The sequence below is a fragment of the Amblyomma maculatum genome, chromosome 8 (genome assembly GCF_055883805.1).
Source record: "Amblyomma maculatum isolate TAMU_Amacu chromosome 8, ASM5588380v1, whole genome shotgun sequence".
NCBI classification, from domain to species: Eukaryota; Metazoa; Arthropoda; class Arachnida; order Ixodida; family Ixodidae; genus Amblyomma; species Amblyomma maculatum.
In genome coordinates, this window is record NC_139351.1 from 23,754,571 (window position 1) to 23,826,659 (window position 72,089).

Genomic DNA, 72,089 nt, shown 5'->3' on the forward strand with positions numbered 1-72,089 from the left:
TACTTATTATTTCAAAGTCGATGCCTACGATGGTTGCTCCAAAAAATAAAATTAACATAAGCTTCAGTGAAATGAGCCCCACAGATGTATTACCCCCTTCCAAACCACGATTCTCTGCATTCTGCTTGTCTAGTCGGCCATGTGCGCCGCAGCATAAAGAACAGCGTAAAGCATACACAGCATAAAACAGCATAAAGAACAGGAGTGCAAAGAAAACAGCAACAAGCGCTGTTGCGGTTAGAAATCGCCAGTCCGCATCTATTCTCCTGTGTTCACACCTTGTGATCGGCTTTAGTCCGGACGGTTGACTACGGCAGTGTGTAAAACGCACACACGCGATGCTCGAAATCGAATTAGGCCCACTGCGAAGAAATGAACCGTCGCTGACGAATAAAATTCACGTCCAGCATCACGTCCTACACAACGCCCTTAATTTCGACCACGCACTTCCCGCCTGCATCAAAACTTTCTTTGCTGTTCGTCTCGTGGAGAGAGAAAACTGCCGCAAGAATGGAGTGCCTCGGCTTCTGGTCAGTAACCCGGTCGTTAGAAACCACTCATCGTTAAAGGCAGATAGGTCATTCATTTCGGACAGCAGCGCCGCATCAGGGAACTAACCTGCCGTGGCCACTGTCGGCATGAACCAAAGGGTAAGGCGGCATGTTTTGTGCCATTGTACGGAACACGTGCAAAGAGAGCCGAAGACAGGCACGCCGGCGCCGGTAGCATCCTGTGTAGTCTTCACCCTACTGAAGCGGTAGTTTCCTTGACCTTGCTAGAAAGGGGGTAAAATGTCTGTCTTCAAAGGGGTGACTGAGACCCTTCAAAGTGGTTGGGCACAAAGGGAAGGCAAGCACCCCAACAGGCGCTCGGAGGAGTCGTCGCTATGTACACGCATATCACTGATCCTCCGCGAGGGGACGGCACCCTTCCTGTCTCTGAACAGCAGGGACAGAGGCATCCAGGATTCGGCATTCTTAGCACTCCTACCTTCACAACACAGCCTCTCGCCTTCGGGTAGCAATTCCGCGTTCATGACTGTTTTTTTTTTTTTATTCGTGTTTCAGAGCCTGCGAACAAGCGCTCTTTGAAAACAATGTCCGCTGCTCGCTTTTCAGAACCTGAAGCGGTGCGCAGTGGCTACTGTCTGTCACTTAATCATAATTTCTCGTTTTCAGAAGCACCGGTAAAAAAAAAAAAAAAAAATGTTTATAATGCCAGCCTCTTTGTCAGCCGACGAAGCGAAAAATGCAGAAAGGAGAAGCCCCACTGGAGAAAGATGCGGGCTTTGCCCGCGCCTCTATGCGACTTTTCCTCCTCCTGTTACTCCTCATTTTAATGCTCAGGAAGCTGAGAACAATACTGCCGCGTCCAACTATGTTTTTGTACCCAAGTCCTCAGAGCAGATATTGTGATACCGAGTGTTAGTAGGAGGGCATGGTCAGCTCACAGAGAGGAAGGTTTTTTTTTCTGCCTTTTTTTTTTTTTGACAGCTTTCCCAATGACAGCTGCCCTCGGCGCTTGTCGCCGCACTGCCGCTGGTAGCAAAGCTGAGCATACGCTCGCTTTCTTTGAATTCACAAAAGAGGCCGAAAAAAGCAGACATTTCACAGATTCTCTGTCTGCACGAGGCAAGCAACCGCTTTTCACGCGCTGTCGTCGCCTGCTATAGTTCCGAAGCAGCGGCGCCTCTACACTCTTAAAGAAAGCTAGTGAAAAGTTAGTAACCAATGCAGCGACTACCTATCTTTAACCGTTAGTAACTGGCTATGTACAACCGCATGATATGCGGTAATTACTAGTCAAGGCGGTCAGGATAGTAATAGCAAAAGCTAATATGGCACGTCTGTGTGAGAACAGCGGCTCACTCTTGAGATAATCTCCTCCTACGGACCAGATGTGCGCCAGAGTAAGTTGTTTGAGTCCACTAATTGGCACCACTGATTTCTTTAGTATTCCGGGAACACGAAGGTGCACCAAAGGTTTATTCATCGTCCATGGTGGTTGGGCGGGACGATATGGGAGGGCATATCCTGTCGGTACTTGCGACTGATGGCAGCGGAGTGCACTTGTAAAACTGCAGTCCGGCCTCTCATCCAGAATCTTGCTGAGTGGGTGAAAACTGTGCCTTGTAAGTGCTCGTAAATATACACGAAGTGGTTCGTGTGACAAGTATATGGATATTGGGCGAGCATGTGCCTCTTCAGTTGTACCTTTGTTAGAGGTGCATCTAAGCAGTCCAAGGCATATTTTCAGTGCCTGCGACTGCACGCTCTCTAAAGTCCGCAAGCATGAAATGCTTGCGGACTTTGAAATATCCTAATTATTTTCACGTATACACCGATGGATCTGTGTCAGCACAGGCATCCGCTGCAGCTGTGGTCATACCAACTCAGAAAACGACTCTGCATTTCCTTTTGGGACATACGTACCTCTACATCAACCGCTGCTGAACTTGTAGCCATTCGGGAATCTATTCGCTACATATGTTGGGAACCACCTCAAAAATGGTGTATATTCACGGACTCAAAGACTGCATTACAAATTTTGGAAAACTTCTTACGCCACACTGCCTACCAGTCCCTGGCACTAAACATTATGGAGCTCCTCACATCTGCCCAGCTGCAAGGCCACATGATAATGTTTCAATTGATCCCTGCTCACTGCGGGCTCCATGGGAATGAACAGGCCGATGTTGAAGCGATAAGTGCACTCATCAATGGCCTCCAAACAGCTGTGCCTTTTTCAAGAGCGGACACGACGTGTCTCCTTACGAGTTGTATGAAGAATGCTACAGCAGCTTACTGGGCCGAGCCAGACGCCCGACACATTCGTCTAAGAAGGCTCGATCAAACATTAAAATTGTATGTTCCGCGTGATATTCCACGTCATCAGGCATGCTTACTAGATAGACTTCGTTTAAACATGGCTTTCACGCACAAGTACTTACATTTAATTGGAGAGATGGACTCGCCGGAATGTTCAACTCGTGGCATCCCAGAGACTGTGGACCATATATTATTGGTGTGCCCAGCGTATGCGTTCGAAATAAGTGTGCTGGCCGCTTCCTTGAAGCGTTTAGAAAAGAGGCCTCTGTCGGAGGAACTGCTGCTGGGCGCTTGGCAGGACAAGGGGAAGGGTGTCCAGGCAGTGCGTGCTCTTTGCCGTTTTTTGTGCGCCAGCGGACTTGATTCGCGCTTGTAAAACAAGCTACTGTGTCTGCATATGTATTTCATATGCTTCTCCCACATCGTCACCCATCATGACCTTCTTTCTTCTCTCCTTCCCCTTCCCCAGTGCAGAGTAGCAGGCCAGATTTGAATTATTCCGGCCAACCTCTCTGCCTTTTTTTTTTTTCCTTTCAATAAATCCATCTATTTATCTATCTCCTCCTACTGGCTCCGCTTACTCGCAACCAGCGAACGAAAAAAAAAAGAAAAAAAAAGAAGACCTAAGGAGTCCCGCAGGCGAGGAAAGGGGGCATACATGTGCCGCAACCCTTCCTGCTCCTGGATATCTGAGCATCCACAGCACCAGCGCCTCAACGCCACAGCTGAAGGCGCTGCTTCCCCGCGCCCGCTTCACCGCCACTCCCTGAATGGCGCTGCCTTTCTTTGCAGAGGTCGATGCCGCCTTTCTTCGGCCACAAAACTGGCAGGATGCATGGTTGCTGCGTGCCACTCTGCACCAACCGCTCATAAAATGGCTGGATAATGTTCTCTTTCCCAACTAAAAGAACGGTCCTTATGACGGTGGAGGTACAGCGAGACAAATAGGAGCCTGCAAACTCTTCTCCTATATGCAGTGCAGGCGAAGTCATTATTTGAACTCCTGACATTTTTACTACTTTTGCCAGTTGCTTCAGATTATTCATGCAGTATATGTTTAGAATCGGTGTGTCTGGTATGTATACCTTTTGCTATCACGAATCATGAACAAACATGCAACACGGCAAAAGTTCGCGCCCATGCACGAAGGTAGAGCGTCGTCTGCTAACGCTGTTGCGATCACTAGGACACAAGCCTTGCCTCAATTCCTGTTCAAAAAAATATATATAATAATTATTGTGAAGGGCGCGCGTCCTCATGATCGAAACTGCGTAGCAGACGACGCTCTCCGTTCGCGCGTGCGAACTCTAGCCGTGTTGCACGCTTTAGCCATTAGTGTGGTTGACGCTCGCGCTATGTTGTTAAAAAAAAAAAGATAAAAAGAAAGGAAAGCTGTACGACAGATGCTAACATGTCAGCGCGCAAGTAATGTCACTGCAGGAAGCTCTTCGCTCCTGCAGAATAATTCAGAGTTATGCTTTCTTTCAGAAAGTGCTTTCAGAGAGTGTATTTCCAATTGTGAACATGTATCGTACTTTTTTCCCTTAAACAATGCCGTTGTGACGCTGTTCAGTGTATGGGAGCTTGTGGTTCGTCAAGCTGTCTTTTATGACAGCGTTTTCTGCAGGCATCCAGTGTTTATTATTATGACTATTATTAAATATTATTTTATTATTATTATTATTATTATTATTATTATTATTATTATTATTATTATTATTATTATTATTATTATTATTATTATTATTATTATTATTATTATTATTATTATTATTATTATTATTATTATGAAAGCTTCGTGCATACATTATGTATTTCGACGGATGTGACATATTTGATAAATTTTAGACATTTATAATAAACCCTTATAATTCTAAGCACTGACAAAGGCTCCTAAAATTATTTATGCCTAAATTTTGTCTCCTGTTCCTTTATGGCGAGGTGGCGGAGTCTCAAAGATTCATATCGAAGGAATTTAAAGGAGTTAAAGAACACCACACGGAGTTGTTCAAGCGGTGGGGTGAAATCAAGGTGGCCCTACATGGAGCGGATGAGTTTCCTGAGAGATGTCCTGAAACCACGTCGCTAAGCCACCGATGGAACGAGCTATAGCGGAACCTCTGTTAAGAAATCAGAGGTAGAAAAATACCAGGAAGAGTTTGAACAGAGGTCGTAGTTAAGATGCCGGGCCGCTGCGCGGGAGAGAGTGGACTGGAGCTGCTTAACCGTTCCCCCGATTTTTGCTAGTCTGTTTTGGTTTTTTTTTTTTTTTTTTTTTTTTTTTTTTTTTTTTTTTTTGCGTCCGGTCGAAGGAGGAATGGCAGTCGGCCCGCAGCGAAGGGACGAGGTCGGGCGAGGTGTATTGTAGGCCATAGAGGGTAGCCGGCGCGGTCCCATTGATGTTTTAAGCACCGTTTAAGCCTTGATGGGAGGCTTGGACCCTGTTGGAGAAAGCGCCAAGATCGCTTAGGTGATTTGTTTAGGCACATCTCGTTGGAAAGATTTCTGTCGAGAGTACGGGCCTGTCGAGAGGTAGCGACATAGAAGGCTGCCGGTTTCGGACCAGAAGGTCTGTGCCCCTGGGCGCAGATTCCGGTTCTGCCAAATCGGACGCGTCCACCACTGCCTCGGGCTGGGCGCATTCATCAACTCCTTCCTCTTCCTCGGGAAATAATAATGCTCCAAAAGCAAGAGATAGTTACTGGAGCCATCAGCCGGTTGGAGCCGAGTGTCGGCAATTCTGAGAGACGTTGTTGAACTCCTCCAAACCAAAGCACAAGTCATGAAAGAAGGGGAGAGAAACTCTTTCTCGGCGAAATGGCGATTGCCCGGAGATTGTAGCTTCACCGGGCTGAAGACATTGTGCACGGGGGAGTGACATGGCCCCAAAAGACAGATGAGCCTGCCAATCATGCACTGGTGTTTATGGTTGGTGGGCTTAACCAGCGCTGGAAACAGGTGATTGCATATCACTACACTGGAAGCCACATTGAGGGACGCCCGCCCAAGAATTTCGTTCTGCAAATTGTTCAATTTTGCGCAGACTTCGGACATGGCCACCTCAAACCGAGCGATGTGGCGTTGGCTCGGCTTTTCTAGCCGACCAAAATTCCACCACAACCTGTTCAATACCGGACTGCCCTCACTCAGATGAAATTGCTCTTCAACGCAGACGTTGCTCATGTTCTAAACAATATTAAGGGCCACAAACACTCATGTCTCCTCTTTAACTGAAGCAACATTACGCCAATGAGTTTTTCCCGGCGTTGATTGAAGCTGGAGCATGTGCGCGCTGCGTTGGAATAGCAGGCCGACAATGCGCACGCGCGGAATACTGCGTTGAATGGCCGAGGGGTGTGGTAACTATTCTGGGCATGCGCACTCGTGCCCCACAGTTCTACTAACCGATAGGGCCCCCCTGTTCAAAAACACGCTATTGGCGAAGGGAGCACATAGCTGCCCGGCCTGCAGCGCTCTGATATTACTTCCTTGATAGCTGTGGATGGAAACTTGTGGGTTAAATTGGTCACTCCTGTAGAGGGTCGTGTTTCATGTTCTGCATGGCGGCTTAATCTCGAAATCGTTTAACGGATTATCGGAATTTACATTTTCTCGAAAATACAACTATATTCAACGCACACCGAAATACGTACACCGGCGCGTAGGCCCACGTCCCCCTGTTTATTCTCAGGCACTTCCCTCCGCAGGTGGTAGAAATTGAAATCAGCAGCACGCTCTAGCTCTACCCGCAAAGCCATCGGAAACCGGCGCTGTGAAAGTAAGCAAAGAAGAAAAAATGCCGCATACGTTCTACAGTAATCCCTCGCTTTTCGTGGGCTAAGGTCATTAGGTCAAATGAGTAGAGCCGTTTATCTGCCCAATCCTCGGTTCCCCCAACACGCTGCCACCGTCTCGCGCCCCTCGTTTTTCCTAAAACTTGCAAAGTCGGTGACCTCAAAGGGTCTCCGGCGGGCCAGCGCCTTTCAACAACGGTGACAATAAGCGTCTGCGATGCCGAATTTGGCGCTTCTCACATTCCGTGGTTGTCTATCTACATCGTCGCCCTGCAGTGAAGCCCTCGCCTCCCGCCGCGCGCGTGAGCGCCGCCCGCTCGCGGCCACACTATGTTCGGGGGGGCTGCCATGGCAAACGCTCGTTGAGAGGGCTCTGCAAAAGGCAGGGCCATGCTGTGCGATTCCGTCGCTCCGTCCGGCGTGGCGCGGCATTGCGCACGTGTCTTTGACACGTTTTGGAATGTGCGGCTGCACTTCTGCTCTGTTTTAAACGCGTTATTTTATTTTGTGTCATGATCTTGCGTTTGGATATCATCGGCAAAGTAGCCCACTGCTGGTTAGTGCTGCGCAATGGGAAGAAAGTGCTTCGTGCCGAACTGCAATTCTTGTTACCGGACTTGTACGAAGCGTGTGCCATTATTCAAAACTCAGTCCGACAATGTTCGTTTGGAGAAGTGGCGCCGTGCGATTCGTAGGGCAAGTAAGACTGCCCCGCCGGGTTGGCGCAGTGGTTACGGCGCTCGACTACTGTTCCCAAGGGCGCGGGATCGAATCCCGGCCTTGGCGGCCGCTTTTCGTTGGAGGCGAAAAGCAAGGTGCCCATGTGCTGTGCGATGTCAGTGCACGTTAAAGGACCCCATGTGGTGGAAATCTCCGGAGTCCTCCACTACGGCCTCTCTCATAGCCTGAGTCGCTTTGGGACGTTAAACCCCACAAACCAAACCAAGGGCTAGTATAACTAAAGGCGCGGTTATACTCCGACGTTTTCCGCGCGCAGGTGAGCGGTGGTCGAAGTCGGATACGCAAGTCGGCGACGCCGCTCCACGCGCGAAACCGGCCACCTACAGGGAAACCAGCGCCGTCGGAGTGTAGCAGGTCGTCTTTTGGCCGACGTGACGTCGCCGTCAATTGCTGGGCTATTTGGGCATTGCTCATAAAAGCAAAAATTCACAGCGCTAATAAATAGACACTCACAAAAAGACACACATCCGTCTGGCAGGGCTGCGTTCCGAGTGTAGGATTGGCCTTTTTTTTTGTTTTTTTTTGTGTGTGGTAAAATGAAATAATATTATGATGTCTGCAGTCTTTCCATGCGTTACTTGTGTGTCTTTTTGTGAGTGTCAATTTGTTTGCGCTGTGAATCTTTCCTTTTATGATTCCCAGGGCAGACCGTACGTTAATGGCCGGGATCCGGTAAAAACGTGCCCGGAAAAAACGTCCCCGGAGCAAATGTCCCCGGAGCAAATGTCCCCGGAGCAGATGTCCCCGGAGCAAATGCCCCGGAGCAAATGTCCCCGGAGCAAATGTCCCCGGAAAAAATGTCCCCGAACGGGGCTGAAGTCTTGCGCTATAGGACGTAGACTACGTTTCCCCGTGGCGAGCTGCAATGATGAATGATGCATGTTAACTTTATTACAGTGGTTTCACCTGTCGGCTTGGAATTGACCGCGAACATCGAACTGATGCGGGCATTCATGACAAAAAAGATTATGGCAGCAGCAATACAGCGACAGCGCCTCGTCTTCCCTTTGTTTGCGTGGAAAGTAGGAGCTGACCACCGGTTTTACCGGAGAAGCTTGGAGCGATGCTTTAACATGTCCATGATGCACGACCGGTTAAGCCTCGTTCTGCTTATACCATCATCACCCTTATCACAATTCTACACCAGGGTCAGAAGAACGGTTGAACCTCGTCACCAGAAGGTCTGGAAAGTAACTCTAGTGACGTCTTCTGCTTTGGGCAGTACTCCGAGACTACCATACACCAATCCGCTTGTACCTTTCTAAGTGGGCAGTGCTACCAAACTTAATAGACCTGCCATATATGATTGCTTAACGAGCTCGGAACGTCGCAACATGTAAAGTGCCTGATGGCTTTTACCATGCTTTTACACAGTTCTTGTAAATATTTCGGGCCCCCGAGGACGCACGTTCCAAATGATGATTGCATTTAACTCAAAGCCAAGAAAGAATGACTTTCTTAACGCTCATTTAAAGTACGTCTCTGTTTTACCCTTTCTAAAACCTTCATACAAAAAAATTGTGTGCCTCAATGATGTATTTTGAGTACTACTCTGTTTATAGTAAAAATTAACAGCATAGCAAAAAAAAATCCAAAAATATGTTTAAAAATGGGTTCTTTTTTCATTTAAGTTCCGGAAGAGATCTTTTTTTGGGTCGGCTTTGGCCTTGGGGGCGTTTTTTTTCTAGTTGCCGCTTCATCAGGGGACGTTTCTTACGGATATGTTTTTTTCCGGGGACGTTTTTACCCGTTAATGCCCATTGATTTTGTCTACGCCAAGCATTTTGCAGACGACGCGTTATCCCAGGAATATTGCTACTTGACGCGGAAAAGAGGCCCGTGATTTCTAGAGATGCGGTTATTACCTTATTTCTGAACTGTGCGAAGTATCTAATGTGGCCAGAGAGACCTATAAAAGCACTTCTGAAGAAAAACCTTCTGCGCAAGCATCGAAGTGACGTCGGCCGATAGTCAACAACGGTTCAATGCAAACTCTTCAAGCTGCAGCCACTCAAAAAAAAAAAAAAAAAGAAAAAGAAACTTGAAGGAAGCACGAGTACTTTGGTTTTATCGGAATATTTGGTTTAATCGAGTCCCCAGGGTCCCGTTTGCAAGTGCGTTTGCTCGGAGGGCTCCTGTCGTCTTCCAAGGACCCTCCGGGGGACTTCGGCGTCCTTCCACGCTGCAGCGATACTTTGCTACCTTCAGGGCTCAGCTGGCAGCCTGGGTAGGCCTGACAGTTGCTCGAACAACCATGGCTGACACGGTTGCTGTTGCTGGCAACGCTCACCTCTTTGCTGATTCTACCGCGCACCCTCCAGCCACAGCGGACTCTTCCGACAGTGAGGCTGACCTTCCGGACGTTACTCCTTTCTTCAAGGATTCTGCCCCGGAAGTGAATGCTAATTCCCATTCGTATTCGCCTTCGGAGACGAATGTGACTCATCTGACTAGCTTACCGGGCCTCTCCCCGCATCCTGCGGCCATTGAGCCGTCCACAGATCTTGATGAACTTCCGCTGGGTTCCGACGCTGCCATTTTGAGGGCACAGTACGAGCAGCTGATATCTACAATCAACGCCAGCAAAAGCAAGATTGGCCCTAGAGTTCGCGCTGTCCTCGTCTCCCTGGCTTCGTCTCTGAATACACAGGCGATGCAGTTTTTTGGTTGTGCTGTTCGGGACAGGGAGTGTATCCGTTCTTTACATGACCAAATCTCTTCTCGCGACCGGGAAATAGAAGCCCTTAAGGCCCACAATGCGGAGCTTTCTTGTAGGACATCTGCTTGCGAAGTTAATCCGCTGAGGACTGGACGTAATGTTTCTCGGAACTTCGCAGCAACTTTGCGGGCCGCTCCAGATTCCGCGGCACCTCGCGAAGCAATTCGCAGATCCACGGATGGTATTCAGGACTTTATAAGGCCTCACAAGCATCATACTGTTGAACCTCACCAGATGGTATCAACGTCTGCGGCCGCTACAAATCATGTGGGACAGGAAGTTGCAACTCTGCTCAAGGCATCAATATGCCCAGAATCCGAGGGGATTGGCGCTCTCAACCTCCGGCCCATACGTCGTGCCTTGGTAGTAACTTCGAAGGACCCAGGAGACCTTGAGCTTTCGATGGCAGCCATCACCCGCATTGAGGCTACCAACGCCTCAGTTAAGGTCCGGGTTCCCTCGAGGAGGAACCCGCACGTTCGGCTATCAGGTGTTGACCCGGAAGTCCTCCCGGATGATTTGGTGGCGGTCGTCAACCGCAGGAACCCCGGATTATGTCTCGATCCCGAAACATGGAAGGTCAGACTTTCTTTTACTCAGCGATCTAGGCAGCGGGTGCACATTATTGAGATCGGCCCTCCAATCTTCTCCCGACTTCGCGCCGCACGTAGGGTCACGATCGGTTGGACTTCGGTTGAAGTCCAGAAGGATCTACATGTGCCTTTGTGTACTATTTGTGCACAGTACGGTCATGCCCTTCGAGCTTGTACACAAAAAACTTCCCCGGATAAGGCGTGTTGTACTCGATGCGCCGGTTTGCCCCCCCTTGTGCAGTGCCCCAGACCGTTTAAGGACCCAAACGTAAAATGCGCCCCATGCGCAACGGCAGGCCACCCTTGTGCCCATCCTGCTGGTGACGTCTCCTGCACTATCTTGCAGGATCGAGTGGCTCGAATAAGGGCAAGAACCAACTATGGCTTTTAGGACCGCGGCAACCCCTCGTCCCAACCTTAATATAAAGTTCTTACAAGTAAATTTGGATCGCACACGCTGCGCGACTGCCCCCATGGTTAAATGCATTCAAGATAATGACATCACAGTAACTGCTGTCTGCGTCCATACATTACACCTAAAAAAGAATTTGCAGGAATTCCCCCTTCATTTTATAAAATTTATTGTACTGAAAATCCCCGCTGCGTTGTATTGCTCCACAGTCCTAGTTTTGACGTCTTTCCTACTTTCATTTCACCTGAGCTTGTTGCCATTTTGTGTTCGACATCGACTTATCACTTTATTTTCATAGCAGTATATATACCACCTCGCGCAGATATCGAAAGCTTTCTTGCTTTACTGGCAATCTTGTGTACAGACTTCACCTACAGATAATATTATCATTTGTGGTGACTTTAACGCAAAAAACATCCTTTGGGGTGGAAGTGTTACGGACCAAAGAGGAACTCACGTTCAAGCATTTGCTGCATCCTTGGTTGTTATTAATAGTCCAAATTCCTTGCCAACATATGAAACTCCATACGCTTCAAGTTGGATTGACATCACATTGGCTTCCCCAAACTTACTAAACGAGGCTTATTTTTTGGAAGTTTTGCCAGATTCATCCCTTTCAGAGCACAGATTTATTTCTTTTTCTTTCATTTCTCAACCTTCATCACAGTTTAGCTAGAGCCAGCTCATGTCGCCTAATTTCCCAGTTAGCGTCTCTGAATTGGTGTCAGCATTCTTACAATCATCAGATCTATTCAGCGTCTGCCCTTGATAGCGTCCTTTCAAAATTTAATGAGATCTTAATCAAACTCTACAACGAAAACTTACGTTCTGTTAAATCTACATTTCCTGAGGGATCTGTTTGGTGGTCGGTTGATTTTCGCATGGAGCGCTCACGTGTTCGGGCTCTTCGACGTCGTTTTCAACGTATTTCCGATCCTACACAGAGAATTTACCACCGCTCAATTTATTATAAAGCTCTTGCTGTCTATAGAGCTAACATCAGGCGCACACATGACAATAATGTAAAGGAACTTTGCTCAAATGCTACAAGGAAATTCCTTTTTGGCAAGCCATACAAATATGCTTTTGGAAGCTCAGGACTCCCTCAATAATTCCTATGCTGAGATACCCTGACGGCCGTTTCAAGACACTATAAAGCTTCAGATGAATACGCATGTCGCTGTGGACGGTTCTTCTTTAGATCTACCTTTACATACTCACGTTAGGGATATTATTAAGCAGCCTTATAATAACTCAATCCAGGATCCACCGTTCACTCTTGAAGAAATTGAGGCTGTTATAACCTCAATGGATTTAACATCTTCTGCTGGACCCGATCTTATCTCTCCTCGTTTTGTCGTTTCCTTGTTTAATGCTCATCCCTTCTTCTTTTCCTCATTTTTCAATTCTTCTCTGTTTTTGGGTCACTTCCCTCAACCATGAAAAATAGACATAGGTAGCTATTTTTATTCCCAAACCCAACAGACCACCGGAGCTTCCGAGCTCATACCACCCGATTTGTATTAATTCTTCATTTGGTAAAGTACTCGAGCTCTTGCTTTATGGTCGACTGTACTACTTTTTATAAAAAAAAAAATAACTTGCTTCACAGGAATCAGTATCCTTTCAGTCACGGCCGGAATTCTGTCCAGGCCATTTATAAATTACGTGAATTATTACAGGATTACAAACAACAGAAGCAACCTGTGGTTTTAATTTCTCTGGACTTTAAAGGTGCATTTGAGAGTGTTTGGCACCCTTTAATTTTGCGTTTTCTAAGGCAGCATCAATGTCCAAAAAATATATATTCCCTTTTAGCTTCCTTCTTAGATGACCGGCATTTAACATATCAATCTCCTTCTTGTTCTATTTTGGCTCCTTCTTCTCTTAGTAGTCCGCAAGGTTCGCCTCTTTCCCCATTACTTTGGAACATTGTCCTTTATGACCTCCTAAATATATCTCTCCCTTCCCCAGTTCACATTTAGGCATTGCCGACGACACCATTATCCTTGTACCCGGTAAGACAAGTCGCGAGTTGTCTACAAGGGCAACCAGCGTTATAACTTTAGTCCAGCAATGGTGCACCGAAAATCGTGTTCAGTTAAACTCCACAAAATGCTCTTATGTTTTATTTCATAATGGAGTACCAGCATTACATAAGCGTAAACCCACCATCCGTCTTGGATCTCACAGCCTTAAGTGCGCGCCAACTATCAAATTATTAGGGGTTGTTTTTGATTCGTACCTTACCTTTATTTCCCATGTAAATCACTTGCAAACTAAAACTTTGGCCTCTACCACTAAGCTCCTTAATTGGTTTAATTTACACTTTCGCGTCTCACCTTCTCATCTGCGTCAGTTTTATCACCAAGTCATTCTCCCCTCGATTACATATGCTGCCCCTGCATGGTGGTATCACTGTCCTCTTTCTCGACTAAGAGATCACGTCCTATCATTACAACGAATACCCCTCCTCGCTCTTACTGGCGCCTACGCAACCACGCGAACAGCTGCACTTTGCGTTCTTGCAAATGTTGTTCCGTTGCCTATTCATCTAGATCAGTTATGTGCCGAGTTCAAGCTCTTTACACTCCGGCAACCTATAGTTTATGGCAACGTTACATATAACCCTTCTGAAACACAGCCATTGTTCAATCCCTGGGCTGATCATCCCTCAATCAAGTCTAAATATCATTTTATTAAACTCACCTACCAGGAAGCCATGTTTTGCTCTTCCCAACGCGCACTGCATATCTATACTGATGGGTCATTCACACTTCACTCCGCGGGTGCAGCTTTTGTAGTGCTTAACTCAACCCAGAACATATTTGTTCATCGCCTTTCTTTGCAGCCACCTTCCAGTGCGTATGAAGCGGAACTTGTAGCCTTTAATTCTGAAGTTGAATGTGCACTTAACAACCCTCCCACTACGCCTATTCATTTCTATACAGATTCTCTGTCTCTGCTCTCTGCCATCTCTTCAGTAAATTCGTTTAACCCCACAATTCTTACCATTAAAAAGAACCTGTCGCGCTTATTGTCTCTCGCTCCATTCATGTTATTCCATAGCCGGGGCAACTCCGGCATTTATGGCAATGAGTTGGCCGACCAAGCAGTTGGTAGCGCAGGCCAGTACGGCCGTTTACATCGTTCTACCCCTTCAAGGCGTTATGTCCGTTCACGCTTACATCGTTCTTCCCTTGTTTTGTGGAGCACATATTGGCGCGAAAATAATGGCGGCACAGAATTATTTAATTGGATATCCGATACCCTCAATGTACCACGCATTTGTCCGCCCCGTAATGCGATTACAACTCTAATTACAGGGCATGGCAGATTTCCTTTTTATTTTAAAAAAGTCCGTCTATCCTCCTCTTCACTTTGTTCCTGTGGCAAGATGTGTAATGATGTCCGTCACTACTTTCAAGACTGCTCCCTTACTGCTCTTTTTGTTTCTCGCTTGAAGTCTTTTTGCTCATCAGATATAACAACGTCTCAATACCCGACGTTGCTTCGGAATCCTGTCGCTTGTGCAATATTAATTCAAATGGTTCAACACATAAGCAGCACTATACGTACCTGACTATTGTCGCTGACATTCTTCTGTTAAGTGAACTGTTTGCTTGCTATTTCGCATTCTTTAAATTATATGCCGCAGGGTTTATTTTTCTACGTATCTCTTCTGAAAGGTAACCTATGTTACCGCATATTCTGGCAGAGCTTTTACTGTAGGCTTTTCTCTCAGTCCTGACACATTTTACCAAATTTGGGGGCCGTGTGATGATTAATTTGTGCACAACTCAATAATAAAATATGCCATTTTCGAGGCCTCACTTCAGTTGATTTTATGGGCGGGACTTGATCTGCGACACCCGAAACATTATCCTAGATAACTGCCCACTCCTCGCATGAAAAAAATTTAGCTGCCTGTATTAGGCCTTCTTTGGGAATCTATCAGCCGCATCATGATTTTCAATCTCTGTATCTACCAACACATGTCCAAGTGTTTTTGCAATACTGTATGTGGTGTCATTGATTCGTCCACTGCAATTTTGAGCAGTCAAACCTGTTTTGGTTTCGGTTCGTGCTTTATTTTTTATTTAACAGTTCTACATAGTATTATTAAAAACGGTTTTTGTGTTAGGGGCATGTCACACAGAGGATTGTGGTACAATCAGTAACTAAAAATGACGAAAAAACGATTGAAGTTGCCCTGTAAGATAGCCTAGTTTGCTCGGTTACCAGCTGAGTAAGACATCAGAAAAATTGTCTACCATATACTCATAGAATGCCTAAGAAACGATAAGGAGGCTTCATTGCATACATTATTCCCTAGATGTTCTTTAGTGCAGATAGAATGCCACCTCTTCCCAGATTCGGGATTGTGGCTATTTTGAGCACTGCCAACATTTTGAGTGTCTAGCATTCCAGTTAGCAAGCTAATGCAAAAAGATAATCAGAGGCTCAGTTATTCCCCGCAGGGGGCATCTGCTAAAGCAGATGTTTGCGTGTTTTGTGCGACACCACGGACCCCGAGCATCCACGCTTAGCCATGCGTGGCATTGCCGTGTCTGGGAAAAAGGGGATTATGGTGGTCGAGCTAATGCCGAGTGTCCGGACCTTTAAGGCCCCTCGGCGGAGGCAACACACCACTTCGGCCCATGCTTCCCATAGACGGCACCTCCGGGCTGATCCACCCGAGGGAAACCGGCAGTCGCCTTTTCCTACCCTCCCCTCCATCTTTCACTTTCTTATCTTCTATCCTACAACTATCCTGTCCTCTAGTCTCTTCTTGGTTTTTCCTTACTTCCAGGCGACGATGGTTAACCTTGTGTGGCTGACTACTGAGAGTTACACCATATTAGGTTATAGTTACCGTGTACAGCTGACGTGGACATGACTTGCCTGTCAATTCCTGCCCCGTCCCCTCGTTCGGAAAAACAAACAAAAAAGCGTCCGTGCTGCCGCATTACTCCAATGGAGATTCTGCAGTGTTCTTTAGTTTTCTCTTCAGCATTCCTTTAAGTGTGAATTTGAACCCCTTCACGGATGATCTGGAAACATCTGACGCAAGCTTTCGCACAGGCATGCAGAAAAGCACCATGTGGAAAGTTCTTTTTGAACCTAGGATTGCTACCATAGCGTAGAGAATGCTAGGATTACACTGTCACGCATTGTCGCGAGATAAGCGCATGAAAAATAATAAAAAAAAAAAGATGCCGCGAAAATGGGCACGTCGTCACCTGTGTTGCTGCAAAGCACGGACATCATATACGGAAAACACAATAAAGATCGCGGAGATGGGTGTTAAGACGACTCGACACACGGGGTTGCAAAAGGGAACACGTGCCCGAGTAAAAATAAATCACCACATTTGCACAAAATGAACGTGGCTCTTCCGAAGATAAAAACTGCGGACAATACGAAAAAAGGGATGCAAAGGTTAGGCAGGCATCTTCTAAGGTCACCACAATCGTGGTTTGACCCAAACAATGTCTGAAAATTGTATCCGATAAGCACTCGAGTGCACGCCAGTGCTGCCGACAACGTAGTACGTGGACAAGTTCTCAGTTTTAAGCATTCATTAATTCAAGAGCGTCCAACGAAAAATATCATGCGCATTTTAAAGCGAAGCAGAGACAAGCCAGGGTGAATTCCAACCTGCTTATCTCTGTCTGACGCTGGTTTCAGAATCATGTGTGCAGCAACATCTCGATTTTCGCACCTTGATCCTGTTACGAAAAGCCAAATCCGCTCACATGCCAAACAAAAGGAAAAAGAACAACATAGAAACAGCGCTCGCATTGCGCGGTGGGAAATAATAAAACATTAAAAATGATTTTACCCGCTTGACATGGACAAATGAGCGTACTCAAAAGTATTGTGTCACTCACGTGTGAGGAGAGCTCAGGAATATGCAGCACAGTGACGGGAGCATGACGCATTCCTCTTTGTTTAGTAGGAGACAATAGCTGCTGGTCACCACTTTGCGGCTCCGACAGCCAACGCAGGTGTATCGATGACGGAGTCCACCGCAGACGTCGAGCAAAAATGGCGTCACTTCTACGAGCACTAACACCAGAATGTGAGCTCTGCACAGGTCATCCCAGGATGGATGGATGGATGGATAAGGCTGAACCCTTTGAATCGGGCGGCGGCGCCACAGGCCGCCTAGCCGTGAATAGTAATATATGCCCCAATTCCCCCTCCCTTTCTGCTGCCCTCTGTTCTGTTGCAGTATTCCCATGCATAATCAGGGTTACAGGGTGGTTGCTCCATGTCCCGAAGATGCGTCTCCACAAATCCATAAACCATTAACTTCTCCTGCCTAAGCTGCTCTTCTATTTCCTCCCATTTTAGCCTATTCCTGCCTCCTTGCATGTTAATATACCCTATGTCTGAATTAATTTGGCTCTTGCGCTTATGCCTGTTGCTTCTCCTATGGCTTCTATGTTTCCCTAGTCTATGTTCGTCCTCTTGGTCGCCTTTGTTTAAACTGGTGGCTTCAGGGCCCTGGGCCCTCCTAAAAAAGCTGTTGCCTGGCGGCCTATCCTGCCTCCTACCCTCCTACCGGTGGCCCGGCTGTAGTGGATGCCTTCTCGTGCAAACGGGTGGAGGCCGGCCTCGTACACATCCCTGTTAACCTCCATTGTGGTGTACCCAAGTCGTCGGCTTAGGCTCCTAATGACCCGGTTGGCTTCGACTACTCTCCCCTCTGTTCTGCTGGACTGCCCTTCTACTTCCGGGATTGTGCATACAGTCACGTGTACTTTCTCAGAGGCCTCCTTTATGTTATTTATACCTACCTCTAACTGCCTCCCGAGATTCCGGCTCGTCCCCTTCAAGACATCATTGAGTCCAGCATGGATGATGACCAGGGTTTCTACATCCCTGTTGTTCCCTACCACCTCCTGGGCTTTGTTCATCGCAGCACACGCCGATTCCTTGCCGCCTATGGTGAAACCCGGAAGTCGGCTTGTGTCCATTCTTCTGAGCGCAACTGCTGGGGTGCCGCCTTCCCCTCTCCTTCTGCTGCTGAGATGTGGAGGGGAGGAGTGCGGAAGAGAGAGTGAAGCAGAGTGAAGAAAAGATCCTCGGAGAGCACAGCTCGTCACGTAGCATCGTCCGCCAAAAAACTCATTCCCCCCCCCCCCCCCCCCCCTAGGGACCCACCCCAACCTACAACCGCGACCGTACACAACCGGCGGCGGCACGCTCTTTTGGGGATTGCTAGAGTTGGGCAATGACTCCTTGAACAACTGTTCTCCCTCTCGTGTTTTTTTTTCTCCGTCATGAAGCATACGAAGATTCCTGTCCTTGGCCATATCCTCTTTTATACTGCCTTGGCATCTTTTTTTTTTCGGTACTGTTTGCCCGCTTGCACAAAATGCATTAGTCCAGCCTTATTCTGATCTTCAGGCTTAATCTTATTGGAGTGGGCTCGGCAGCACGCCAGCGATGGCCCGTTGCTTACGTTCTGCACTTTTCCTAGGGCAGTTCCTTGGACTCCGGAGCCTGCAGCTACTGGAGCCTTCCAGCCATCGTCTTCCGGGCCCAGCACCTGTCGCTTGGATAAACCCAGGCGCCGCTACTTTGATTCTTTGGCATCTTTCGGTGAATCTCGACCTGATACACTCATTCATCGACAGCGCATCCCGAACAACGCAACGCGCACCTGCTTTTTGACCATATCTGCAAGCACCGTGCCTTTACCATAACGGATTGAGTCCCGGTACTGCCCCTGGACTTTCTGCGCATGCGTGGAATTGGATTGAAAAGCCAGCTCTGAACAGCGCGCCCTTTAGTAGGCTAGGCAGCACGCCAGCGATGACCGCACTTTTTCCTAGTGCAGGCAATGAATTCTTATTGCATTTGTGCTAAGCCAACTAGCCACTGTGCCCTTTTAGTGCTGCCGAACCCAGGCCTTTTTTCTATATTGGGTGTGACTGTGCTCATATGTTGTTAAAGCTTCTCATGCTAGCTGGGGATGTTGAATCCAATCCCGGCCCTGACACTGCAGAGATTCTTAGTGTTCTGAAAGAGCTGCAATCCTTGCAAACCGTAAAACAAGAGCAGCTCAAGTGTATAGAACTGAAACTGGCTGATCATGATAACACATTTGGCAAAAATAAAACAAGAGTGGACAAAACTGAGACAGCCTGTTCTGGTATCGATGACATGCAGACCGAAATAAAGACTGCATGAGACAACGAGTGAACACACTGCTCAGATAAATGTGCTGTCTGCCCGGATTATTGAGGCAGAAAACCGATCCAGAAGAAACAACATTGTTTTCTACGGCATCGAGGATAAAGAAAAAGAAACATGGCTCGAATCTGAAAATATCATCATTGCCCACTGTGATCAGTACTTAGGCTTTCACATTGAAACGCGTAACATTGAGCGTGCACATCGTATTGGGGCTTTCCAAGCTAAAAATGCAGACCAATAATTGTGAAGTTTGCTCACTTAAGAGACAGAGCTGGTACTATCTTCGGCCCGAAAATGTAAAGATACAGGCTATTCATTTTCACAAGATGTGGCCCAAGCACGCGCCTAGCTGAGAAGCGCTTTATCGAGTTTGGAAAGGCCCGATTTCCGGTACAAACTGCAGATTGACAAACTTGTTGCAAGTGGAAAAACCTACCGCTTTGACCAAACTTCAAAGGCACGCGACAAGTACGGAGCGCAACTTCCAACGGAAGTTGGGACTTGTCATATGTGTGCCTTTTTGTGTCCCGTCTTCTTCGCGCAAGTATACGTAACCTTTCAAAAATGCTAAACATAAGTGATGCTCAAGTACATTTTGAAATTGCAACAGGCATTTCTCTATGTTGAATGTAGCATAACAGTAACTGTGGAGAGGGAGGATGGCTTCCTTGCGGAATATGTGGCAAGCTTGAAGGCTTCTATTTTGAAAATTCTTACGGAATGCTTGTCTTGAACTGAATTCCTGACTGAATTGAATAAAATATTTGCGGTTCCCTGAAAAAAAAAAAAAATATTTCTTTCGGTCATGAACAGGTTGAAGCACTGTAACGTGCAGTGCTCTAGCTGCACTGCTCGAACATTTTTACGCTCCGAATCGTACTTTCGACGTCTATTCGGACATGTGCAACATGCTATGCACGTCTCCTGAAGTTTCTTTCCCTTGGAGGAATGAGGAAAATCAGTAATGCGCCTTGGAGTTTCAGCAAGGACCTTGATTTCTGAAAAAGCCCTTGTCGGATAAAACTAGATAAAACAACGTCTCCTGGCTCGATTAAGTCTAGAAAGCCAGGCTGTTATTTAAGCATCTAACTTCTGTCTCCATATACATTGGACACAAAACTAACTACAACATTAGGTAAGGTGGCAGACAAGAACATTTAGGAGTAAGCTTCCTTAATGTGTGTGAACAAAGCCCGCGTCCACAATCAACAGTGGAGGCTGTTGAGTTATATAAGCTCCAGACTCCGAAGGTCCGGCCGACGCTCGGACGCGGGACGGCTCCCATTCCGACGTATCTTTTCACAAGGGAGACACTTGCACACGTCCGTCCCTTTTCTGCGCGTTTTCTGAGCCTATTTATTTGTTTTGAGGGTGAGAGTGTCCACTTCGACACAAATCAGAACATTACTTGTGCGGCCCAGAGCTGGTGCCTGGCGAAGCCGCAGTGCGTATACTCGAACGTGTACGTGAGTTGTGCCAAGTTTTGTGCTATCAGCCCGTTGTACTTTGTGCATATTGTGCGAAGAAGATTGGCAGTGGCGCGAGAGGAGCCGTCGCGCTAAGCCAGACATTAAATCATCGTTCATCCTGTCGCCATGTTGTGCCATCTCTTTGCTTGTCACCACGCAACATTTTGGTTAGAGGTGCGGCGTGCGTCATCCCCATTCTAGCCTTGGAGCATCGACGCCATCTGTAAGCCGGGACCATCGACCGAGGACCCTGGGACATCGCCGAGCAGCTTCACCCCAGCCCTTCCTGTCCAGACCCGACCAACTACCACCGCCCAGCCCCCAGCCCGAATCTGAAGACGAGGAGTACAGACAGACCAACCAGACCTAAGACGAAGGACAAGCGTTCAAGAGTTCGATATTTTTCTTTATGTTAGTTTCGCTCCAGGACATCGCGCTCATTTTTTTTTAGTTGTACGCCCGGCCCTTGTGGAAAACAACACAAAAATGAAAACGGAGTTCACGAAGAAGATCGTTTGTGAGGTAAACTTGTCATCGCTCCTTCTGAGCGACTAACTCCGTATTTTATCCGTTATATTGGCTCTTACATATTAAACTTTGTCGTCATGAACACTCCAACCTAGGCACACGGTAAACTAGTGAGACACAATTATTGAAACATGTGCCCTACCTCGTCGCACTATACCTATATTTGGCACATGGCTAAATGGCTTCGCGCTTGCACAAACGCGAGGTAATAAGTAAATCCGTAGATCCTGGTCTAGTCTTATCCAAATATAAAATAAGAATGTGCTACTGGGCGGCCGTAGGGCTCTTACACGAACCGATAAGACTAAACTTCAGTTCGCACTTACTAAGAATTGGTATTGTCGGCCCCTAGGCGAGGACTTTCGATCACCACCGGCGGGGACTGAGATCGGCGTTAGCGCTGCCAAATAGCTGATGGCATTGCGAAATAAACATCGATGTAAAGCATTGCAAAGCGCTTTAGCGCTTTTCTAAAGCTAAGCATCGAACGTTTCAACAGCACTGCCTATCTAGTTGTGAATAACTTCTATATAAAAAGGGAAAGACACTGGTTGTGATGCTTGGCTCAGTTGCGCCCTACTTTCCTTGCACGATTTCAACTCGAAGAGAATGTATCTAATTTCGACTGGAATACAGAGCAAAAGTGTGTAGGAAAGTCGAGTGCCTCCTGCGCTGCACCAACTTTTCGAGTTTTGCATTCCAAATCATTCAAAATTGTATTAAAAGTACTCCGAGCATTGTAAACCGCCTGGGGACCAACCTGCCCCCGTATATTCACAGGCGCTTCACTCATAGGTCGTACAAACGAAAAGCGACAGACATGTTTTGTGTTTTCTTTTCTTTGGGATGGACAGTTTTGCGCCTGAGCAGTGATCGACAAGTGTGCGCCGCCCCCTCCCTCTCGATTTGCGTTCACTATGTGAGGGGGTGTTGGATCCTCCTGTGCGCGGAGCGGCCTGGGAGCCGATCGGGAGATGCTTCGCTTTGGACGCCTCTGCTGTCTACCTAATGGTAGACAGCAGAGAGACAGACAGGACAGGAGAGGCCGAGCCAGTCTTCTCGCATTTTCCAGCGCATGTGTTTGCCTACTCTCCTGCTTTGTCTTCTGCTTTTTTTTCCATTCGTGATCATGTATCAACCAACCCGCATTTGCCCTCTCCTGAAAAAAAAAAAAAAAATGGGTGGGGGGGGGGGGGGGTTGTTGGCTTAGGTTAAAAATAGACTCAGAAACAAATACAGCTTTGAGTGCACGTTTGTCTCTTTTTCGTCTTACTTGTTTTGGGCCGTAATTATGGTATCAATTTATTTTTTCCAGGCTTTTCTGGTTGAGATTTAAGGTTGCCCAATCTTAGTTTAAAACTCCACGCTGTAAGTGCACGACAGTGGTTATGATTGGGATGATGATGCACGGGTCAACACAAGCTTCTGATGCGCAGGCCAAAAGTGAAAGGAGGAAAGAAGAAAAGACCAGAGAACTAATACACAAAAGGAAAGAGAGCCGGGCAATGAGGAGCACGGGAAGGACGATGTCACGCCCTCCCAGGGGGAGTTGTGGGTGATTTAGAAGAGTAAGCGTCCCCTCAGCAAAACATTGTGTTCAAATACCGCGAGAAGATCCCGCATACTTTCCTAAAAGGTGCTAAAAAGCATTCCTTGAACTAAACAAGCTGCCCATCTATCCAAAAGCCACTCATTATTCCGCTCCATCCGCTCCTGTGGGGTCCATGCAAAAAGCGCCCTTGTATCGAGTTGGCCTCGGCCGTCTTTTTGTGCAGTTTCTTGACCTCTCGGAATTCTGAGTCACACTAGCCCGTGCGGGAGCCGGAAGACGAGTCTTACACTACCCATATATTTCGGATGTTCGCAGCACTGCGAAAGGCAAGGTGTCTTGGCCTATTCGGGATCATGCGCACTATAATAGGTAATTGTGCTCCTTAGTGCCTATAGCCCCCGCACACTACAATAGATAATTGTGCTCCTACTGTCCCCTAACCAATTCAGGCGCTGACAGGCGTTTTGTGCCGCAATTCCCTATTGTAATGCGCACGATCTTGATTGTACCGGTCGTTTCAGACTTTCGCAGTGCTGCAAATTGCTCGTGAGTTCCGTCCTTGATTTGCACTGTGTTGGCCAGTCTCCTACGGTGATGCCAACCCTAGGGATTTATCCTTAGATCTAGCGTTTTTTTTTTCTTTGATTTAAGGATCTAGCGTCTTTTTTTGTGAAAGCTGGGGATTTTTAAAGGCCATGTAATTGCTATTTTGATCGGCTTCATATGGCAGGCTTATCTGATGCTATTGCGTTTCGAACACAAAAACAGCTATACTGCCCCTTTCTTTTTGGCGTCCTGTAGAGTTACAGCAACTCTTTAAAATCTTTACTTGACACATCTTTAATTTACACATCTTAAGTAAAATGTTCCCGAACCAATACAGGGACGTTTGTCCATGGTGCGGTGCTATACCCGCCCTATATCACATCACTTGGGAATGCGATAGAAACAAAGCTTTCCACAAACTAGAAAATCCGAGTGCGGAACAGTGGGAGAGTAGGCTCTCCAGAGGCAACCTAATCCTCCAAAGAGGACTGGTCATCCATGCCCAGCGAGCAGCAAAGCTCAGTGGTGCCCTAGAATAGGGGCGCCAACCCTGTGATACGGAGCCACGCCATCGACGCAAAGGTGGAGAAACTCTGTCGGCAATATCTCTAAAGTATAGCAATATACACCATTTTCCAGTTTAGCCTCGCACCCAGCGAGTTCGCAGCGCGCCAACTGCTTTCCTCCTCTCTGGCTTGTGGGATCTGTGGTAGTCTGCATTCGACGCATTTTCTTCGCGTTTGTTCTTTTTCGTGGATTTGGCGACATGACAACGAACTCCAGATCTACTGGGAACCATTGCGTCGTCTTCGGCTGCAACAATAACTACCGAAAGCGAAAAAGACTGGAAATGGAAACCTGTGAAGTTCATGACCAGCCGCGCCGGCACTGTGGTTGCAAGCTTTTTCAGCTGCATAGATTTCCTGCGGACGAAGAGCAGCGGCGGGTTTGGGTCATCGCGTGTTTGCTCAGACCACTTCGTCGGTGGGAAACGGACAGACGTAAACACAACGCCAATGCTTCGTCTCGGGTATGAACGAAAGGTGAGGAACTTTTCAATTATGCCTGTGCTATTCATGTGTTGTTAAGCTGCAAGTATTACCTCGACATCCACTTTTACTCAGGTGAAAGCTGGACGGCGGCGCATCCACAGGGAAGCTCATGTGCCAACGAAAAGAAGAAAGGTAAGTATTTCCAGTGCAACTCTTATTTTGAAAATTGGTAGCTCGTGGTCGCCAACTGTATGCACGATTTAGGGCGCGGATTTAATACTCTACAGTCGTTTTATTTTCGCGCAAACTTTACTTAAACTGCTAATAGAGGCGTGTCAGTATTCGCGCTTCGACGCGACGGTGCATTATGCCGTTTTACAGAGGGGTTCACGGCGCCAACAGTAGCAGGCGCGGGCTTCTCTATGTTACTTTTGTCGGGAGCCTGTTTCATTTAGTGCAACACACGTGAACAAGTTTGCGTCCATTGTTATTTATAATTTTCATCCAAAAATGTAACGCTGTTGGCTGTGCGGCCCGCCCGGCTGGAGGGCATTGGACTATTAACGGCACATGCGGTTCTTAAAACTGCGCACCGAAACGGGCCGAGTGCAGGCATTCTTGCATTTCAGCTCCATTGAAATGCTACCACCGCTGTCGGGGTCAAATAGAAATATAAAAGCGAATTCTGATGCGTAAGTATAATTTGCAGGCCATATGGACTGAGGGTAAGAGTGCGATTATTGTTGTTGTAGTGGTTATTTATTGTATGTACAAAAGGAAAGAAAAGATGTTTGCCAGCCCCGGTATCTGCTATCTTATATCTGAAGCACCTGAACTGGGGCGGCGGAAATAAAGGGATAGCGAGGAGAAGGTAGAGGAAATCAAAGAGGTGAGCGCGCGCACACATTCGATCAGAAACTGGAAGACACAGTGTAGAAAGAACATCCATGTCTAAAGGCGCTGCACGCCCGTTCCGGTTTATCTTCGCGCTATGTACAATCGGAATATAACGATCTATGAAGCCAGTGAAAGCAAATACCTTTATAACAAGTCGTCACTTACCTCCAATGGTAATCACAGGCACAGCTGGGGCATTTGCAATTTGACGAGCGTCTGCTGTTTCGTTGCTATCCGAAGCTTCAGACATCGTCGTTTCGTGCACTTGACTGAACCTCAAGCAATAATTTTCCTGTAATGTGCACTGCAGCGCAGAAAATAAAGCACACTTAACAGAAACGCCTGCGGGTTATCCTATCCTACAGTAACTCCTTAGGTGTCCTGCAGGGCTGAGAAAAAGTTTTTTTTTTTAAAAAAGAAGGAACATGCACACATTTGAGCACATGTCCTTTTTGCCCACGCATATATGCCAGACCTCTTGCTTTCAGCGTGCTATGCAACCAAAAATCATGTTCTCAGTTATATGGTATCATTTTCTTATTTTGTAATTACCAATCCTACGCCTGTATCGTTGCTGTGCAACTTGCAAGATTACTATTTTGGAGATGTCAGTTTCTCGTCATATATCATCTTTTAGTCGCTCCAACTACTATTTGACGTGTTTGATTGCGACTATGATTAATAAAGGACTGTGCTGTGAGTCATGTCCTTTCACCATTTCTGGATGTTTTGTATGAGGCGAGAAGGGGCTTGCACGAAGTCAAGTGTTTTCGTCTTTCTGTCTGCTTCTGAAAATTAACTACCCTGGTCTGCATAAAGTACTTCGATGTACCGTCTTTGCCAAAAGTAACCAGGCTGCATGTTTCGCTTCTCGCTTGTATTCTAAAGCCGGAATGACATTCTAGAGGATCACAACTTGTTGATAATTGAGAACAGGATCTCGCCTTTACGTTGCACATATTTACAGCTTCAGAAAAGGTACGAATTTTCTACTACACGACTGAGAAGCGAAACCCGTAGCCTGGTTACTTTTGGCAAAGACGGTACGTGTTGATGGAGTTTAGCAGGCAATGCAATCGCTTTCAACTTAGGATCAACTGCTATTATTTATCAATGGGCTGCATGGGTTCTTTGAGCGTCAACATAAGCCATTGCGGTGAAGCAAGTGTAGTCTGCTTGAACTTCGCTAGAGAGTGAGGGGGAGTCGGCACAGCATGGGCACAGCGTCGTTACCGCCCTTCATGGAGGAAGGAAACAACTTAGGAGAGGCCCTTGCCATTCCCAATGCATTGGAGAAAGTGTGGCGGAAGTGACGTCAAAATTTAGGGTTAGCCAAGTCGTGCCATTAGCAACGGCGACGCTGTTGCTATGAAAAGTCGGGCCACTAGCAACAGCGTTGCTAAGGGCCCTAGGTACGTGAGCGTCGCGGAGAAAGAGAATGCGGAGGGTAAATGAAGAGGAGAGACGTTGCAGCATCTGGTCGCGGCGCGGCCGCGCCGACTTCAATAAAGTGACGTCAGGGCCTCTCCTAAGTTCTTTCCTTCCTCCATGCCGCCCTTTCTCTCTCCAGGGACCAGGCGCCTCTGTAAAAACTGAGCGCACGTTAAAGGTCCCCAGGTGGTCGAAATTACTCCGTAGCCCTCCACTACGAATCCTCTTTCTCTCTTTCCACTTTCACTCCCATCTTCCTCCCTTCCCATACGGCGCGGTTGCGGTGTCCACAGAAAACAAGTGAGACAGTTACCGCGCCTTTCCCTTCCTATAAATAAATCAATAAATCAGTAAAAACTGACGCCATCTGTAGACTCTGAGCCTTTACAAAATAAAATATAGAAAAAAGTTACAATTGTGGCTGATACGCTGTTATTTACCCTATAACAATTTGATGAAAGAAATAACTGCGCGGCGACTTTGTTAAAGGCGAAATGCTACATTAACAACCAAATAATTGTAGGCTAGGGATTTTTCTTAAATCTAGGGATTTTTGTGCGGCCAATTTAGGGATAAAACGCTGATTTGAGTTGGCAGTCCTACCCCACAGCTGTGTGCGAAAGCCAGCACACGGTCTGCGCGGAAGCCGGCCGAGGACTGTACATGCCGTCGTCGTTTATAGCCAAGAGCTTGGCCAGTGAGAGGCCACCCTTGTGCTGCTCGGAATGTATCATCAGCGAAAGATCAAGGATAGATCATCTGAAGAGATCGCTGCAAGCTTATAATCGGGCTTCACAGGTAAAGCACGAGTTCCTCCTCGCCCCGGCTGTCTTAATGAAAGGATACTGCTGCGTTGTTTCTTTGAAATAGTGGCGCACTGATTGTTTCAGAAGTGCGAAGGCGTAATGTGCACGTGCGTTTCATCACATGTATATGCGCCGTCCGAGCCAGAATTGACGGCGCAGAGCATCAGCAAAGCTACTGCTGCAGCGCATGGAATGCGGTTGTTGCCCCACACCTCGCTGCCAAAAACACATTCAGCTCGGCAGTATGGGTGTATCTGATTCGCACGGTTGTGTGCATGCACGTAGGAATCGCGCACAGATGAGAGCAAGAGCATTGCCGAAATTTTTTTCCGCGGTGACAAGGGCTTCGCCAAATTTTTGCGCCCAAGTTTCCGATCATGTTGCCGGACGACAGGGACGTGATTCCGGATAGTTGGTTTTGATGCGGAGTGTGACAGGGATAACGCCGAAGCGGGCGCCTCCTCGCTGAACGTATCTAGAGGATTCGTCCGTCACGGAACACACGTTCGAGATGCAACAAGTGTTCGGCGAGCACCTGGAAGTAGACAAGCGGGCAGCCATGTTTAAGTATTCATTTTCTGTCTTATTCTACTCTTGCTTCTTTCGTGGAAGCGCCTTAAGCGGCTAGACTCCAATAAGATTTGACCAAACGTGAAGATCAGAATAAGACTGGACTAAAACGTTTTCTGCAAGATTGACTAAACGCGAAGATCAGAATAAGACTGGACTAAAACGTTTTCTGCAAGCAGACAGGCCGTTCCGAAAAAAAAAAAATAAGATGGCAAAAGAGGGAGGCTTCCTATGCTTAGTGGCCGAGGAAAAAAAAAACTGGTGGGAGTACAGTCGTACAGTCGTTAAAGTAAAGCCCCTCGGCGCCGAGAAGCGCGCGCCGCCGCCCATTGAGTACGGCGCCGTTGGAGGGAGCAGGGGGGGTAATGAGTTATCGGCGGAGGCAATGGTAACCATGCTACGTGACAAGCTGTGTTCCGCCACGGCCGGTCTCGAGGGTGAGAGCGCTTGCGCGTAAAGCCCGTCAATCTTCTTTACTTGCGCGCGCTCTCTCCCTCGAGACCGGCCGTGGTTCCGCCGAGGAGGGCGTTGTCGCCTTGTCTTCACTCCTTCTCCGCACTCGTCCCCCCTCTCCACAACTCCTCAGCAGCGCACGGAGAAGGCGAGGCCAGCGAGACGGTCGGCAGTTGTGCTGGGACCGCGGTGTAGGCTGGGGCGCCTGGACAGAAGCTGTTGTACGGTCGCGTTTCACCGCAGGCGGGACGGCAAAGAAGCTTCCAGTGCTGGGATGCCCTGTGCAGTGCGCGCTTTCTTGTGTCAGTGCTCGTCGAATTGGCGCCATTTGTTGCTCGACGTCTGCAGTGGACTTCGTCACCGATACACGTGCGTTCGCTGTCGGAGCCGCAAAGTGATGACCTGGCGTCTCCTACGAAACAAAGAGGAATGCGTCTTGCTCCTGTGACTGTGCTGCGAGCTTTCCTCACGTGAGTGACAACACTTTCGGGCACGCTCATTTATCCAGCCATCAGCACGGAATATGATTTTAATTACGAAGTGTCTAAAGGTACGTCCGACGTATCCATTCGATTCTCGTAAAGATACGGCGGACGTCGATATACAGGCTCATGGCTATATGCACGTCGAACGCGGCCACATTCCGCTTGCTACGCGTGAATGATCCTCTATGATATCAGCTAGCCGCGACTCTCGATGAGGTGCTACGAAGAATGCATCCGTTCTAACATAGATCACGGTCTTCACTTAGGGTTGTGTACGGCAAGCATCGCTGTCACGCACATAGCTGCAGGCGATGCTACGTACTGCGCCAGCTCCACCGCTGGCATCGAGATACGCACATTCACGAGCAGCTTTCGCTTCGCACTAAACTATCACCTCGATCTGCCCGTAATGCGAGCGAGCTATTCCTAGCATTTACGCTGTCTTAGGTCCTGCATCGACCTCCGAAGTTCTAGCGCCGGCACAACACACACACACACCTCCCCGTGCAGAACATTCGGCAGTCCAAAGTATGTATGTGAAATGGCATTATGCTCGTTCCTCACATGCAGACCGAGGAAACAGGATGTTTCTAGCTAAATTCTTCGTTTAAGTTCTACCTCAAAGCCGTGGCAGAAGACATGCCGAATCTACTAGAGTCCTGCGCTGCTACCACTGCTACTGCGGCGAGCTGCACATCGACTCGTCGAGGCAAAGACCGACTGCACCGCTAGAGCTAGAGTGCACAACCGGAAAGCCGGAAGCGCGAATGATCCGAATTCCCTGTGAACAGCAATGTTCTTTGGTATTTAGGGGAAGACTAGACTAAAGTGCTTAGCCTGCATCTTTTTCTTGACGTTTAATTTTGCGTACATGTAGTTTAAACCCCCGCATGCTCGAGGTTAGCGTGATCCGATCGGGATCGATATGCATGCATCGCCGGACTTAGGTACGCGGTAGAAAATGTGCGCTGCACATTTCGTTGCAGAAGCTGACTCTTGGAATTTTGCAGAGTGCGCCATGCAAGTGATCGCTGCTACAACCACGCATCCATGTTCCAACGGCTGGCCTACCCCGAGGCGCATAAATATTCAACCGTGGACGTATCAATGATCGAAGAGATGACAGATTTTCACAATATTGGGCGCGAAATCGATAGTTACCAGTGCTCAGTGTTAGAGAAATTCTGCCTTGATCATGCGCAATTCAGTGTTTCAGGTGTGGTCAGTAGCTATAAGTTTGAACAGTTCGCCTGTCAAGTCAGCGGCGCCAGCGATGGACCGACGGAGCGATTTTCCACGCTACACCGCTGTCTTGCTAGAAAGCCTACCTAGGCGGCGTTTGACATTCAGCTGCTTTTTGTGGGCCCCGTAATTGAAAGCAACGCCTTCAGAAATGCGTTAAATGTTCAAAAATGTATTCTCTTCAACAGTTTCACTCCAGGCTGTCAAAGCAGGCGGACATTGATAAAACAGTTCAGCACTCCAGCCTTTAGAAATCTGTAGAATCGCCTTCAGTTTGTAAAATTATTGGAATAGGTCACTTTCCGATCGCTGGGACATAGACCCTCATGATAGCGCTTTCACGTGAATAAGGACCACACCAGACCGAAAGCTTGTCTCATATAGCATAGCTAACCAAGGTATACCTTACAGCATTGTGTTGATTTTTTTATGGTGCATAAGCGACTAATGCTGCCATGCACCAAGAACAAGGTTTAATGTATTTATTTTGTGTGTAATGACTAAAATGTTCTTTAGGATGTAGCTTGTTCAGGAACATTTTAGGAAACCAAAAATGCAGGAAATTTGCACGTCTCTTCTAGGATCATGCTGGGATGGAAAGGGATCTGTTGCAAAATTGTACAAAATGTTTCCTCTTATTTTCTCGACTCTGGCGCAAGTGTAAGATATGGTTCATTGTTAGTTCATCTCCACACTCCTTGCATATTGGTTTGTCCTATTTCATGAGTATGAAGCTGTGTGTGAGGTGTGGGTATGTGTTTTGTGAAGATGACCTAAAATGGCCTCCATGTTGTGTTTTTGATTACTGCATGGTTTCCATTCCTTAATGACAGGTTTGACAAGAATAGTTTGTAGTTTATTTCAATGTTTCAAAAATCCTGCCATTTCACTCTCACTTTTCTTTGTACAAGCTTCTTGGTATCTTCATGCAGCATATTCACCCTCTGTAATTTAGCATTGCGTCAAGGTAACCTGGTTATTTCTTTTCATCACCTTTCAAGACAACTGTCCCGATTTCATAAAGTGTAGGGTTTCTGACGACAGGAACTCCTTGGAAGTCATAGAAATAAATGAGATCCACAATCATGAGCTATCTAGGGTATGCATATACATGTCCATCGCTCAGTGGAATGGTGTCAGTACGCTGTTAGAACAGGTCTTGTGGTAACAACAACCATTGTCTGAGGTGGTCCTTTAATGGGCATTGAAATGCTATGTAACTACAGGTACTGATAGAACTCTTGATCATGTTATGTGATGATGCAATCCTTGCATGCATATAGGCATTTCAGAATCTGCAGTGCACCACTTGACCATTTACCACCAGTTTCTGTGAAAATGTATTTTTCATGCATGTTAACCAGTATTTAACAGATGACCCCTGTGCACAAGCCAAAAGTGCCACGAGCCAAATGTCACGAGGCCACACGACATGGCAGGAGCTGTTAAGTCAAGCTTACAAAGTTGTATTTGAAATATGTTCTGGGACGTTTCAGCTCCAATTAAGAAAGGTTGAGGCTTATAGAGGTCTATGCCAGGTTGTCTATCACCTAACAGGGCAGCCTACGACCGTATGCTAATGAGTGTATCTGAGATAACAGAGACATGAATTAAGGAATTAGTAATTATGTTTGTAGCAAAGGGCATGTAAATTAACAGGAATCCACAGTGGGATCTGCAGACAAGAACCATTAACGCTGGCACACCATACCCTTTACAGGTGGAGATTAGGAGTCTCCCTAATTTTTTTTTTCTGCTCAAAGCTTGTCTTTCCTTCATTCTTCCAGATGAGGAAGATGTGAAAATGATAGCATCGAAAATTCCAGAGACCATCGCTAACAAGGATGCTGACCCAACAGCGTAAAAAGGAATTTCAGAAAAGATGGGTGACTAGTAATGCTGGCAACAGTTGAAGCTAAGTGGAAAGGCATGAAATTGAAATGCAACATATGCAGAGATATGTTGCGAGACGACCAGTCTGTGGTGTGCGAGATCTGTCTCCGTTAGTTTCATCAAGTGATTGGCCAAAGCAGATGGGGCTTGTGGTTTTGTGATAAGTGCAGTGTAGTAGCATAGATGCAACCTTGCCCATTAATAATTGGAGTGGAGTAAGTGCATTGTTTTGTTTTTGTAAGATGTTCATGGTTTTCATGCAAACATTATGAGAATTTTTTTCCTCGAGAGTGTTTGCTGAAATGTGAATATAATGTGCAATAAAACTAGTGTTTTCGTGCTATTTACTTTTCCTTGTATACATTAGTTCTGTGAAGAAAACCACAGGCTAGAAGGAAATGTAATGGCATGCATTTTGATACTTGGCCCCGTTGTGCTGGCTCAGTAGTTAGAGTGCTTGACTGCTGAACCCAAAGATGCAGATTTGGTTGCAGCCACAGCAGGGGCATTTCAATAGAGGCGAAACAATAGGCCGTCATGCACCGTGCGGTGTCAGTGCATGTAAATGAACCCCAGGTGGTCGAAATTATACCGGAGCCCTCAACTATCGTGTTCCTCATAGCCGTAGTTATTTTGGGATGCTAAACCAGATATATATCACATCATACTCCGAGTAAGATGCTATTCATGGTTAGTTAATCATACACTAAACGATCAATTTTTTTCTGCATGGTACAGCAGCTGTTGTACAATTCTACTTTAGCCTTCATGAAGAATATCACACTGGCTCCACATGGCCTTCTGTTGAACCTTGATATGCGTCACAATCACACACCCGAGTATGTATTTGTCTAAGGGCACCTATGCATGCAAGGAGGGGACCATTACTTTCCATTTGTCCGAACTGATATGCACGATCCACATCATTTCTGTAATTCAACTGCCTGCTATTTGAACTGTCCAGCATTGATGCAAGTTTCAAAGAACTGCAATTAGCAAATTAATCCAAGCAGGAAACCATGCCAAGAACTGCTTTGGTTTCATCTTTAACAACTGTTTGAGAACTAAAATTAGCCAAATGTTGCAAAACATAGATGAGAGGTTACAAAATCTAAAAAACAATGCAGCCTACCTGTGGCATGTAGGGTTTCACATTATAAAGTGAGCTATGTAGCTATGAAAAATACAGTAGTGGAGAGCTCCAGACTAATTTGACTGCCCGGGCTTTGTACTTTGCGTTGACATCTTGCAGAAAACAGAAGCATTTGCATTTCGCCTGCACCAAAGTGCGACTGCCATCACTGGCATTAAACATCACGACCTTGGGGCAAGTAGCCGAACGTGCCACTGAGATGTCGCAGCGTCTACGTACATGCTATACACGTCAACCTTTCTAGCATTAAAGCTGTCACATGCATGGCAGATATTCATGTTCAGCTTTGGACTGACAAGTTCAAAAGTGTACTATTTGTGTTTTTCTAGCATGAAAAACAAAGGAAACTAAGAAAAAACGAAAAAAAAAATGAACATATGTTGAAAAAGCACTAGCTACTAACACATAAAGCATATTCGTTCTTTTATTAATGATAAAGTGGCCTTCAACAATAGTACAAAGCCTGAACATTTAGGAAGGTGCTGTGCCAGGCAGCTATTTTACAGAAACCTGAACCATTTCACCTGTAGTAATGCGCATCCCGGCGGTGTGGGCTGGGCACTTATTTTTCGGTCCACTAGCTCCAACATGCGAAAACTGCATCATGTGCATTCCCATTTTCCGAGTTTTGAGCTCTGTAGTGCAGGCTAACAAATTGTCGATGACTTATTTTCGTCTGATTGTTGCACAGCGCGTGTAAATAAATTATCATTGCACCTAATAAACACTGACATGCACGTGCAACATCGCCGATCATAAACGGTCACACTGATGTCCGTCCGGACATCGGCGCACTCATCTCAGCACTCTTCGTAGTCTCACACAGCACTCTAGTAGGACGCAATCCGTACATCACAGCATCTCACGGTAAGCACAAACCACACCTCCAACAAACACGAATGACGCGACGCTTGGGCTAGAGACACGCCGGCGGCACCCAGCTTTTTTAGCGACTACGTAGAACTTGCAGCACCAAACCTCAATGCGAGCAGAAAGCGATGCGTTACGTGACGCATCTCATCACAGACAGAAGTGAGGAAGAATCAAAACTACATAACTACATAACGACCGTTGTAGACGTTAATCCACATGATAACGAGGTCCAAATGAGCGGACGTGCGGGCCGCGGGCTGGCTGTCAACACCGCGATTACATGCGCTTGCGCTGGTCGTGCTTGCGACCCTGCCGCGGTCCAACTCACGTAAACCTATCATCATGCCATCAAGTAGTATATCACCCATTCTAGGCACTATTCTTTCCACTGTACTATTCTTTGTAATTTCACATTTCTCGCATGCAGTAGTACATACTTCCTGCACCTCGCACGTACACCTCATACCAACTTCGATTTGGCTACATATGGCTACCGTGTTGTTGCTACAACCACATCTGGGGATCTCGGATCCGTCCGGCTTTCCCGACGGATCCCAAGGCCCATATCGGAGAAAAATGCGTTGGGTCCGTCGGAAGAACCCTACCGATCGGGTCCGTCCGCCGTACCTCTGAAAAATATTTCCCGGATCCGTCCGTCGTATCCCGAAGTAAAACGCACCGGGTCCGTCGGACGTACCTTTAAGACCATTGATCGGGTCCGTCGGACGTACCTTTAGCCACAGCCTTTTAATTATTCTGTAGCCCGGAAGTTATTTCCTGCCCGCCGAATGCGACCGCCGTTTCCATGCTGTTCTTTTTTTTTTTTTTTTTTTTCGGTATGCGAACGGTTTTGGCGTTTCGCAAATAGATCGCGGTGTGAAAATCGAGATGGTGCTGCACATATGATTCTGAAACCTGCGTCAGCCAGAGATAAGAACGTTGGATTTCGCCCTAACTTGTCTCTGCTTCGTTTTAAAACGCAGCATATTTTTCGTTGGACGCTCTTGAATTAAGGCTGTGGCTAAAAAATTATTGGCTGTGGCTAAAGGTACGTCGGACGGACCCGATCAATGGTCTTAAAGGTACGTCCGACGGACCCGGTGCGTTTTTCTTCGGGATCCGTCCGACGGATCCTGGAAATATTTTTTAGAGGTACGGCGGACGGACCCGATCGGTAGGATTCTTCCGACGGACCCAACGCATTTTTCTCCGATATGGGCCTTGGGATCCGTCGGGAAAGCCGGACGGATCCGAGGTCCCCAGATGTGGTTGTAGCAACAACATGGTAGCCATATGTAGCCAAATCAAAGTTGGTATGAGGTGTACGTGCGAGGTGCAAGAAGTATGTACTACCATAGCCTCCTTTACATACTGCATGCGTGAAATGTGAAATTACAAAGAATAGTACAGTGGCAAGAATAGTGTCTAGAATGGGTGATATACTACGTGATGGCATGATGATAGGTTTACGTGAGTTGGACCGCGGCAGGGTGGCAAGCACGACCAGAGCGCAAGCGCATGTAATCGCGGTGTTGACGGCCAGCCCGCGGCCTGGATTAACGTCTACGACGGTCGTTATGTAATTATGTAGTTTTGATTCTTCAAAGTTTCCTCACTTCCATCTGTGATGAGATGCGTCACGTAACGCATCGCTTTCTGCTCGCATTGAGGTTTGGTGCTGCAAGTTCTACGTAGTACAAGCGGCGCTGAAAAAGCTGGGCACCGCCGGCGTGTCTCTAGCCCAAGCATCGCGTCATTCGTGTTTGTTGTACAACTGGAGGTGTGGTTTGTGCTTACCGTGAGATGCTGTGATTACGGATTACGTCCTACTAGAGTGCTGTGTGAGACTACGAAGAGTGCTGTGATGAGTGCGCTGATGTCCGGACGGACATCAGTGTGTCCGTTTATGATCGGCGATGTTGCACGTGCATGTCAGTGTTTATTAGGTGAAGTGGTAATTTATTTACACGCGCTGTGCAACAATCAGACGAAAATAAGTCATCGACAATTTGTTAGCCTGTACTACAGAGCTCAAAACTCTTAAAATGGGAATGCACATGATGCATTTTTCGCATGTTGGAGTGGACCGAAAAATAAGTGCCCAGCCCACACCGCCGGGATGCGCATTACTACAGGTGAAATGGTTCAGGTTTCTGTAAAATAGCTGCCTGGCACAGCACCTTTCTAAATGTTCAGGCTTTGTACTATTGTTGAAGGCCACTTTATCATTAATAAAGGAATGAATATGCTTTATGTGTTAATGACTAGTGCTTTTTCAGCATATTATGTTCATTTTTTTTTTCGTTTTTCCTTAGTTTCCTTTGTTTTTTATGCTAGATAAACACAAATAGTACACATTAAAACTTGTCAGTCCAAACCTGAACATGATATCTGCCATGCATGTGACAGCTTTAATGCTAGAAAGGTTGACATGTATAGCATGTATGTACACACTGCGACATCTCAGTGGCATGTTAGGCTACTTGCCCCAAGGTCGTGATGTTTAATACTAGTGATGGCAGTCGCACTTTGGTGCAGGTGAAATGCAAATGCTTCTGTTTTCTGCAAGATGTCAATGCAAAGTACAAAGCCCAGGCAGTCAAATTAGTCTGGAGCTCTCCACTACGGTATTCTTCATAGCTACATAGTCACTTTAGGATGTGAAACCCTACATGCCGCAGGTAGGCTGCATTGTTTAGATTTTGTAACCTCTCGTCTATGTTTTGCAACATTTGGCTAATTTTAGTTCCCAAACAGTTGCTAAAGATGAAACCGAAGCAGTTCTTGGCATGGTTTGCTGCTTAGATTAATTTGCTAATTGCAGTTCTTCGAAACTTGCATCAATGCTGGACAGTTCAAATAGCAAGCGGTTGAATTACAGAAATGATGTGGATCATGCATTTCAGTTCTGACAAGTGGAAAGTAATGGTCCCCTCCTTGCATGCATAGGTGCCTTTAGACAAATACATACTCGGGTGTGTGATTGTGACGCATATCAAGGGTCAACAGAAGGCCATGTGGAGCCAGTGTGATATTCTTCATGAAGGCTAAAGTAAAATTGTACAACAGCTGCTGTACCATGCAGAAAAAAATTGATCGTTTAGTGTATGATTAACTGACCATGAATAGCATCTTACTCAGAGTATGATGTGATATATATCTGGTTTAGCATCCCAAAATAACTACGGCTATGAGGAACACAATAGTTGAGGGCTCCGGTATAATTTCGACCATCTGGGGTTCTTTTACATGCACTGACACCGCACGGTGCATGACGGCCTATTGTTTCGCCTCTATTGAAATGCCCCTGCTGTGGCTGCAAACAAAATGTGCATCTTTGGGTTCAGCAGTCAAGCACTCTAACTACTGAGCCAGCACAACGGGACCAAGTATCAAAATGCATGCCATTACATTTCTTTCTAGCCTGTGGTTTTCTCCACAGAACTAATGTATACAAGGAAATGTAAACAGCAAGAAAACACTAGTTTTATTGCACATTATATTCACATTTCAGCAAACATTCTCTAGGAAAAAATTTCTCATAATGTTTTCATGGAAACCATGAACAAATCAAAACAATGCTTACTTCACTCGAATTATTAATGGGCAAGGTTTCATCTATGCTACTACACTGCACTTATCACAAAACCACAAGCCCCATCTGCTTTGGCCAATCACTTGATGAAACTAACGGAGACAGATGTCGCACACCACAGACTGGTCGTCTCGCAACATATCTCTGCATATGTTGCATTTCAATTTCATGCCTTTCCACTTAATTTCAACTGTTGCCAGCATTACTAGTCACCCATCTTTTCTGAAATTCCTTTTTACGCTGTTGGGATCAGCATCCTTGTTAACGATGGTCTCTGGCATTTTGGATGCTATCATTTTCACATCTTCCTCATCTGGAAGAACGAAGGAAATGACAAGCTTTGAGCAGACAAAAAATTAGGGAGACTCCTAATCTCCACCTGTAAGGGTATGGTGTGCCAGCGTTAATGGTTCTTGTCTGCAGATCCCACTGTGGATTCTCGTTAATTTACATGCCCTTTGCTACAAACATTATTACTAATTCCTTAATTCATGTCTCTGTTATTTCAGATATACTCATTAGCATACGGTCGTAGGCTGCCCTGTTAGGTGATAGACAACCTGGCATAGACCTCTGTAAGCCTCAACCTTTCTTAATTGGAGCTGAAACGTTGAAGCTGAAATATTTCAAATATAACTTTGTAAGCTTGGCTTAACAGCTCCTGCCATGTCATGTGGCCTCGTGACATTTGGCTCGTGGCACTTTTGGCTTGTGCACAGGGGTCATCTGTTAAATACTGGTTAACATGCATGAAAAATACATTTTCACACAAACTGGTGGCAAATGGTCAAGTGGTGCACTGCAGATTCTGAAATGTATACCTATATTCATGCAAGGATCGCATCATCACATAACATGATCAAGAGTTCTATCAGTACCTGTAGTTACATAGCATTTCAATGCCCATTAAAGGCCCACCTCAGACAATGGTTGTAGTTATCTCAAGACCTGTTCTAACAGTGTACTGACGCCATTCCACTGAGCGATGGACATGTATATGCATACCCTAGATAGCTCATGATTGTGGATCTCATTTATTTCTATGACTTCCAAGGAGTTCCTGTCGTCGGAAACTTTATGAAATCGGGACAGTAGTCTTGAAAGGTGATGAAAAGAAATAACCAAGTTACCTTGACGCAATGCTAAATTACAGAGGGTGAATATGCTGCATGAAAATACCAAGAAGCTTGTACAAAGAAAAGTGAGAGTGAAATGGCAGGATTTTTGAAACATTGAAGTAAACTACAAACTATACTTGTCAAACCTGTCATTAAGGAATGGAAATCATGCAGTAATCAAAAACACAACATAGAGGACATTTTAGGTCATCTTCACAAAACACACACCCAAACCTCACACACAGCTTCATACTTATGAAAGAGGACAAACCAATATGCAAGGAGTGTGGAGATGAACTAACAATAAACCATATCTTACACGTGCGCCAGAGTCGAGAAAAGAGGAAACATTTTGTACAATATGCAACAGATCCCTTTCCATCCCAGCATGATCCTAGGAGAGACGTGCAAATTTCCTGCATTTTTGGTTTCATAAAATGTTCCTAAACAAGCTACATCCTAAAGAACATTTTAGTCATTACACACAAAATAAATACATTAAACCTTGTTCTTGGTGCATGGCAGCATTAGTCACTTAGGCACCATAAAAATCAACACAATACTGTAAGGTATACCTTGGTTAGCTATGTTATATGAGACAAGCTTTCGGCCTGGTGTAGTCCTTATTCACGTGACAGCGCTGTCATGAGGGTCTATGTCCCAGCGATCGGAAAGTGACCTATTCCAATAATTTTACAAACTGAAGGTGATTTTACAGATTTCTAAAGACTGGAGTGCTCAACTGTTTTATCAACGTCCGCCTGCTTTGACAGCCTGGAGTGAAACTGTTGAAGAGAATACATTTTTAAACATTTAACGCGTTTCTGAAGGCGTTGCTTTCAATTACGGGGCCAACAAAAAGCAGGTGAATGTCAAACGCCGCATGGATAGGCTTTCTAGCAAGACAGCGGTGTAGCGTGGAAAATCGCTCCGCCGATCCGTCGCTGGCGACGCTGACTTGAAAGGCGAACTGTTCAAACTTATATAGCTACTGACCACACCTGAAACACTGAATTGCGCATGATCAAGGCAGAATTTCTCTAACACTGAGCACTGGTAGCTATCGATTTCGCGCCCAATATTGTGAAAATCTGTCCTCTCTTCGATCATTGATACGTGCACGGTTGAACATTTATGCGCCTCGGGGTAGGTCAGGCGTGGGAACATGGATGCGTGGTTGTAGCAACGATCACTTGCATGGCACACTCTGCAAAATTCCAAGAGTCAGCTTCTTCAACGAAATGTGCAGCGCACATTTTCTACCGCGTACCTAAGTCCGGCTATGCATGCATATCGATCCCGATCGTTTCAAAGCTGCGCGGCCGTTCAGTCGGGTCACGCTAACCTCGAGCATGCGGGGGTTTAAACTACATGTACGCAAACTTCAACGACAAGAAAAAGATGCAGCCTAAGCACTTTAGTCTAGTCTTCCCCTATATACCAAAGAACATTGCTGTTCACAGGGAATTCGGATCATTCACGCTTCCGGCTTTCCGGTTGTGCACTCTTGCGGTGCGGTGCAGTAGGTCTTCGCCTCGACGAGTCGATGTGCAGGCCTCTAGTAGATTCGGTATGTTTTCTGCCACGGCTCTGGGGTAGAATTTAAACGAAGAATTTAGCTAAAAACATCCTGTTTCCTCGGTCTGCATGTGAGGAACGAGCATAATGCCATTTCACATACATACTTTGGACTGCCGAATGTCCAGCTGCAGGGCATGCCATTTCACATACATACTTTGGACTGCCGAATGTCCAGCTGCACGGCGAGGTGTGTGTGTGTTGTGCCGGCGCTAGATCTTCGGAGGTCGATGCAGGACCTAGGACAGCGTAAATGCTAGGAATAGCTCACTCGCATTACGGGCAGATCGAGGTGATAGTTTAGTGCGAAGCGAAAGCTGCTCGTGAATGTGCGTATCTCGATGCCAGCTGGTGGAGCTAGTGCAGTGCGTAGCATATCGCCTGCAGCTATGTGCTTGACAGCGATGTTTGCCGTACACAACCCTAAGTGAAGACCGTGATCTATGTTAGAACGGATGCACTCTTCGTAGCACCTCATCGAGAGTCGCGGCTAGCTGATATCATAGAGGATGAGATTCATTCACGCGTAGCAAGCGGAATGTGGCCGCGTTCGACGTGCATATAGCCATGAGCCTGTATATCGACGTCCGCCGTATCTTTACGAGAATCGAATGGATACGTCGGACGTACCTTTAGACACTTCGTTCTATCGGAGGGACCCAATCATGGTAGCTCCGACGGACCCGGTGCGTTTTTCTCCGGGATAGATCGGAAAAGACGGAGGGTCCGAGAGGCAATTTCCTAGTTGGCATACCTTATTTCATGTGCAGTCGGATGGATGCGCGGTCTCCTCCTCTCATGGCTCTCGTTCCTCGGGCTAGTTCCACCATGCGTTCCTCGCACACTCGACGATTTACAGGGGTGTGATTTCCATTCCCAAGCAATATCTATAGTTCGTTGGGGGACGCAAGTTAAAGAAAAACATTTTGCAACGCCAACTAGGCCGGTGCTTTTTTCTCCGGGATAGGTCGGCAAAGCCGGGCGGATTCCGGATATATTTTGAGTACTTTGGACAAATGTTCTAAAATATTAAACCCGTGCGTCAGCAATGCCATCTCCAGATACTGCCCCATCTCGCCTAATTGTCGTTGAAATCAAAGTTGACACATGTACATAAATGCAAGTACGACGAATAATACACTGGCAAGAATAGTTATCGTAAGGACCTGCAGAATGCGATAGATTACGTGGTGGCATGGTGGGAAGCAAGCACGACCAAAGCGCAAAGACGCCCATCCGTGGCCCCCACGCCCGCTTCCTAGTTGGCGTTCCTTATTTCTACTCGCCGCTCCGGGCCCTGCTCCCACCTTTTCCTTTATTTCTCCCATTCTCGTCCCCCGGGCGGTAGCGCAGAGTCACGTGACGAATGCATGGGCACTCACCCAACTCTCCTTGCGCCGTGATGCGCGCGGGTAGCCACCGTAGCGCGGGCCTCGAGTCCAGCCGTGGCTGTGCGTGGGTCGCTTTCGCCCTTCTTTCTATTCGCGCGATTCTATGGTCACAAATGAATTGCTAGGTCGCAGCTGCTGGGTTGCACACATTTTATTTATTTATTTAAATACCCTAAAAACCCAAGTGGGCATTACATAGGGGGGGGGGGGAGCGGCATAAAAACAGCAAAATACATATCCTTCACGCGTATTAACAAAAAATGCACTTGAGAATTATGCATAACGTACAGATCGAAGTACCCAGCACTACATTCACTAGCGGATACACAGACGTTCTGTAATTAACAAAAATGCACTTAAGAATTATACACAACATACAGATTGACGTACACAGTGCTACGTTTACTAGTGGATACATAGGTGTGCAGGGAACAGCACGTAACACTTAAGAAGACAATAGTGGGAACAATACAATGGTGATTACAGACAACCAAGGTGCCCTGAAAGTTTTATTTGAAATTGTGATAAAGAAGTTTCAGTAGCTATATCACTCGGTATTGAGTTCCAGTTTTCTATAGATAACAGTAAGGGTGAAGTTTGGTATGTTATTGTTCTTGCGAATATTGGCTGTACTTTGTAGAGATGATCAGTCCAGGATGAAATATGATGGGCAGGAGCGATGCGATTAGCTGCAAATGGGCAGTCACCATGATAAAGGAATGAAAGAACGATAAACGAGAGAACTTGCGTCGAATGACAAGGTCGGGCATATTGAGAGATTTTTTAAGATTAGACACACTGTGATACGTTTAGTACGACGAAAGGATGAGCCTGGCAGCTTTATTTTGGACAGACTCAAGACGGTTAATTAATGACACACTACTTGGATTCCATATTATGGAGGCATACTCTAGAGCTGACCTTATGAGAGTAGTGTACGCGTGAAGTTTTCTCTCGGAGTTGGCAAGGTGTAAACGATGTTTAATGAGTCCCAGTTTTCGAAATGCTTTATTCGTGATATAATCTATATGGGCGCTCCAGCCTAAATCAGAACTGAAAAAAACACGAAGGTACTTAAAGCAATCTGTTCTTTCAACTAAACTGCCATTAATTATGTAAACATTAGAAGGCGTATTATTGCGCGTGGAAAAGGTCGTTAGCTTGGTTTGTTTTATATTAATTTCCATCTGCCACATGTGACACCACTCATTTAGATGCATTAAGTCAGTCTGTAAGATAACTGCGTCAGTGGGGTCAGCCATCTTTCTATAAATAACACAATCATCAGCGAAGAGTCGTACGCTAGAAGATATATTAAATGCTATGTCATTAATATAAATTAAAAATAGCAGAGGCCCTAAAACTGATCCCTGAGGAACTCAGGATATGACGCGTGAACTGTTCGACGAATACTCTTTAATTTTGACCCGTTGGGAGCGATTTCTTAAGAATTCTTCGATCCATCGGGTGATGTCGCGATGCAGCTGAAAGTTATTAACTTTTTTCATTAATCTTTTATGGGGAACGCGGTCAAAAGCTTTTGAAAAGTGATAAATATGGCGTCAGTATATATTAATTCGTGTACCGATTCATGAAGATCTGTTACGAGCTCGAATAATTGTGTTTGACAAGATTTCTTTTGCCTAAAGCCATGCTGGTTGTCAATAAGCAAGTTGTTGTCGTTTAGGTGAGCCATTATGTGCGAGTAAAGACGAAGATCATGGCGTCTTGCCCTATCAAGTCCTGGAGCATCAATGGACAAGAAGTGGAAGCTGTGACAGATTTTCTGTTCTTGGGCGCCAAGATTACCTCGGAAGGAGACTGCAGCCATGAAATTAGGAGACGCCTGCTTCTGGGAAAGAGAGCAATGGTTAGCCTTGACCGCCTAGTAAAGAGCAGAGACATTAGTCTGCCAACCAAGATCCGTATAACTCGTGCTATGGTCTTTCCAGTTGTGATGTATGGATGCGAGAGTTGGACTGTGAAAAAGGCTGACCGCCGAAGAATTGACACGTTTGAATTGTGGTGCTGGCGAAGACTCTTGAGAGTTCCTTGGACTGCCAGAAGATCAAATCAGTCGCTATTGTTGACCATAAACCCTGACTGCTCATTGGAGGGTCAAATTCTAAAGTTAAAGCTCAGCTACTTTGGTCATCTGATGAGAAGAGAGGAGTCGCTGGAGAAAGATTTGATGTTGGGAAAGGTTGAGGGTCGCCGGAGAAGGGGTAGGCAGCGAACGCGGTAGTTAGATGGCATCCTCGAGGCATTGCGGATGAAGCTATGTGATGTTAAGAAGATAGTGAGAGACCGGAAAGCGTGGCGTGACATGGTCCATAGGGTCACGAAGAGTCGGACACGACTGAACGCCTGAACTGAACTGAAAGAATATGTTCAAGTAGTTTCCAACAAATCGAGGTTAGTGATATGGGGCGATAATTTTCCGGAGGTGTGCTGTCACCGGATTTAAAAACTGGGCTGACGTTTGCTGTTTTCCAGTCATCTGGAATGCATCCGGTATCTAAAGACTGCTGAAATATGAAAGTTAATATGGTAGCCGACACGTGTGTTGTAAGTTTTAGAAGTTTAGTGTTGATACCGTCTGGACCAGGGCTGCAATTAAGTGGCAATCGCTCAATAGCACGGGCAACACCAGCTACGTTAATGACGACCGGTTCTGATGGATGAAGAACTAATGGCCTCAGAGGTTCAGGAAAATTAAAAGGCACTTACTCTTTAGTAGAGATTTCTGTAAAGTGCTTGTTAAATAAATCAGGTGTTGCCTCTGGAGCCACCACAAATCTGCCCAAATCTTTCAATACAGGAATCTCGTGGCTATTCTTGGGGTTAATTCAGTTCAGTTCAGTCGTGTCCGACTCTTCGTGACCCTATGGACCCTGTCACGCCACGCTTTCCGGTCTCTCACTATCTTCTTAACATCACATAGCTTCATCTGCAATGCCTCGAGAATGCCCTCTAACCATCGCGTTCGCTGCCTACCCCTTCTCCGGCGACCCCCAACCTTTCCCAACATCAAATCTTTCTCCAGCGACTCCTCTCTTCTCATCAGATGACCAAAGTAGCTGAGCTTTAACTTTAGAATTTGACCCTCCAATGAGCAGTCAGGGTTTATGGTCGACAATATCGACTGATTTGATCTTCTGGCAGTCCAAGGAACTCTTAAGAGTCTTCGCCAGCACCACAATTCAAATGCGTCAATTCTTCGGCGGTCAACCTTTTTCACAGTCCAACTCTCGCATCCATACATCACAACTGGAAAGACCATAGCACGGGTTATACGGATCTTGGTTGGTAGACTAATGTCTCTGCTCTTTACTAGGCGGTCAAGGCTAACCATTGCTCTCTTTCCCAGAAGCAGGCGTCTCCTAATTTCATGGCTGCAGTCTCCTTCCGAGGTAATCTTGGCGCCCAAGAACAGAAAATCTGTCACAGCTTCCACTTCTTGTCCATTGATGCTCCAGGACTTGATAGGGCAAGACGCCATGATCTTCGTCTTTTTAATGTTCAGTTTAAGCCCAAACTTCTCACTCTCTTCTTGTACGCGCATCAGAAGTCTCTTGAGTTCCACTTCACTTTCTGCCATTAAAGTGGTATCATCCGCATATCTAAGGTTGTTGATACGTTTTCCAGCAATCTTCACTCCAGCTGAAGACTCGTCCAGACCGGCCTTCCTCATGATGCACTCTGCATATAGGTTAAATAGGCAGGGTGACAGTATGTAGCCTTGCCTCACCCCTTTCTCAATCGGAAACCAATCAGTAAGGCCATGCCCAGTTCTGACTGTGGCCTCTTGTCCTTCATACATGTTCCTGAGGAGACAGATGAGGTGAATTGGAACTCCCATCTCTTGGAGAGCTTGCCACGATCGGCTGTGATCTACGCAGTCAAACGCTTTCGCATAATCAATAAAGCAGAAGTAAATGGGTTTCTGGAACTGTCTTGCTTTTTCCATAAGGTTGGCAATTTGGTCTCTAGTTCCACAGCCCTTGCGAAACCCAGCTTGCACGTCCGGAAGCTCCCGAACCACATACTGCTGCAGCCTACCTTGCAGGATTTTTAACATCACCTTGCTAGCATGCGAAATAAGCGCGATCGTGCGGTAGTTGGAACAATCTTTGGCACTGCCTTTCTTTGGAATGGGGATGTAAACTGACCTCCTCCAATCCTGTGGCCACTGCAGGGTTGTCCAAATCTTTTGACATAATGTATGCAGTGTGTTAACAGCGTCGTGGTTAAGGTTTTGAAGCAACTCAGCTGGAATACCATCAATTCCGCTAGCTTTGTTCTTAGCAAGGCTGGCTAAGGCCCATTCAACTTCATTCTTCAGGATGCCCGGCTCGAGATCAGTAATCACAACCGTCCTATGTTGGGTTTGCACATCCAGGTCCTTCTTGTACAGTTCTTCTGTGTATTCCTGCCACCTTTTCTTTATCTCTGAGGCTTCAGTGAGGTCCTTGCCTCGTTTGTCCTTTATCACGCCCAGCTTAGCACAGAAGCTTCCTTTGATATCTTTGATTGTCTTATACAGAGCTCTTGTGTTCCTTAATTGGCTGTTGTCCTCAACTGCTTGACACTGTATGTTCAGGAAGGCATTCTTATCTCTCCTTGCTATTTTCTGATAATCCGCATTGAGAACCTTGTATCTTTCTCTTTCCCCCATACCTTTTGCCATCCTCCTTTCCTCAGCTATTTGCAAAGCCTCTTCAGATAACCAGTTTGCTTTTTTGCATTTCTTTTGCTTTGGAACTACCTTAGTAGCAACTTCTTGTATTATATCACGAACATCAGTCTACATCTCTTCGGGCTCTTTGTCTTCTAGATCTAATTCTTGAAATCGATTCCTCACTTCCACAGCATATTCTAATGGAATCTGATCCAGATCATACCTGAAAGGCCTTCTAGTTTTCTGCGTTTTCCTCAATCGAAGCTTAATTTTGGCAACAAGAAGCTGATGATCGGTGCCACAATCGGCCCCAGGCCTTGTTTTTACTGCTTGTATAGCGCTTCTCCATCTCTGCCGGCAAATAATATAATCGATCTGATTCCTGTACAGACCGTCCGGTGAAATCCATGTGTACAGGCGCCTCTTGTGCTGTTGAAAATGAGTATTCGCTATGGTCAGGTTGTTTTCTTGACAGAACTCTACTAGCCTCTGCCCAGCTTCATTTGGCTCACCAAGACCGAACTTGCCTGTAATTCCGGATATTTCTTCACTCCCGACCTTAGCATTCCAGTCTCATATGAGAAAAACGACGTCTGATGATGGGGTGCGGTCTAAAAGGCATTGTAGGTCCGCATAAAATCTCTCAACGTCAGCTTCATCAGCAGCAGTGGTCGGTGCATAGACTTGGATAACTGTTATGTTGAAAGGGTGACCTTGGATCCGAAGTGAAATCATTCGGTCGTTTTTGGGGTTGTACCCTAGCACTGCTTTGCCCATTCTTCTGTTTACTATGAGAGCGACCCCATTCCTTCTCTTGGATTCGTGCCCACAATAAAAGACATAATGGTCGCCGGAGTTAAATTCTCCCATTCCGGTCCACTTGAGCTCGCTGATACCCAAGATATCAATGTTCAATCTGTCCATTTCTCGCTTGACGATATCCAGTTTACCTTGCGTCATAGATCTTACATTCCATGTTGCTATGTGATATATCTCCTTGCAACATTGGACTTTCTGGTCGCTTCCCGACACATCCACAGCTGAGCGTCCTTTTGGCTTTAGCCCAGCCGCTTAATTCGTCCTGGAGCTACTAGGAATCGCCCTTTGTTCATCCCCAGTAACATGTGGGAGGCCTTCCAACCTGGGGGGCTCATCTTCCGGCGCCATATCGATAATGGTATTGTGACTGGCCATAGGGTTTTCCTGGCAGGAAATACTGGAGTGGGTTGCCATTACCTTCTCCAGTGAATCACATTTTGTCAGAACTCTCTGCCGTGACCTGTCTATCTTGGGTGGCCCTACACAGCAGAGCTCACGACTTCATCGAGTTTCGCAAGCCCCTCCGCCACGACAAGGCAGTGATCCATGAAGGGGTTAAATACTTGCCAAAATTTCGCAGGGTTGCTCCTGAGCAAACTCGGTAATGTATGGTTGAAAAAGCTGTTTTTAGCCTCCTTAATAATATCGACTGCAGTTATAGCTGATACGGCTTTGTACTTCTTCCAGGCGTCGTCGGAGTTAATTTCTTTTGCTCTGCGGTACACTCTTTTCTTTTTGTTAAGATATTTCTTAACATCTTTTGTGAACCATGGGGCATCCGTTCTCTACTTTATGTGTAATTTTGGAATGCAGGCATGCTCAATTTCCTTCAGCATATCGCGAAACAACAGCCAATTTTCGTTCATCGTGCGGGTCTCAAAAGCGGCTTCGAAAATCTGCGCAAAGTCTTTTAGCATGCAGTTCATTTTTTCATTGTCACGCTTTCGGTAGTTCAGTATACATTTGGTAGCAATCTGCTTGACAGGAATGTGCATGGTCATGAAACTGTGAACGAATCTATGATCGCTTATTTCTTTGGGTACGTAGGTGCGAGAAGGAGTGGAGAGGTTAGTAAATAATAAATCTAGAACATGATTACCTCGGGTAGGCTCTTGAACCAGCTGGGTTAGATGGAACTCAGCTATTGTATAAAGTAGGCGTGAATATTCGTGGTGATTGGGTCCAGCTGTGACGGATGGTTTTATCCAGCTAATAGCAGGATAATTGAAGTCCCCACCTTAATAAAAGAATGCTTTGGGGGTAAGTAGCAAAAATGTATTCTAATGCATCGTGCAGATGGTCAATGAAATCCGGACGGCTGTTTGGGGGGCGGTAGCATGCACCTATGATATATGTGGCACCTTTGAATCGAAACATGACCCACAACAGCTCGAGGCACGTGTCGAAGGTGACCTGACATGGCTGATAATCGCTTCTTAAGGCGATAATTATGCCTCCTCCCCTTCCCTCTTTCCTGTCTTTACGAAAAACACAGATTGTTAGGAAATGATAGTTCACTGTTACAAATTTCAGTAGTTAGCCATGTTTCAGTGCCAAAGTGAAAATCATGCCTTTTATGGTGTCAAGTTTAGGAACAATGCTACAGAAATTAGCAAGAATCACAGAAATTACGTGAACCTTTTCGGATGATCCTTTGCTTTGAGTTCTTGGTCATTTAGGACTGCGTACATCTTGTTCGCTTACCTTCTCAACTTGTTCCAAAGTGGGGTCATATTTGTAGGTTACACCACGCAATTGAAGCTTATTAAACCGAAGTGTGAATTTCTCGTTTTCTTAACGAATAGTTTTTGCATACTCCCTCAATTTTTTTCGTTCTAGTTGGATTTTAGGTGAAAAGTCTTCTTCTAACCACACTTTGGGTTTGACGTCTTTTAAGTTAAATGCATTCCACAGTACTTCTTTCTTTACCTTAAAATTAAGAAACTTGATGATTATGGGGTGATTGTAGTCATTGTGACGCTGACCAATGCGATGGGCTCATTCGATGTCGTTTGCGTCCAGTTTAACCTTTTGGTGGGTGGAAATGAAGTCCAGCATTTTGCTTTCAGTGTTTTCATAGTCTTCACCTTCTGTTTCAGGCATGCCTTTTACTAGGAGGTTGTTTCGCCTCATTCTGTTATTTAGATCATCAACTACGTTACCTAGGTTTTTGCTTGTGCTTGCCACTGCAGATTTTACTTCATTAACCGTGCCATGGACAGAACAGACATTTTCCGTAATGCTGGATATACCACTCGTTCTGTTCAATAGCCCTAATCTGAGATTTGATGTCAAAAACATTGCGCTTAATTTCTTCTAACGTTGCTGTCGCGGCCTCAAAATTTTGCTTGTTTTCTTCAATTAATTCTTTCAGCAGCTTAAGAACGTCTTCCACCTTAGGTCCAGGATTTGCCTTAATGTCTCCAGCAGAAAGAAGTAGCAGGGCTAAGCATACAGATGCAAGCACATATGAAGGTCTCGGCAAAAGTACGCGAAGAAGCGCGAAGACTGCGTTTGCTCGAACAGTTATTGCACTGCGACGATGAGAACATGGTAGAAATGTACCTATGCGTGCTCGGTACGTGCTTACGTCAACGCCCATATCACAAGTTCGCCTTACAGCATGTATACATCAAACAGACCAGAACGGGATCAGCGGCCACAAAGTACTAACAAGTAGGTGTAAATAAAAAGACGAAGCCCTACCTACGACGAGGCAGGAAAAGCAACTGTGCACGTGCAAACAGTGGCCGCAAATCCCCCACATTTTTCAAATTTTCACACGCCTGATAAAATATTTTTTACGTTGCCAAATAAGCTTTACGAAGCGAAGCTGCGCTAAGATCGCTGCCGTCCAACGAGCAGTGAGCTGACAATCATCTCTGGGTTTGTCGCGTCCAGATTTACCGCGAAGCTTTTTTCCCTAGAGAGGACACACTTCCTTCCCCTGCGTTATCAGTCCTTCTAAACTCGTCAAAAAAATAGGGGCGACTCATAGGCATGTGCATGGTGCATGCCATTTGGCATGCCCGACAAAAAGTAATGAGCGTCTACCAGGACCGCCCTGCGCGCCCAGCAGTGGGCCATGCACAAAGGTCTTTCGGCCTGCTGTTTTGACATAAAGGATTTACATTGCTCCTTGCCACAAGATAAACTCCTCAGTTATGTGGAAGATTGCATTGATTGCTTTGGACCAATAGCTTTTCAAAATGCAGCAGGTGCACCCATTGAAAGTTTTCTCGAATTGCTTTCATTTTATCTAGTGCAGAAACACTGCAGAACCATATCAACTTACCATGAGGCCCCTTTGAGCTGAGCATAGGTCAAGATTGAAATTAGGCTCAAACAACATACAAGCAACGTTTGGCAAAATGAAAAGCAGCTGGTTTTGCTCCATGTGAAGCATTTGAAGCATGTGAAGCTCCATGTGAAGCCCTGGCCTTCTCACGTTGAGCAGTGACATTGTACAGTTTGGCAATGCTGATAAGATACCAACTACACACAGGATTATACGGCCCATAACAGTTCCTGCAAAACAAACCACGGTAGTAGGAGTAATGGGGCCAGTGCAGCCTCGTAGTCCTCCAGGTATATGCAGCGGGGCACGGATGCGAGCGTGATCTGGAAGCTCCTTCCATGCCAGGAAGGCTTCTGCCCACTGGCGCAACTGCTGTACAATTTTCCCCGCAGGGGGCATCTGCTAAAGCAGATGTTTGGTGTACCGTGCGACACCACGGACCCCAGCACCCACGCTTAGCCGTGCGTGGCATCGCCGTGTCCGGGGAAAAGGGGATCCTGGTGGTTGAGCCGATGCCGAGTGTTCGGACCTTTAAGGCCCCTCGGCGGAGGCAACACACCACTTTGGCCCCAGCTTCACGTAGACGGCACCTCCGGGCTGACCCACCCGGGGGAAATCGGCAGTCGCCTTTTCCTGTTCTCCCCTCCATCTTTCACTTTCCTATTTTCTTTCCTAGAACTGTCCTGTCCTCTCTTACCTTCTTCATTTCTTCCTACTTCCAGGCGGCGAGGGTTAACCTTGTGTGGCTAGCTACCCTGAGTTACGCCATATTGGGTTATAGTTACGGTGTACAGCTGGCGTGGGCAGGAATTGACAACTTCTGTCCCGTCCCCTCGTTGGGCTCCATGGTGGGTGGCTGGCACTGCAGCCGAACAATACACTTTTTATGGCATCTAAACTCCATAACCCCGATCGTCCTCCTTCTAAGAGGGGGCGCACCGAGACCACCATGTTCTTCTCAAAGAACATAAACAACTTTCCTCGTTTCCACGTGGTCCACAGTGACCACGAGGAAATCACTGCACGACTTGTGTCCCCATTTGTTGTTTCTCGAACGTTGACTGAGGCCATTGGCCAGGGCTATAAGATAAAGAAACTTGGAAACGGTGACCTGCTACTAGAATTAATATACAACCATCAGTATCAGAAGCTAAGTGCAGTCAAATCATTTGGAGAAATACCGGTACAGATTAGCCCGCACCGATCACTAAACACTGCCCGACTCCATCTCTGATGATGACCTTAGGTACGTGAGTGAAGAAGAACTTCTTGAAGGCCTGAAGGAACAAAATGTAACAGATGTTTACCGGATAAAAATAAGACGAGATGACAAAGAGATAGAAACAAAGCACATTGTACTCACCTTTGCTGCAAGCACTCTCCCAGAATCTGTTGAAGTAGGCTACACAAAGATAAAACTGAGGCCCTACATCCCTAACCCACGCCGTTGCTTCAAATGTCAGAAATATGGCCATGGCTCTCAGAGTTGCCGTGGCCAGCTCACATGTGCAAAGTGTGCCTCGCACGAACATCCTACAGAGAACTGCGAAGAACAGCCGCTTCTCTGCTCAAACTGTGAAGGTAATCACCCAGCTTATTCACGCTCATGCCCGTACTGGAAAAAAGAAAAAGAAATAATTACACTGAAAGTCACCGAAAACATATCTTACGGAGAGGCACGAAAGCGGCTTTCTCTTCCTCAAAAGCCACACTACTCCGTTGTGACGCAGCAGGGCGCGGCATCACAGCGGTCGTCGGCACCTGCCCAGGAAGCACACAGTTCTTCCAGGGCAGCGCCACCTGTGCCCACGGTGGAGTCAGCTAGCGCTACTCCACCACCACCCGCAAAGCTGGCTGCGCGGACCCCCAGGTCAGCCGGCCCAAAGGCCTCGACCCATGAGTCGAGGCCTAAAACTGACAATCCTGTGCTTTCTGCACAGTCGTCCACCGCATCTGAAGATGCGATGGACACAACTTCTTCACCCCAGCTGCCTAGGCGGCAAAGCTCACTGGAGCGAAAAAGAAGGGGAAAAATCCCAATAACAGGTCCCAAGGACCTACAAACCTAACTTTAAACTTGTCCCCTAAATAACTTTTAATTATGGCGCTCCTCATTTATTGGAACTGCCGAGGACTCTTCAAAAATTTAGATGATATATATGAAATTCTTGCGGACTATCAACCAAACATACTTTGTCTGCAAGAAACTCATTTAAAACCAGCAGACTCAAACTTCCTTAAGCAATATAATATATTCAGGAACGACAGGCAAGGCAGCTCTCACTCCTCTGGTGGCGTTGCCATTGTAACACAAAAATCAATCCCCTCTCGAAACATCTCACTCAACACAGACTTAGAGGCAGTGGCAATCAGAAGCTTAGCTTATGGTAAAACAACAACGGTATGTTCCCTGTATATTGCTCCAACTTATAAGCTAAGTAGCGAAAGTTTTGAAAAATTGATTGATCAACTTCCGGAACCTTGGTTGCTGGTCGGCGACTTTAATGCTCACCACCCATTATGGGGATGTGCAAGAACGGACTCCCGAGGTGTTCTAATCGAAAAATTCTTATTGTCCTCGGGATCATGCTTACTAAACACGAAACAGCCAACTTACTACAATATAGCACATAACTCTTACACATCCATAGATCTAGCCATTGGCTCCTCGATGTTCCTGGCAGCTACAGAGTGGACTGTCATTAACAACCTATACGGAAGTGACCATTTTCCGATCTTAATAAAATATACTGGGAACGAAAATGAAAATGTGTCGAATCCCAGAAAATTCAAAGAAAATGCAGCCAACTGGAAGATGTTCAGGGAACACTCATCACTGCCTTGTTCATCCATTAGTGGTCTAGATGTAGATGAAACTCAGCGCTTGATCACACTGCACATTATAGAAGCTGCAGAAAAATGCATCCCACAAACGTCAAGTAAGCCACGAAACAAACGAAGACCCTGGTGGAATGCAGAATGTAAGACTGCTCGTGAAGCTCAGAACAAGGCATGGTCGAGCTTGCGACGACACCCCACTGCCGAAAACCTAATAGCCTTTAAGCGAGCAAAGGCAAATGGCAGGCGTGTTCGACGCGTCTCCAAGCGAGAAAGCTGGGCCTCGTTCCTTTCGTCTGTGAACTCTTATACTGACGCACACAAAGTCTACAACAGAATAAGAGCACTCAAAGGCTATAACACTCTCACACCTCTTGTCAGCACTAGTGGCGACACACTAGAACATCAAGCAGACACACTAGGGAAACACTTTGAATACATATTTAGCTCGGCACACTATACAGATTCCTTTCTGCAGCACAAGGTGACCGAAGAGAGTAAACCTATACATGATAAGAGACCATGCACAGGAGGGTACAATAGCCCGTTCACACTACAGGAGCTGAAGAGTGCACTAGACACATGCAAGAACACAGCAGCTGGTGCTGACAGGATCACATATGCAATGCTCAGGCACCTCCATGTGGACACCCTCGAAACCCTACTCTGCCTGTATAATAAAATATGGGCCACAGGACGCTTTCCTCAAGCATGGAAGGAAGCAATCATTGTCCCGATATTGAAATCTGGCAAAGAACCCACACTTGCAGCGAGCTATCGGCCCATCACCCTAACCAGTTGCTTATGCAAGCTCTTCGAAAAAATGGTAAACCGTCGTCTTGCTCACTTCCTAGAATACAATGGCCTTCTTGACACAAACCAAGCTGGTTTTAGGGCTGGGCGATCAACAGACGATCAGCTCATTGCATTTGAGTCCTATGCAAGGGATGCTTTTGTACACAAACAACACTGTCTATCTGTCTTTTTCGATCTTGAAAAAGCATATGATACCACATGGCGCTATGGTATTATCCGCGACCTCTTCTCTCTCGGTATCACAGGGAACATGTTGAACACGTTAAAAAGCTACTTGTCTGAACGAACCTTCAAAGTTCGTGTTGGCAATACATACTCGAAGCTGTTTATACAGGAAAATGGTGTCCCCCAAGGTGGTGTCCTCAGCTGCACGCTTTTTATTGTCAAAATGAACTCGCTAAAGGGCGTGCTGCCAAGAACCATCTCTTATTCTTTATATGTCGATGACGTCCAGATAAGTTTCAAATCTTGCAACCTGGCTATCTGTGAACGCCAGATTCAACTAGGCGTCAACAAACTGTCTAGATGGGCTAACGACAATGGGTTTAAGTTTAACTCTGCAAAGACCGTCTGCGTGCTTTTCACTAAGCAGCGTGGCATTAGACCTGAGCCCAACATTACACTGAGTGGTCAGAGCCTTGCAGTTCAAAAAGAACATAAATTTCTTGGTGTAGTTTTTGATGAAAAGCTTTCCTTCATATCACACATAAAACAGTTGAGATTAAAATGTCTGAAGGCAATGAACCTGCTAAAAATTCTGTCCCACCAGTCCTGGGGCACAGATCGTGACTGCCTCTTGAGCCTTCTGAATAGCGTAGTTTTGTCTCGTATTGACTATGGCTCAATGGTTTATGGGTCAGCATCACCTTCTGCCCTAAAAATGCTCGATCCAGTGCACCACCTCGGCCTTCGCCTTGCCACGGGTGCTTTTCGAACTAGCCCAATTGCTAGCCTCTATGTTGAGGCTAACCGATGGTCATTACAGCGAAGAAGACAATTTACTGCTGTAAGATATGCTACCAAAATATTGTCTCAACTGGACCATCCTTGTCGCCGGCTCCTGCTTGACACAGCTAACACAGAACTTTTCACAAGAAAACCGTCACTAACACCACCATACCCAATAAGACTAGCCACTCATATTGAATATCTGGACATCCCGGTTGGCAGCCTCCATACAACTTCCATAAAAGACTTCATCGCTCCGTGGGAAATGCACGCTGTTAATTGCGACCTAACATTCCTTCAAGTCGGGAAACATGCCCTTCCTATAGCCATACAACAGCACTTCATGTCTGTGCAGGCAAAATACATTTGTAATGAGTATTACACTGATGCTTCAAAGTCGACTCAAGTCTCATGTGCCGCACATGGACCACAATTTTCACTAACAAAAACACTGAACAGACATACAAGTATATTTACTGCAGAATCCCACGGTATCCTGTTAGCCGTGAGACACATTATAGAAAACAAAATACAGTCATCGGTCATCTACACAGACTCCCTTAGTGTTTTAACCTCCCTAACTTCTTGGAAATGGCACAATAAGAACCCAGTCCTGAATACTCTATTTAACTACCTTATCACTGCCCATAAATTACAACTTAAAATTACACTTTGCTGGGTGCCAGGCCACTGTAGCATACCAGGTAACGAGGCGGCTGATAGGCTTGCTGTGTCAGCTGCCTGTCGAAATACTACAGACATCGACAAAATAATATACCAGGACCTCAAGCCACACATTAAAAACAAAATTCGACAACAGTGGCAAGAGGAATGGGACACATCGACTGAAAATAAACTACACACTATAAAACCTATCATAGGCAGGTACACTACAGACAAAAGAGACAGATACAAAGAAGTCGCCTTGTGCAGGCTGAGAATAGGCCACACACATACTACACACTCATACCTTTTAACGAATTCTCCTGCACCACGCTGCTCGAGATGTGGTGGTCATCTTACAGTAATACATATTTTAATTGAATGTCCAACACTTGAAAAACAAAGGCGAAATCATTTTCCCGAAATACACAAAAAACATATACCGAAACATCCGTACATATTTCTCGGCGACGACCCAATGTTCTCACCCGAAAGAGTTCTTAAATATTTTTCAAAGGTAGGGTTTTTATGTCATATTTTTTATCAACGCCCACCCGTCCCTCTTACTTCGATAACTAGCGTTTTAACATTTACATTTCTTCTTTTAATATTTCACTCAGACCACTATACATCTCGGAACGTTTTAGGCTCTATACACCACTGTTTTTAGAGATCATACACTGCAAACGAACTTTTAGGCCCTATACACCATAGCTTTTAGCACATCATCATCATAATCGCCAAAACTATCATATCAACAGGAGATGGCATTTCACCTTGTGTTTGGCGCTCTTTGGCCATAGATGCCCTTGCGCCAGAAAAAATCAGTTCATCATCATCATCATCATGCTGTACAATTTTCTTTGCATGTACACTTCGTTGCACCCCTGCATCAGGGTTGAAGCAGCAACAGTGACTCTGCGGTCGCATTCCTAGCACTCGAAAAGCCATCAGATCGGTGGTTTCAGTCACTGCTAATTATGCCACCAATAATTTTTTCAGTGGTTAAGAGCGCAATCACAAAGAAGGCATTGCTGACACACATACTCCTTTTCACTTTTATTTTACTACTGGCTTGGTTGATCAATGCATCAAAGAAAATAAACAAGGAGGGGCGGGAATATAACATTTAACATGCGATCATTAGCACTTCGGAAGGTGGAACCCGTATCTACCAAGCTCCACCATTGATCTCAAACCCAAGCATTTATTCCTTTTTGTCGTGCTCAGCGTTGTATGCTCCGGAAGCCATCTTTTGGTCCACGCACTTACTGAGAGGAGCAAACGCTACAAACGTTTCTTATGTACAAGTTAAGACATTCACATCACTATGCAAACAATACAGAAAAGTAACAATTGTGGTCCACCACAATGTTTTGGCACGGCCCATATTTTGTGTACATTACAATGTCATACACTGATGACAACAAGCAGGCAGGCTGCAGACAGGTATGTTGTTGAGGTCAGAATAATTATCCCTTTCAGTCATGCCCTGTTTAAAAATGACTCAGGATTTTCTAGCTGGCCCTCCTGCACTGGTGTAACTAGACCACAACACTAGAGTCAGTACGCAGTTCATAACCGATCCAGTTGCATCCATCAGAGTACATGTGATACAGGTTGTCTCAAATGGCAGAAAGAAGCATGATTAACCCACGAGCAGATGGGCGACAAAACACTCTTCTTTTTCTTTACTGTGCCCACTGAGCATAGGTCAGGCTGGCCCATACATACTGCACACTATTTCAAAGCTACCGACGGACTTGCCAAGCTGATATATCATCAGTTATATGTGTAGTCTAAGCAGCCAACTTTCAATTTTGAAGGAACTGGTAAGTTTGCCACGAAGCATTGCATTTCTGCAGGGCTGAAAAACACTGTGTGAAACTTTTTTTAGTTAGGTGACAAACTTCCTGGAAGCTGGACCATCTTGAAAATGGCCTCGATGTGGTTACTCTGGAACATGGGACAGATTATGTCCACAAGATATTTAGTTTCCCCCTATGGCAAGCAAGCCTTCATCAGTAAATGTTTTCTTTCATAGCTTAAGACGCTATTGAAATATAACTTTTATGAGCAGTCATTGGGCAATTTCATTTGAAACATTTGGTGTACCTGCTAAAAATGAGTCAATCAGGGCTCTCATGATAACGGCACGTCTTTCAAGGTTTCGCTCAACGTTACTAGAACAAACTCAGTTTCACAGCTCCTCCCAGAGAGGTGTCCTGGTGGCGGTCGTGTGAACTAACGGCGCTGCAGTCGACTCTTGCTCCTTGTTGGGCGCGTCGTCTCCTACACGCGGTGCGGAAGCACGGAGCGGCCGGCATAAACGTAACTGTTATGTGCTGCGGTTGCACTCTATACAGCTGCAGTGCAGTTATGACTATATTATTACAGTTTTGGCTTCGAAGGCATACATTACCACAGAGAACGCGTTTGTGTGATGCGAAATTTAATGACTTGAAACAGATGTGACAGCTTTGTCGACTTGCTCGCCAGAACCAGTGTTCTAGTAGCGTCGTCTGCTCTTTGGCTTCATTTCTTTTTATTACACGATATCGTGACGCGCAAGTCATTTCGTAATAAATTATGACGTAGCCGTTCATTGTGCAGCGTTTAGCGTGCTGTCGTGCAATTTTTCGATTCGTATTTAGCAACATCCACCTCTTTTTCTGTTTCAATACAATTTACAAGATATGCACCACTGCATGCTGCAATTATTCCTGTAACGAATAAAGGGATGAATTCTGCGACTGTTGACAAATGCCTCAACTATGAAGGTCACTGCTTGCCATGTTTGTCCATATTTTACTGAGAAAGGCAGCCTAAAAAAAAAAAAATGTTCCAAATTTTTTGACCGCAGGACGTAGGCCGACACTTATGTCTGAAAAGGCAGAAGGTACTGACCAATTGAGGCAGACACAAGACGAAGTAGATAGACACATGACAGCTGTACAAAGATGTTCGGCAGTTCATTGCAAAGTGGCAACTTTATACATGTGCCCTACCTGTTACCATCTCAAAGATTGGTTCTTGAAATAGTCAATAAAAGCAAAATCCCGTGCTACACTGCCAAACCTCTCCTCTACAGCTTTCCTAACACTGCTCATTGCCTCGTTGAAGGCAACATGATGAGGCTGCAGTACGGCACCTCCAAACAGCTTGTAGAGTAGAGGCCATCGGGGGTAGGCTGCATCACTATAGATCACATATTTATGACCCATGGTGACCTTCTACAGGTTCTCAAAGTGCACTGTCTCCTTGAGGATCCCTAAAAGATAGCAAGAATTAAAGATATAACCAATGCGGGTCTACACAGGTGCCTCTTTTCTTTTTGTATAATGAGATGTAATTACAGTGGCAAGTTTTTAGATACAATTTTTTCCTACAAATTTATAAAATGCCACATGCTAACACAATCTTGCATCACATACTTAAGTGTCACGCTTCTTTACAGATGAAATGCTGTTTTTCATGAGATGGGTCATTGAGTACCCTTTCCCAAAAACCAACTCAAAAATTATAAAAGTACTTGTGGAATTTTCGCAGCAGGAATGTTAGGCTTTAATTTGGAAATGCACTCCCCTGAATATGAAAAATATATTACAGCTACTTACTGCAATGAAGAAATGACTGAACAGGCTTACCTGCATTGTGACGCCTGCCTTTAAATGGCCTCATCCAGCTGGCAGACTATGGCATTGGTACACATTAGTGCCTGATATTTCTGCGCAGGCTCCACTTGTGCCCAGAGAAATCCTCCGTCTGAGCCACAGACTGTCGACAAATTTGCCTTGCTGTGCCATGATGAAGCCCCAGCAGTTGAGCACGGGGGCCTTCCTTTGCATGCACCGCCTGAGGAGGAAAAATTGAAGCGGCTGCAAGCAACGATCGCTTATAGAGTCCCTAAAGTGGTCTTGAGAAAATAATCTTTCAGTGTGCACCTTCCTTACTGTGCCGTAGCATAATACTTATTGCATTGCTCTTTGAAGAGTTCACTAGCGTTACCTTGTACAGGCCCATCAATTTTAAGGTGAAAATCTTTAATGGCTCATACTGTCGGCATTCGTTTGTTTGGTCACACTATAGCTGTCAATCAAATGACGTCATGATGATGCCATCAGAAAAAATTAAAATCCTGTTTCCGCTGGGAGCCGAACCTCTATCCCTTGCATCCCCATCCGAGCGCTTTAGCCAACTGTGCAACGCTCGGGATCGTGAAACACACATCAAAATTCTCCTTGTCTACTGCAAGGATGATAGTAGCGATGACAATGAAGTTGGAATTAGCAGTGATGACATTAGCAATGATAATGAGGGTGCATTTAATTCATAATGATGATGAGAGCAAACGTGATGCACCGTGTGTACCAGCAACGCTTAGATTTTTAATTTCTGCAGTGTAGATTCCGCATTGCTCCCGGATTTTCTCAACACTGTCATCGACACTTGATTTTTTTTTTTCAAAGCAAGCGAAATTCAGAAACCTACACTAGGTTACTTTCTTTTTTTTTTTTTGTAATTGAAAGATCATATATACATCTCACTTTTGCAAACGGTTTGAGGCAGTAAGGATGTAAATAAAGACCAGGAATTGCACAGAAATCATGTGTCAAATCAAAAATGAGCCAGATTCTGCTGATGTGCAGATGGAAATGAGCCAAATCTATTTTATTCTTGACAGCTTTCTTTCTCAGCTTTAGCATGATAAGGTGGACTACTGCGAGTGTAAATTCAATTATTTCTTCTCCATAGCTACTTCCTTATCGCTGCCTAGGATATGAAGAGATCACAGGAAAATCTGAAGCCAGAAGATAAAACAGTGGGAACATAGCCCTGCAGCAGATGAAACAATTTGTGCATAAAGCTAGTAAAATAATTTATCAAAGACTAGATTCAGTTTAGCCTGTTGGCAGCGGCTTTCTGCATTTAGCAACATAAGCAAATAGCCGAAACTGGCAAGAAACGACAATATTTGCCGCTGTCTTGTCCCTTTGCATCCTATGTGCATCTACCATTCTCCGGCAATACAGTGGTGCACTGAATTAAAATAGCTCTTCATTAAACACATTCCAACTAATTTCTACCAATAGAAAATAGCCTCACATCTTTGCTTGAAGCAGAAGCCCACTAAGCATTTATTTGCTCACTTTAGAGCAAATCAGTGCTGCTGATTGTGTGACAATGAATATCACAACTCTTCATCAGCTGTATTCACAGTATGATCATTTACAGGTATTATTTTCACAAAGAGACTGGAAACGACTCTGAAAAAAATTTAATTCAGTCAAAGTAAGGTCAAATATAGATTTTCATATCGATAAGGGCCAAATCCAAAATTGCTTGCATTATTTAAATTATTGCATAAAATTTTATTAAATTTCTGTGTTGAGTATTTCTAATACATGAAGCAAATTAAAAGATAACTTGTGCTGATAACAACCTTTTGCATATTTCTCAGTTTGTGTTTCCGTGGACTTCCCTAACTTAATAAAAAAAAATATTGACTTGTAAGTGTGCTAGTGTTTATGTTGATGACCTTATGCTGTGCCAGTAGGCAAGATCGAAAAGCAGCATAGCACTGGTTGCATTAGGGACGTTAAACAGTTTCACTAAATTCGATGTCGACAAGAGAGCACCTTCCCAAAGCTCTACAACCGAGTTGGAGAGCAGGGGTATATATATATGCCTTTGCACAAGTGCGCCTAAGTTAATTGACTTAAAAAAAAAAAAGGAAAAAAAAACTTAATGATTACAGCAGACGGTCGGTGACTGGGCACGAGTCAACTGCAATAGTTAATGTATATTATGTTTTACAGTAGCCAAAACTGCTCGCTTGCTAGAAACGACACAATGTCGTTACGCGTCAGAGAGCATTGGCCCCATGCCATCATCCCTATAGGAGGATGAGCGCTGGTGCCTTTCGACTACAAAATGGTAGGGTTTTGACGTAGTTATATCGAGTAGAAGGCTCGGTAGCGTTTATGTACACATGGAAGCTGATGGGGATGATGTGCAATGAATAGCGCGAGAGTGCGTAGCAGTGTGCATGCGGGATGATATGACATCCCGCCCCGCTTCTCACAAGAAATTTATCGCTTTAAATCCGCTCCGGCCTTTTTTTTGTTTTTAATTTGAAAGCACTATAAGCGGTCGCACAAGTGTTAGCACTAATCCTGAGGTTCAGAGCTTATCAAAACAGTCTAATTCGCATTCAAAGATGTCTACTGAAACGCCACAGCCAGTCAGCTTTGCTTTACATGTTTCGGCGGACATATTTATTTGACACAGAAAGCACTGATATCAATAATTTGGCTTGTTACCGCCAAGCCACCACAGCCACCTCACTATGCACTACTTACCTCGAAGAATCGCTGAAGAGCTTGCAGATCAAGCCACTTGTCATATCGTAGAGTAGATGATCGAAGTAAAAATCGAGCTTTGCCAAGGTGCCTCAGAGCCGGAGACCCTGACACGCTGCGCACTGATGACCTCATTTGGAATTAGGAGGGCTAACTGCAGCTCTCTGAAATCCTCTTTCTAGAATCTAAAAATCCTGTTGAACACTGTGTTGTTGTTGGCGCCGATGTTGAAGGGTACCACGCTCACGTATGTTCCTTCGAGGCTTTGGAATATCGCGCTCCCGTTGAAATCTATACGTCTTCAATTTCATCCCATGACAGGGTGCTTAAAAGCTGCCTGTTGTGAAGGGTGAAGGATGCTCTCGGCATGATGTAATGTAACGTGGGCAGGTTGCACCGATAGCAAGAGCAAACTCTAGCACACGACCGAACTCCAGCAAACACGAGCAGTTGTTTCCTTCCTCCATGCGAGCACCAAAACAAACAAATTTAATGCAACTAGGCTTGGATTGTTCAGGCTTGCTGCAGGTGGCAAAGTGGTTAAAAGTGAGCTCAAATTAATAATTATTCAAAATACAGCTAACACGTCAACATGATGACTTCGGGGGATCTGCATGTGACATTTTTGTGACATTATTTGAAGTATTTATTACAAATAGCTTCTATCATTTTTTATTGGATTGCCATCATCATCATCTGCATGTACGTCTGCAGATACGTTGTACGTATGGGCGATACGTACAGCTAAAACGTGTTTTGCCCGGTGTCAGCCGAATACGTCTACATCAATTTTCATGCATGTGCAGTAGATTTAATGCAGCGGACTTAATGCAACTAGGCTTGGACTGTTCAGGCTTGCTGCAGGTGGCAAAGTGGTTAAAGGTGAGCTTAAATTAATAATTATTCAAAACACGGCTAACACGTCAACATGATGACTTCGGGGAATCTGCATGTGACATTTTCGTGACATTATTTGAAGTATTTATTACAAATAGCTTCTATCTTTTTTTATTGGAATGCCATCACCATCATCTGCATGTACGTCTGCAGATACGTTTTATGTATGGGCGATACGTACAGCTAAAACGTGTTTTGCCCGGTGTCAGCCGAATACGTCTACATCAATTTTCATGCATGCACAGTAGGTGTCCGATACGTCTATGTCCGTACGTCTCCGGTAAGATAAATCTCTCTATTTCTACTTGCCGCTCCGGGCCCTGCTCCCACTTTTTCCTTTATTTCTCCTCCAATTCTCGTCCCCAGGGCAGTGGCGCAGAGTCACGTGACGAATGCATGGGCGCTCACCCAACTCTCCTCGCGCCGTGATGCGCGCGGGCCTCGAGTCCAGCCGCGGCTGTGCGTGGGTTGCTTTCGCCCTTCTTTCTTTCTATTTGCGCGATTCTATGGTCACAAATGAATTGCTAGGTTGCAGCTGCTGGGTTGCACACATTTTCACTTGCCTGATACAATATTTCTCACGTTGCCAAATAAGCTTTACGAAGCAAAGCGGCGCTAAGATCACTGCCGTCCAACGAGCAGTGAGCTGACAATCATCTCCGGGTTTGTCGCGTCCAGATTTTCCGCGAAGCTTTTTTCCCTAAAGAGGACACACTTCCTTCCCCTGCGTTATTAGTCCTTCTAAACTCGTAAAAAAAAGAGGGGCAACTCATAGGCATGTGTATGGTGCATGCCAATTGGCATGCCCAACAAAAAGTAATGAGCATCTACCAGGACCGCCCTGCGCGCCCAGCAGTGGGCCATGCACAAAGGTCTTCCGGCCTGCTGTTTTGACATAAAGGATTTAGATTGCTCCTTGCCACAAGATAAACTCCTCAGTTATGTGGAAGATTGCATTGATTGCTTTGGACCAATAGCTTTTCAAAATGCAGCAGGTGCACCCATTGAAAGTTTTCTCGAATTGCTTTCATTTTATCTAGTGCAGAAACACTGCAGAACCATATCAACTTACCATGAGGCCCCTTTGAGCTGAGCATAGGCCAAGATTGAAATTAGGCTCAAACAACATACAAGCAACGTTTGGCAAAATGAAAAGCAGCTGGTTTTGCTCCATGTGAAGCCTTTGGGCAGCTTACCTTCTTAAAGTACTCCCTGGCCTTCTCACGTTGAGCAGTGACATTGTACAGTTTGGTAACGCTGATAAGATACCAACTACACGCAGGATTATACTGCCCATAACAGTTCCTGCAAAACAAACCACGGTAGTAGGAGTAATAGTAAATCATTTGGACGCATTACTGAAGAATAATCTTAAGTCAATTTTTTTTTCTGAGTTAACACCCATTACATTACAGATATGTACTCGGAAGGCACTGAAAATAAATAAAAAAAATTCATGTGAGTTAACCATTCATGTTGGTCAAGTGGTGTTACCAGTATCGAATTAATCTCAGCAGCACAAATCACAAAAGTGCTTTAATGCAGTAATTTCAAATTAGTAAAATATGCTTCAAAATGATGATGGGGTGAATTTTGAAGAAGCTGAACTGCAATACAGAAGCACAACACATAAACTGTGCATCTGGTATCCATAGGAAGTGCCCTTTATGACACAGTCTCAGCAGGTATGCAAGCACGCACGCACACGAACACGCATGGTACTGGGCCACTGATCGGGGTTTGCACCTATTAAACAAGCAAGCCTAGGGCTTCAATCAGTCATGGAATATAGACTGCAAAATACTAGAGCCATGAGCGCCCCAAAAAGTAGAAAAAATTCAAATGAAAGCTCACTTTCAAAAAGCCAAACCTCCTCATTCTCTACACTGGCGTCTGAGCCTCGGCCGTGATGTTACCGCCAGAGAGGCATACCTTTGGTCCGTCTGTCTGACTGATGGTTGATAGGACGGCACAGGCCACGCACGTCATCTGCTCATTGCATGCATCGTCCCTTTTGTTTATGCACATGCATTCAGTTTCACAAAAAACAGGTTACTATTTTCTGATCAGAGTCTATGTATCTTCAGTGTATTCTGAACACTGAGTCATTTCTCAGTGCCCTCGTCTGTACAACTGGCCGCACCTAAGTTCACACTCACACACACACACACACACCGCTTCTGGCTTGTCTTTCTGGTCTAAACTGCCGCTATCCTGCCTTTTCTCAGCTCCGTTGATACTCGTGCACTTAGAAACACAGTAGGATTAGGCAAAAAGAAGAAAACCATAGGCATACTCACAAAGACACATACAAATGCACAGAGAAGTACTCGTAGCTGGAAGCATTAGAGCATAGTCAGGAGGGCATAGGAACGCAATAGGCAAACAGAAATGCTGCAACTTTGCGCTCTTTCCGTTTTCTCTCCATGCCAGAGTTCACCTTTTGCACTCCTGTGTCTTCCTGAACACGTGCACAGGCTTGCTTTCCAAGAAATATTGAAGGGTTCTGAAGTCTTCACTTTAGCCACCCATTTCTGACAACAGAGGTGTCTGCCATTCCGGTCATAAAAGGGTGACAAGGCACCTACAAAAACTAGCATACAGGCTTGAAAAGTAGGCTCGTTAGAAAGCAATGACAATGAGAGAAACAGATATATGAACGAATGCTCGCTGATACGTTCCTCTGGTAGGCTGATCAGTTAACTATCTTGGTTGTTCAGTGTGCAGAGAAAATGCCACAACACTGCTTCATTGCTGGATGCGCTGCTAATTGCAAGAACACCAGTTGTGCACTTGCTTCACTGTACACCCACTAGGAAGGTCAGGGAAGAGAGTGTGGGAAGTGATAAAAAGGCTTAAAAAAAAATACATGCAATTGGTAAACAGTGCTGAAAAAGGCCCTTTCCTAGCCATTGACAGACATCTGATGTACTCCCCGCCTCCTACTAAAATCGGAGAAGGTAGGCAAATTTCACTTGCAGAGGCTAGTCACCAGATAGGAGAGAGAAAACAAACGAACAAAATATTGGAAAGGGAACAGAACAAGAGGAGTATGGTGAAATAGGCTGACTGCAATGGTTGTAACTCTGCTTTTACTTGTTTTTTTTTTTTGTTTTTTTTTTTTCAAAAGAAATTTGTGGCTGTGCATTCCACAGATAACGCCTCACAGTCACAGGGGTAGAAAATATTGACCAGAGGGTGGTCAGTAGCTTTTTAACGTGGTGCTGAAGTGGTTTTAACATAAAATTGAGTTAAAACAACCATTTGCTCTGTTTTTCACCTGAAACACAAATACTGAGCATGAACATGAAAAAACTATGCGCATACACCTATGACCCTTGAAAAGTGCGGGCCCGCCGCCAGACAAGAGCTTTGGCTGTCTCCCGTGAATAGCCCCCTACTGCAACCACATTTGAATTCGGTCCTGTTTCAGCAGTCCTGCAACTACCACATGACACATGCTCTAGTGTGCTGCAACAATGCCTATCCTGACAACAAAATCCCTGGTAATGGACCGTTTCGAACGTCCCAAGGTACCTGGAATTTTCCTCTACGCTTAAAAATCCCTAGTATTCCAAAATGCTGCTCATTTAATCCACCTTTTTCACAAGGCCGCTATGTGCATGCGCGCCTCTCCCTGGTTGAAAACAAAACCACCAGCCCCCGCTGTGCATTCACAGTTCTTGGCCTCTGCGATCGGCGTAGCTGTAGTTGACCTCGGAAGCCATGCACAGTTTATATTCGTGACAGGCGTATGCGACAGGTGGCGGTAGCTGTCAAGAACACATATCACCATTTCGCAGGCGGCTGCATCTCATAAGGATGTTTTCAACCAGTAGCAGACGAATTTTCAACCGTCCCCAGAATGCGGCAAATTTGTGAAGAAAAAAGCGAATTTGACAAACTACAGCGACATGATATTGAAAAGAAAACCATGCCTAACAACCGTCCATGTCAGACAGCAGTTTGGGTGTGTGCTTGCTTCTGTTAGCTTTTCTACGAGATGAGAGGCTATAAGTAAATCTTATCCGAGAAAGCCATGTGCCTGCCTCACAATGAGGAGGAAAATACATAGTTCAGAATGCATTTAAGGGGGAAGTGGGAATCAGATCATGAAAATTTCAAAAGAAAGCTGATTTTAGAAAACTAAGGTTTTCAACATCTACAACGCTCATTTTCTCAGTTAGGCTTAAACAGTAGACAACTGAGGTGCGAGTCGCAAATGTCGCGCAAATTATTCTTGCAACGCTTCGTCCTCTTCGTAAAAGACACTCCCACAGCTAGCACTCAGAGCTTCATACTTATGAACGAGGACAAACCATATGCAAGGGGTGTTGAGCTAACAATATTAACAAATGGGATGCATCCCCATTCTATTCCCCTCATTATTTGACATTAGTGACCCGTATCTACGGGTGCTACCTATACCCAAAGTAGGCATATTCGCTACCCACTGTACTGAAAATTACAAGAGGCAGTGAAAAAGACACTACTTATCAAAACAGCAGTAGCAGCAATAACTCAGTGTTGTGAGTCAAGTTCATGTTAACACTGTCGCTGTCCTGCAGCCCCGGTACACACTTGTACGCCGCACACTCATCACTGACTATTGTGGTCCCCGGTCGAACGTTGTCGCCAATGATCTTTTCCAGGGTCGCCGCGTCTCGTCGGGTGACTTTAAACAGGCGAAGTTCTTTGGTGGCCACCCAGATCATCCCGAAGATCCACGGCCCGCGCTCGACAACACCGCCATAGTTGTTCTGCAAGTGTGGTGGCACATTGTCGCCTGCCAAAAGCCGGCCACGATTGTATTTGCGTTTACCCCTCACTACGCATTCATTAACTTGTATTTCTTCCCCCGATCCACCCACTGGGGGCTGCTCTGCGCAGCAAATTTCACGGATGTAATTCTTCCAATCTGTGCACGTCTGCTTTGAAATCTCCTCGTTCTGCACATCTCTGGCGAGGGATATGGATAGGCTCTTTAGACATGCAGAACGTGAAATAAAGTACAGTTGACCGTGTCAGCTTTACGTTTGGATGGCCCAGGCAGTCCTTACGGGCAAAAAAACTGGCCGAATCGCCTCCGGCAGCTTGTAGGCCAGTCGATCCTTGGAAACAGTGATGCCGTGAAGTTGCAACAGTTGCTTGCGGCACCTGTTGCATCGGAACTGTGCACGTCTTCCTTTCGCCGAAGCGCGATAGTAAGTCACCACTTCGCCACTGCAGTTCGGCCTGGTGTCGTTAAAGTCAATTTGGCCGTCAATTCCCTAGTACTCCGACGTAGGCGGACGGCCTGCCAATGTGGAGGAGGGATGCAGTCGCACAGTAGACGACTGAGGTGCGAGTCGCAAATGTCGCGCAAATTATTCTTGCAATGCTTCGTCCTCTTACTAAAGGACACTCCCACAGCTAGCACTCAGCTTCATACTTATGAAAGAGGACAAACCATATGCAAGGGGTGTTGAGATGAGCTAACAATATCAACAAATGGGATGCATCCCCATTCTATTCCCTCGTTATTTGACATTAGTGACCCGTATCTGCGGGTACTACCTATACCCAAAGTAGGCATACAGTTGAATCCCGCTATAACGAAATTCACGGTGCACGAAAAAAAATTCGTTCTCGCGGAACTTCGTTATCGCAAAAATTTGACGTGAAACGCAGAAAGAATTGCCCAAGCAGCAGCAAAGGCGTTTAATGCCAAAAATCTGTAAGCTTGATTTGCTTACGCTTCACGGCGAGCAACGCCGTCACGCGATTTTCGCACTCGGTCAGCAAACCCATTGCAACATCGTCGTCTCGGACAGCAACGAAATTCCTGATGACATCAAAAGCGTCCATCACCTGTACGGCGGTTGCCGCAGCCGGCGCTTCCTGTACGTCGTCGTCTTCTTCATCGGAAGAGTCCTTATCATTCCGGGCAGCTTTTATGATCTGCTCATCACTCACATCTTCGTGAACAACAACACAAGCGTCAGCGCCGATGTATTCGTCGAGCTCGAGATTAGGCGGCACGGTTCCTATTTCTCCCAGCGTTTTCCAGGCGGCCGCGATCCCCGGAGCCGGTGACGCTTCTTCGTCGTCGTCTGTATCGCCTGGTGTTAGGCCAGCAGAGTGTACGGGTCGACCTTCGGCAAATCCGGCGTGCCTGAAACAGTTCACAATTACTGAGCGCCCCAGTGTGCTCCAGGCAGCAGACATAATCTGCAGTGCCACGTACAAGTCCACCTTCGTGTCTCGGCCGGTTTCAGTGTTAAAAAGCAGCCGCTGAATTAACCTCCCGCGGTAAGCGCGCTTCAGGCTAAGAATCACGCCCTGATCGAGAGGCTGTAAGACAGACGTGCAATTGGGAGGGAAAAACCTCAGCTCCGTGTTAGTGAGCTTGACTTCGTCGGAGTGATGCGCTGAACAATTGTCCAAAAGCAAGCAAACTTTACGGCCCTGCCGCTTCATGTCGCGGTCGAATGCCATCATCCACTCGGTGAAAATAGCGCGGGTCATCCATGACTTGTTGTTCGCCTTGTACTGCACAGGTAGGCTACGAGTTCCCTTAAAACAGCGCGGCTTGGCACTTTTGCCTATGACTAACGGCGGACGCTTGTCCGAGCCATCCATGTTTGTGCAAAGCAGCACTGTGATGCGTTTTTTGCTGTGTTTGCCGCCGTGACAGCGCTGCCCCTTGAAGTCGAGCGTCCTAGCCGGCAACATCTCGTAGAATAGCCCGGTCTCGTCGGCGTTGTAAATGTCTGCAGGCGCGAAGTTGCTTAAAATTCCGGCCATGTTACTAGCCTTCCAAGCAGCTGCTCCGTCCACGTCTGCTGACATTGACTCGCCGCACAACACTTTTCCAACGATGTTATGGCGGGCCTTGAAACGGTTTAGCCAGCCAATGCTGGCTTTAAAATCGTCAATGCCAAGTAGGCATGCATAGTTCAAGGCTTTCTGCTGGACGATGCTTCCGGACAGGGGGACGTTGCTGGCTCGTGCTTCCACAAACCACGCATGCACTGCTTTGTCCAACTCTTCATGGAGGGGCCGCGTCACCTTTTTGTGCTTCGAGGATGTGCCTGAAGCAAGTGCCATTCTCACGCTGTCCTTATTGCCTAGAATCGTTGACAGCGAACTTGCAGGAATTCCGAAGTCTTAGCAATTGCCGCTTTCTTCCTTCCGCTTTCTGCTTGGGTGATTATTTGAGCTTTTTGCTCAAGGGAAAGAGTTTTGCGTTTTTTCACTTGCGTTGCCATCGTGTCCTGCGGATGAAAACTCGTCGTTGTCGAAGAGAAAGGCAGCGAGTCAACAACGCGACCACGACACAAAGCCAAAATGGCGGAACTGCAATCACGTGATTTCATGCTTAATGTGGCTTTGGATTTGACTTGACTTGGACTTCTCGCCAATAAAACTAGTTTCGGTTTCGATTTTGAACGCGAAAATTTCGTTGAAGCGGAAACGCTCTGCAAAAATGGTTCGTTGTGCAGAGAAATTTAGGCCATTAATTCTTATAGGATACTCGCGGGGAATAAAAAATTATTCGTTGTCGCGGAAATTTCGTTGTGGCGGTATTCGTTGTGGCGGGATTCAACTGTATTCGCTACCCACTGTATTGAAAATTACAAGAGGCAGTGAAAAAGACACTACTTATCAAAACAGCAGTAGCAGCAATAACTCAGTGTTGTGAGTCAAGTTCATGTAACACTGTCACTGTCCTGCAGCCCCAATACACACTTGTACGCTGCACACTCATCACTGACTATTGTGGTCCCCGGTCGAACGTTGTCGGTAATGGTCTTTTCCAGGGTCGCCGCGTCTCGTCGGGTGACTTTAAACACGCGAAGTTCTTTGGTGGCCACCCAGATCATCCCGAAGATCCACGGCCCGCGGTCGACAACACCGCCATAGTTGTTCTGGCAGTGTGGTGGCGCATTGTCGCCTGCCAAAAGCCGGCCACGATTGTACTTGCGTTTACCCCTCATTACGCATTCATTAACTTGTATTTCTTCCCCCGATCCACCCACTGGGGGCTGCTCTGCGCAGCAATTTTCACGGATGTAATTCTCCCAATGCGTGCACGTCTGCTTTGAAATCTCCTCGTTCTGCATCTCTCTGGCGAGGGCTCTTTAGACATGCAGAACGTGAAATAAAGTACAGTTGACCACGGCAGCTTTACGTTTGGATGGCCCAGGCAGTCCTTACGGGCAAAAAAACTGGCTGAATCGCCTCCGGCAGCTTATAGGCCAGGTGATCCTTGGAAACAGTGATGCCGTGAAGTTGCAACAGTTGCTTGCGGCACCTGTTGCATCGGAACTGTGCACGTCTTCCTTTCGCCGATGCGGGATAGTAAGTCACCACTTCCCCACTGCAGTTCGGCCTGGTGTCGTTAAAGTCAATTTGGCCGTCAATTCCCCAGTACTCCGACGTAGCCGGACGGCCTGCCAATGTGGAGGAGGGATGCAGTCGCACAGTAGACGACTGAGGTGCGAGTCGCAAATGTTGCGCAAATTATTCTTGCAACGCTTCGTCCTCTTACTAAAAGACACTCCCACAGCTAGCACTCAGCTTCATACTTATGTAAGAGGACAAACCATATGCAAGGGGTGTTGAGATGAGCTAACAATATCAACAAATGGCATGCATCCCCATTCTGTTCCCCTCGTTATTTGACATTAGTGACCCGTATCTGCGGGTACTACCTATACCCAAAGTAGGCATATTCGCTACCCAGTGTACTGAAAATTACAAGAGGCAGTGAAAAAGACACTACTTATCAAAACAGCAGTAGCAGCAATAACTCAGCATTGTGAGTCAAGTTCATGTTAACACTGTCGCTGTCGTGCAGCCCCGGTACACACTTGTACTCTGCACACTCATCACTGACTATTGTGGTCCCCGGT

General features: G+C 46.0%; 1 long non-coding RNA gene across 2 annotated transcripts; it reads left to right on the forward strand.

The window, feature by feature from the left end:
* Positions 1-27,323: 27,323 nt before the first annotated feature.
* Positions 27,324-60,401, forward strand: LOC146180730 (uncharacterized). Of its 2 annotated transcripts, XR_014700110.1 has the most exons (3): positions 27,324-27,511; positions 28,891-29,012; positions 59,669-60,401. It is a non-coding gene; the product is annotated as an uncharacterized LOC146180730 (long non-coding RNA). The 2 variants fall into 2 exon arrangements; XR_014700111.1 differs by lacking the exons at positions 27,324-27,511; positions 59,669-60,401 and adding an exon at positions 30,038-32,445 and having other exon boundaries at positions 28,565-29,012.
* The last annotated feature ends 11,688 nt before the right edge of the window (positions 60,402-72,089 follow it).